The 72089-nt window shown below is 39.3% G+C and overlaps 1 protein-coding gene and 1 long non-coding RNA gene across 5 annotated transcripts; both read left to right on the top strand.

The window, feature by feature from the left end:
- The first annotated feature begins 18301 nt into the window (after nucleotides 1–18301).
- LOC311085251 lies at nucleotides 18302–19162 on the top strand. Its single transcript, XR_014606762.1, has 3 exons — nucleotides 18302–18573; nucleotides 18781–18812; nucleotides 18950–19162. It is a non-coding gene; the product is annotated as an uncharacterized lncRNA (long non-coding RNA).
- An 8314-nt stretch (nucleotides 19163–27476) lies between these two features.
- Nucleotides 27477–47886, top strand: LOC311085294 (uncharacterized protein). Of its 4 annotated transcripts, none has more exons than XM_084117729.1 (4): nucleotides 27477–27628; nucleotides 28252–28452; nucleotides 39730–40527; nucleotides 44539–47886. In XM_084117729.1, exons 2-4 carry the CDS (start codon nucleotides 28404–28406, stop codon nucleotides 45267–45269), a joined length of 1578 nt encoding a protein of 525 aa, XP_083973855.1. In that variant the 5' UTR covers nucleotides 27477–27628; nucleotides 28252–28403; the 3' UTR covers nucleotides 45270–47886. The 4 variants fall into 4 exon arrangements, with proteins under 4 accessions (XP_083973855.1, XP_083973856.1, XP_083973853.1 ...); XM_084117730.1 differs by having other exon boundaries at nucleotides 28252–28525; XM_084117727.1 differs by having other exon boundaries at nucleotides 28232–28452.
- The last annotated feature ends 24203 nt before the right edge of the window (nucleotides 47887–72089 follow it).

Raw genomic sequence — 72089 nt, 5'->3', positions numbered from 1 at the left:
TCGCACGGTCTCCTCCCCGCTTCCAGGGAGTCTGATATACCATTGTGGGTGGCAACGCCCCTGTCATGCGTTTGGAGGTCGCCACCCTAATAGTGAAGGGTGCGATCGAGACCGTCCCTCCAGCCAAAATAAAGTCCGGCTTCTACAGCCCCTACTTTATTGTACTCAAGAAAACCGGTGGGTTACGACCAATCCTGGACCTGCGCATCTTGAACTAAACCCTTCACAGGCTTCCATTCAAGATGTTGACAGCCAAACGCATTTTCGAATGCGCTCGTCCACTAGATTGGTTTGTACTTTCATGTCTCCATTCTTCCTCGGCACAGACCGTTTCTATGGTTTGCTTTCGAGGTGCAGGCATACCAGTACACTGTCCCCTCGCGTCTTAACGAAAGTCGTCGAGGCAGCCCTTGTGCCACTCTGGCAACACGGGGTTCGCATCCTGAGTTATCCCGATGACTGGCTGATCCTAGATCACTCTCAAGACCAGGTTTGCGAACACAGGGACATGGTGCTCTGGCACCTCGCCCGTTTGGCCCTGGGAAAGGAGCAAAATCTCCCCCGTGCAGAGGATCTCTTCTCTCGGCATGGAAATCGACTCGGTCGCCATGTGTGAGCAGCTTCCGATCGAGTGTTTGCAGTTACTGCTGAATTGCAGTCAATTTGAGGGTAAGACTGTGGTTCCACTGAAGTTATTTCAGAGGCTCCTGGGGCATATGGCGTCCGCAGCGGAAGCCACACCGCTCGGACCGCTTCATCTGACTGGCTTTGCAATCGAGTCCCTGGCAGTATGCTTTGCTCTGCACCGCTTACAGGCGTTGCTCAAGGACCAACACATAGTAGTCCGTTCAGACAACACGGCGACAGTAGCGACATCAACTGACAAGGTGGTCTACGTTCCTGCCGTATGTCACAACTCGCCCGTCATCTCCTCCTATGGAGTCAGAAGCATCTGAGGTTGAAGAGCAGGTCCTTTTGGTTGCGCCTTATTGGCCCACACGGACTTGGTTCTCCAAACTGGTGCTCTTCGCGACAGCCCTTTCCTGGCCAATCCCTCTGAGGAAGAACCTCCTTTCTCAGAGATGGGACACCCTCTGGCAACCACGTCCCGATCTGTGGTACCTGCATGCGTGGGTCCTGGACAGGACACAGCAGGTTTGAGTACCCTACCACCTCCTAACTCTCACATTATCTTGAGACCCCGGCCTGGATACATGCCCAAGGTTCCTACCACTCCTTTCAGGGATCAGGTGGTGAACATGCAAGCAATGCCCTCGGAGGAGGCAGAACCATCCTTGGCACTGCTCTGTCCAGTATGCGCCCTCTGTGCTTATGTAGACAGAACGCAGTGTTTCAGGACCTCAGACCAGCTCTTTGTCTGTTATGGTGGGAAGCTGAAGGGAAAGGCTCTCTCCAAGCAAAGGTTGTCTCACTGGATAGTGAACGCCATTGTCTTGGCTTACCAGATGCAGGGTTGTCCATGCCCCCTAGGAGTGAAGGCACACTCCACCAGGAGTGTGTCGCTTCCTCCTGGGCTCTAGCACATGGCGCCTCGCTAACAGACATCTGCAGAGCTGCAGGCTGGGTGACACCCAACACTTTCGTGAGATTCTAAAATCTCCGGGTAGAGCTAGTGTCCTCTCATGTACTCGCTTTCACTAGCCAGTAAGTAGGACCTGCTCGGTGTCATCGCTTGTGGTGCCATTACACTTCACGGACTGGATGTGTGCGCTATTTCACTGAGTTCTTCTTAGACCCTGAGTTCCTCCTGCACTGTTGATGCCGTCACCAGAGTGCATGCCCGCTCGGTCAGCCCTTGTGATTGGCTAGGTGCCTTCATGTGCATGGTTCCCCCATTGGGAAACCTCCACATGTGTATTTCCACTGTAAGTCTCTATTGAGGACGTGTCTTTCCCGTGACTCGAGGTTAAAACATTCCACCATGCGGGCTGGATACCTCTGAGTTTTCCATAAGCATCCCACTCTCAGGTTATATGCTACATATTCCAATATGAGCATGATCATCCACACTGGAGAGAAACTGCACGAATGTGATCAATGTGGTAAAACATTTTTGAGGGCTTCAGACCTGAAGAGACACATTACAGTTCATTCACAGGAGAAACCACATTCATGTTCTTTGTGTGGAAAGAGTTTTTCACGTCTGCAGAGTTTACAAGGACATCAGAAAATACACACTGGTGTAAGAAATCATATGTGCTTTGAGTGTGGGAAGACTTTTATCACAGCTGTAGATTTGAGAAAGCACCAGAGAATTCACACTGGAGAGAAACCTTACAAGTGTTCACACTGTGACAAGAGATTCAATCAGTCAGGAACCCTGAAAACACACGAGAGGATCCACACTGGAGAGAAACCGTATCACTGCACTGCATGTGGGAAGAGCTTCAGCCAATCATCTACTCTACACAGTCATACAAAAACTCACATTAAGTAGCTTATCTTCAGTTCCAGCACTTTCAAGTGTGATGCCACCTCTCTTTCCTATTAGTTTGTCTAAACCAGCCACAACCACGGCTGTAGCCAGTTATGAAGTCACCGAGGTCTAGACTTCAGTATATTTCCGAGGTGTATATAACAAAGGTTGTAAAATAATTACCTAATATAGTATTAACTCTACTTTAGTGCTGCAAGGATACTCAAAATAAATTGATACGATTTTGGGTTTGAGTAGTTTTTCACATGTTGATGATCCCATTTTAGGGATTTATTGATTTCCCATTGATTTATTTTATTTCTTTCCCCAGCCAAAAAATAAATACAATTTCTTACTGATCCCAAACTTTTGATTAATATCACATTTTTTTATTAATAGTGATTAATATTACAAAAGATTTATATTTCTGTTCTTTGTAACTTTCTATTAATCAAAGAAAAAAAAAAAATGTGAGCAGAAGAGACATGTCTGATAAAAGTTGAATAAGGCCACTGGGAATGGCATCAAATACTACAGCAATTTCTTTAGTAGTTACAGGGATCTTATAATGATATTTATTATTAAACGTAATATATATTTTTTGTTCCAAATCACAGAGTTGAGTGAAAAGTTATGCTTAAAGCCCATGTTGCAGGTTAACCACCGCTGTCGATTTATGGGTACATAAATCACTCAAGATATGTATATCATTTTTAAAATGTCTCAAAAGTGGTCTTAAAGACCAGTTTTTTTTTACAGTGGGGAGCTCGGCATTTTCTCTAAGCCCCGATCTTTACGAGTTGAGGGTGTGTCAGTGAGAAACATGGCGGAATACCAATACTTCAAGGTATTTTAGCAGTGATATTGTCAGGCTTTTCTATTTACAGCGCAGTAAGCTAATTGCCTGCACAGAATATGATGGCATTATAATATAACAATGTAACGATAAAGTTGGCAGTGGCTTCATAAATTAATTAAAAACAGAAAAAATCAAAGTACACCTGATGCACATTTCTTTGTTCCTCATTTTCTAGAACAAGAGTTTAAGAAACTTTGCTTTGTCATCTAGAAATAGAAGGCATCATGCTAGCTATATGGGCGTTTCTAAGCGTTTATCTCTTCCTCCGGTGAAAATGTTGTTGCAAACGTAGCCGCCGCGTGTCTGTCGCTGTGTTTGGCAGGTGCTTGTGTGAGCGGTGCCGTCCTATGAAAACTGCATCGGAAAGCTTGTGCTGTAGGGAAGTGAGTGCGTTTTGGTCGCTGGTCGAGGAGCTCACCCCACGACCAGATGTCAATCTACCTACTATATATTTCTATCTATTTATCTATCTAGCTGCTAGCTATCTATGCTAACGTTATGCTATCTGGCTGTCTGCCCATCTCTCTCTATACTAGCCTATATATCTATCTGTCTGTCTATCTATATATCTAGTCTATCTATCTATGTATTTATCTATTTATCTATAATCTGCGCTATCTGAATACTCTTGTCTACTACTCGTCTCTCTAGTCGCTCTCAAGGCGGGCTTTGGTAAATTCTCTCCCCAAGGTGACGTAATGCAATGCATTGTGGGGCAAAGGAGAATCGTTGCAAACCGCTGTAAGATAGTACCTACTTTTTCTTATTATATTACGTTTTGTGATACCCAACAACATAAAATACAATGGATAACAGTTTAAATGTTTATTACCAACAAGCAAATTGCACAAATTCGTTGAAAAATTAACCCTGCAACACGGCCTTTAAAAATTAGTTTTGATAATCTATCATTTATTTCGTCTCGCGGTGATGACGTCACCACTCTCACAGCCGCGCGTCTCCTGAGTCTTTTGTGGTAAACAGTTCACACGTTAAATCATGTAACTGTCCTATAAAGTTTACACGGTTTACTCAACATTTTACGGGGTCTATTCAGAAAGATTTTCATCGTGTGTCTGTTTCTTTTCCCATACAAAACGGTAAGATGTTAGTGAACTACTTTGTTGTTATGAAGTTATTAGGGAATCGGATTCATGTGGACAAATTACAAGGGTTGATAATGTCATCAGCGGCTGTCTTTATATTTACATTTATATTACAGTTGTTATATGTTACTGTATCATTATTGTACTCTATATTCTTGTTGAATGAGTATTGATAGTCTATGGATCATCACTATTATCAGCTGAAAAGCCTCTTTATTTCATGTCAATAGATCCTGTTTTCTCCTCAATCATTATGCTGATGTCTTCAGATCTGTAAATTGACCCCAGATAGCAAAATTGGTGTGGCCCAGATCCGGCCCACACTTGACACTTTCATCTGGCCCACATACCGCGTGGAATGATGGCACTTGGGCGGTCCGCTCCTGTTTGCCAGATTTGGGCCACAATTAAGTCATAGCAATGCCACATGTCAGCCATAAACAAAACAAATGAAGCAGAACTGGCACAAATCTGAGCCACAGTTCATTTTAATTCGGGCCCAGATTCGACACCTTGTATGTATACCTGAAATGATAGCACTTGGGTGGTCCACTCCTGTTTACCAGATCTGGGCCACAAGCAGGCCATTTGTTCAGCCACATATTAGCCAAGAATTAACTATATAAGCCTTAAATGTGTGTTTTTGTGTGTGCATGCAGTGACTGAATATCACTGACACTAAGTGAACTCTGCATCAACAATATTGTCACGATCCGCTCAAGAAAGACAGCGAGGAGGATCCAAGTGCAGTTGAGGTGAGGTTTATTAAAAGGGTAATCCAAAGAATGGTCAAAACAGGCAGGGTTCAAAATCCAGTGAAGCAATCCAAAACAGTAAACAATAAACAGGCTCAGGGAACACGGGAAACCAAACGCGGTGTGACAACAACAACGATACACACAGGACATGGAACAAACAGGGCTTTAAATACAGGAACAAACTAGATGACAACGAGAGACAGCTGGAAACAGATAACAAACACCTGTGCAATCACACAGACTGGAATTGTGGGAAAGGTAGTTCCTGTGAATGACACCGTGGGGAAATGAGGACATCTAGTGGATACCAGGGGAACACAACCAGACCCTGTGACATAACCCCCCCTCTACGGAGTGGCTCCCAGACACTCCAAGACCAGACACGGAACAAAACAAAAACTCAGGAGGGAGGTGGCAAGGTGGAGGATCAGGGGGAGGGACGGGGGGCCAGGTCCATGAAGGGAAACAGAAACAGGGGGTAACAGACTCAAAGGGAGCCAGGGTGACACAGACAGTACATTGGGGAAACAGTGCGAAGCAAACAGTTCATCCGGTGGCCGGGGCGAAGCGAACAGTCCCTCGGGCGGCCGGGGCGAAGCGAACAGTCCCTCGGGCGGCCGGGACGGAGACGACAGTCCCTCGGGCGGCCGGGATGGAGACGACAGTCCATTGGGCGGCCACGGCGGTGAAGACCCCTCGGACGACCACGGCGGTGAAGACCCCTCGGGCGGCCAGGGCGGTGAAGACCCCTCGGGCGGCCAGGGCGGAGAAGACCCCTCGGGCGGCCAGGGCGGAGAAGACCCCTCGGGCGGCCAGGGCGGAGAAGACCCCTCGGGCGGCCAGGGCGGAGAAGACCCCTCGGGCGGCCAGGGCGGAGAAGACCCCTCGGGCGGCCAGGGCGGACACTTTCCCTCGGGCGGCCAGGGCGGAGACTTTCCCTCGGGCGGCCAGGGCGGAGACATTCCCTCGGGCGGCCAGGGCGGAGACGACCCCTCGGGCGGCCAGGGCGGAGACGACCCCTCGGGCGGCCACGGTGGAGACGACCCCTCGGATGGTGGAACTGGCACCACCGGCTCAAGCACTGGAACTGGCACCACCGGCTCAAGCACTGGAACTGGCACCACCGGAACTGGCACTGGAACTGGCACCACCGGCTCGGGCACTGGAACTGGCACCACCGGAACTGGCACTGGAACTGGCACCACCGGCTCAAGCACTGGAACTGGCACCACCGGAACTGGCACTGGAACTCCCGGCTCGGGCACTGGAACTGGCACCAACGGCTCGGGCACTGGAACTGGCACCACCGGCTCGGGCACTGGCACCACCGGCTCAGGTTCAGGAACAGACACAGGCTCCGGCTCAGGAACAGACACTGGCTCCGGCTCAGGAACAGACACTGGCTCCGGCTCAGGAACAGACACTGGCTCCGGCTCAGGAACAGACACTGGCTCCGGCTCAGGAACAGACACTGGCTCCGGCTCAGGAACAGACACTGGCTCCGGCTCAGGAACAGACACTGGCTCCGGCTCAGGAACAGACACTGGCTCCGGCTCAGGAACAGACACTGGCTCCGGCTCAGGAACAGACACTGGCTCCGGCTCAGGAACAGACACTGGCTCCGGCTCAGGAACAGACACTGGCTCCGGCTCAGGAACAGACACTGGCTCCGGCTCAGGAACAGACACTGGCTCCGGCTCAGGAACAGACACTGGCCCCGGCTCAGGAACAGACACTGGCCCCGGCTCAGGAACAGACACTGGCCCCGGCTCAGGAACAGACACTGGCCCCGGCTCAGGAACAGACACTGGCCCCGGCTCAGGAACAGACACTGGCTCCGGCTCAGGAACAGACACTGGCTCCGGCTCAGGAACAGACACTGGCTCAACTGGCACTGGAACTGGCACCACCGGCTCAGGCACTGGAACTGGCACCACTGAAACTGAGACCACCGGCACTGGGACCACCGGCACTGGGACCACCGGCACTGGGACCACCGGAACAGTCTTGGAGGGAGTCTTCCTTCTCCTCCTCCGTTTAGGGACCACCAGACTCGGAATCACCGTACTCGGGACCACCGGACTCGGGCTGGGCAGCGGCGATGCATTCTCTCGGCTGGGCAGCGGCGATGCATTCTCTCGGCTGGGCAGCGGCGATGCATTCTCTCGGCTGGGCAGCGGCGATGCATTCTCTCGGCTGGGCAGCGGCGATGCATTCTCTCGGCTGGGCAGCGGCGATGCATTCTCTCGGCTGGGCAGCGGCGATGCATTCTTTTGGCTGGGCAGCGGCGATGCATTCTCTCGGCTGGGCAGCGGCGATGCATTCTCTCGGCTGAGAAGCGGCAAAGCATTCTCTCGGCTGGGCAGCGGCGATGCATTGTCTCGGCTGGGCAGCGGTGAAGCATTCTCACGGCCGGCAGACTTGCGTCTCCTATCCCCTCTCTGTCCACGACGGCGAGATGGGGGCTCCGACCCGTCCCTCAGCAACCCGAATTCGAAGAGGGGGCATGGTGGAGGGTATTGTTGGATTCCCTCTCGACCCACCATTCCTCTGCGAGCTCCCCGGGTCCCACGGAAAATGACCAGACGGGTACCCTCGAAACACTCTCTCCTCTCCCGCTCAGTGGAAGGAGGAGGGATACGAAACCCCAAATTGCTAGATCCATACATTGGTGTATCGTTCTGTCACGATCCGCTCAAGAAAGACAGCGAGGAGGATCCAAGTGCAGTTGAGGTGAGGTTTATTAAAAGGGTAATCCAAAGAATGGTCAAAACAGGCAGGGTTCAAAATCCAGTGAAGCAATCCAAAACAGTAAACAATAAACAGGCTCAGGGAACACGGGAAACCAAACGCGGTGTGACAACAACAACGATACACACAGGACATGGAACAAACAGGGCTTTAAATACAGGAACAAACTAGATGACAACGAGAGACAGCTGGAAACAGATAACAAACACCTGTGCAATCACACAGACTGGAATTGTGGGAAAGGTAGTTCCTGTGAATGACACCGTGGGGAAATGAGGACATCTAGTGGATACCAGGGGAACACAACCAGACCCTGTGACACAATATCCAACATACAGAGAAGAGAAGAGAAATGTAAAAATGGCCCCTCTTTATGTTAAGATAAGTTACAACAGATGATTCAAACACATTTCTGAAAACATTTGCATAATTTATTAATATTGCCAAAAAACAACCCACTGCAAGTTTACATTTTCAAAACTGGAAAGCAATCTAAAAAAAAAAAAAAAAAAAAAAACAACAATAAACAAACACAAAATATATGCATAGAAAGCATAGTAAAAACTAAATAAAAACAAAAGTAGCCTTGGCCTGGTCAATTTCCAGTAGCCTTGGTCATCCAAAAAAAACAAAAAAAAACAGACAACACAGAAGTTAACACACTACAAAACCTTGGCAAATGGATCCATCCAAAATTATAGAATTTGACCTCCTTGACTGGGCCCATCTGCATCATGGCAATCTTGCAAGCCTTTATTGGATACACAAATGAAAAAAAAAAAAAACAGTTGACTCAGTAACAGAACGCTGATAATACAATAGTGTTGAAGTACAAAACAAACACACACACAACTACTTAGAAGCCAAATTAAATAAAAAAAAAGCCCTAAACAAAATATAATTAAAAAATAAAAGGTAACACTTTATTTTACAGTGTTCTTGTTACATGTTACATGTACTTACCATAGTAATAACAGCAAATTATGCATAATTACATGCAACTAACCCTCAACTGAATCCTAATCCTACCCTAACCCTATAGTAAGTACATGTAGTTAATTAATATTACTCAGTACTTAAATACATAATTACACTGTAACAATGACACCTTAAAATAAAGTGTAACCAAATAAAATAAATAAATACAAAACAAAAAAAGCAGGCACTGTAGTGAGAGATGCGTTCAGGAATTACCTGCGTCTATACACCGTCTATTTACTAATAGTGAAGCTGCAAGTTTTAAAAACTTTAAAAACGGCTGTCTCTGTGCTTTAATCAAAGCAGCACATTAATACTGAATGGTGAATAAATGGACTGGAACTACCAGTGCATTAAACGGTTTGGTAACACTGTAAGGTCTTATTTGTTAACATTAGTTAATGTATTAACTAGTATTAACTAACATTAACTACATTATTTATTAAGCTTTCTTAAAGTTACAGTCAATCATTGTTTGATCATGTTAGTTCACAGTGCATTAACTAATGTTAACAAATACAACTTTTGATTTTAGTAATGCATTAGTAAGCATCACAATTAGCATTAATTACGATTAATAAATACTAGGGGTGGAACAGTACACAGAAGTCATGGTTCGGTTCATACCTCGGTTCGGACATCACGGTTCGGTACGAGTTCGGTACAATGGAGGGAAAAGCAAAACAAAAATGTAGAAGGCAATTTTTCTTTTTCTTGTGCATGTCTGTAGGCTGTACCACCAAAGGAAAATAAATGTCTTAAAGGAGAACTCCGGTCAATTTTAACATTGAGCTCATTTTTTTGTAAATTTGGAGTGCTGTCAATACAGAGAACAACGACAAAAATCGGTGTTGCCTACACCGTGTTATCCTCTTTTTAAAATTTGCACCCTGTTGACTTCAATGGGGCAAGTTTTAAACCTGCTTTTAGCCTCTTAACATCCTTGATGTGTCATTACAAGTGCACAAGTGCACATTTAGCTCCTAAACTCTGGAATGGCCTTCCTGATATTGTTCGAGATCTATCTATCTATCTATCTATCTATCAAGCTAATCTTTCTTTCATTCTTACTAACTAATCTCTTTTTTCTTTCTAACTAATCTTTCTTTCTTTCTTTCTAACAAATCTCTTTCTTTCTTTTTAATCTATCTCTTTCTTTCTAACTAATCTGTCTTTCTTTCTAACTAATCTTTCTTTCTTTCTTTCTAACTAATCTTTCTTTCAATTAATCTATTTATCGTTCTTTCTGTTTCTTTTCCTACTATTCTTTCTTTCTTTTTTCTAACAAATCATTCTTTTTCTTTCTCTAACTAATCTTTCTTTTTTCTAACTAATCTTTCTAACTAATCTATCTATTGTTCTTTCTTTTCTAACTAATCTTTCTTTCTAACTAATATTTCTTTCTTTCTAATCTATCTTTCTTTCTAACTAATATTTCTTTCTTTCTAACTAATCTAACTTTCTTTTTCTTTCTTTCTTTCTAACAAATTTTTCTTTCATTCTTTCTTTCTAACTAATCTATCTATTTCTTTCTTTCTAATCTATCTTTCTTTCTTTCTAACTCATCTATCTTTCATTCTAACTAAACTTTCTTTCATTATTTCTTTCTAACTAATCTATCTTTATTTCTAACTAATCTTTCTTTCATTCTTTCTTTCTTACTAATCTTTCTTTCTTTCTAACTAATCTTTCTTTTAATTAATCTATTTATCGTTCTTTCTGTTTCTTTTCATACTATTCTTTCTTTCTTTTTTTCTAACAAATCATTCTTTTTCTTTCTAACTAATCTTTCTTTTTTCTAACTAATCTTTCTAACTAATCTATCTATTGTTCTTTCTTTCTTTTCTAACTAATCTTTCCTTCTTTCTAACTAATATTTCTTTCTTTCTAATCTATCTTTCTTTCTAACTAATATTTCTTTCTTTCTAACTAATCTAACTTTCTTTTTCTTTCTTTCTAACTAATTTAACTAATCTATCTATCTTTCTTTCTTTCTAACTAATCTATCTTTCTTTCTAACTAATCTTGTAGGAGCTAAATCTGATATTTTAAGCTACTGAGTTGTTTTGGTCCCGGAGTTTACGCTGTTCATCTCCTCCATTAAAAACAAAAAGACCATTCTTCAATTGCACCATCATACACAGTATATTGGTTCCACAACAGCACTGTGCACAATGTCCAGAATTGGATTTGTTGTTTACATACGTTTAATCTTTCTTTCATTCTTTCTTTCTAACTAATCTATCTTTCTTTCTTGTATATCTTTCTTTCTTTCTAACTAATCTTTCTTTCTAACTAATCCATCTTTCTTTCTTTTTTCTTTCTTTCGAATCTCTTTCTTTCTAACTAATCTATCTTTCTTTCTAAGTAATCTTCCTTTCTTTCTTTCTAACTAATCTATCTTTCTTTCATTCATTCTTTCTTTCTATCTATCTAATCTATCTGTCTTTCTAACTAATCTTTCTTTCATTCTTTCTTTCTAACTAAACTTTCTTTCTTTCTAACTAATCTTTCTTTCTGACTAATCTTTTTTCTTTCTTTCTTTCTTACTAATCTATCTTTCTTTCTAACTAATCTATCTATCTTTCTTTCTAACTAATCTTCCTTTCTTTCTAACTAATCTTTCTTTCTTTCTAAATCTTTTTTCTTTCTTTCTAACTAATCTTTCTGTCTATCTAACTAATCTTTCTTTCTAACTAACCCTTCTTTCTTTATAACTAATCTTTATAACTAATCTTTTTCTTTATTTCTAACTATTCTTTATTTATAACTAATCTATCTATCAAACTTTAAGCTACTTTAAACTTCAAACTACTTTACTTACTTCTTAAAACTCTCGGGTCCGGCTTTCTCAAGCCAACTTAAAGTTTGTCTCAACAAACTTTTTTTTCTAGTTCTACCAGAAAGACTTGGGAGAATTAATACTGTGACAATGAACATTTATTTAAGAGCTCAGCAAACAATCAAATTCTTTGGCGTAGGCCCCGTCCGTAACTCGCATTCCGAGGGTACGGAATCTGCATATCCTGCCTGAAGACGAAGGCAGGGGCGCAGCTCACCCCCTGCGAAGTAAGGAAGGGGGCCATCTGGTGGTGGTGGGGTGGAAGGAGGAGAGGACATCCTGGCATCTTCGGGGTAGAGGGGAGAGCCCATCTGGAGGTGATGGGGAGGATGGAGGGGAGGACCCAGCATAGAATGTTAGGGAGATGAAGGAAAAGTCCAGTCTTGGTGGTGGATGGGGAGGATGGAGGTGGTTGAAGCGACAGCATCTGCGAACTCAGACATGTGTAAGTACCACCCTTTTATACTGGCTATTAGGATATGATTGGATAGATGAGAAGGTAATACATGACGTGAACGATTGAGTCTTCCTGGCAGAACTTACGCTTCATTTCTTTTATGATTTTTTTCTAAATAGGAATGCTTACTGAAATGTTTCTTTATTCAAGGAGGACATTTGATACAGTTTCAAATGTGAAGTGAGAACTTTGATAAAAGAAATTAGGGATTGACTCTCTATGAATAGCCTGTGAATAGCCAGTCGTTAGTAATTATCATGCAGACAAAAGAGAATTTAGAGCCATAACCAGGCTGGATAGGTGTGAATGTGTGCAGGAGAGACTGAGACTGAATATTTAGAGCCATAACCAGGCTGGAGAGGTGTGAATGTGTGCAGGAGAGACTGAGACTGAATGGGGCTCGTTTGCACCACAAAACAATAGAGACAATAGACTGAATGGATGCTTAGAAGATGAAGATTAGAAGATCAGTTGCATTTTAGAGTCTAATCAGAATAAAGTCATATGACATGATCTTGAAAAACATTTAACTAAATACAGAGTTTTAGACTTATCATCTTCAGATTTTAAACATAACATGGTCAGACATGTGGCTTTAGCTGCAGTGCATTTCTAGATTGATACAGTGCCAACTTCAATTTTATTTTCATGAAGATGTGTCATAAAAATACATTTCTAATAACTTTACAAAACTTTGAAGCTATTTCTAACTATTTGACAATAATTGATTCTACATTTACAATAAACTACCAGCTGTCAGCTTTCAAATGAGATCATACTTGTGCTTTTAGAACAAAGGGTTCATGATCTGTTTCAGTTTGGGTATGCCATTTCTGGGGATTTTTCAAAAGTGGGCTTAACAGGTTAAAGGAACACTCCAACGTTTTTTGAAATAGGGCTTATTCACCTTCTTTCCTACATTTAGATAGGTGGGCAAATGCATTTTTGTCTCAGTGCATGCATTGTTTTAGTTTGACAGGGTCGGCGCTAGCTTACCTTAGCTTAATGAATAGAATCCTTTGTTGCCAACTAGCATGTCCTGAGTAAAAGTGGGAAAAAAATATTTTAAAAAAACCTAATTACTTCTTGTGGCCTGCGTATTCACAACAAGTACAAATAGCGATGCAGATTAACACTAGGCAATTTCCTAGGCAGTTTCATAGCTGTTTATTTCAATAATCTGGATTTAAAAATGTTTCATATAAAATATGATAAACAAAAACAAAATAAGTGAAACTCAGTTGTTGCTTTGTTTCTTGCAAATCTGTAAAAAAAAAATTATAAGTTTTATTCTTTCATCTTTATTCTTATATATATTTGGTGTCTGTTAATTGTTATACTCCATAATATTTTATAAAATCCTTTGCCAATATGTTAATGAGAGGTAAGATAAATGTAGAAATAAAATATGTGGTTGACATTTTTCCATTAATTCACTTAAAAGTTACTTCTCTAGATAGATAGATAGATAGATAGATAGATATGTGACCATAAACATTTAAAATGTGTAAATTAGAATAAAAACAAACTCTGTAAGTGATTTCTGCTTGATTTTGTCAGAGCTGCTCCTCCTCCTCCAGTGAAGCACCTCCTCTTTCAGTGAAGCTCCTCCTTCTTCAGTGAAGCTCCTCCCACTGCAATTCACCAATAAATGCTGGAATATTCAATGTGTAATACATTGAATACTTGTTCTTCACTTGAAGAACAAGTGAAGACGAGCATCAAACCATCAGGAAGAGCTGAAATCTGCAAAGACAGAGTTTATTGAAGGACAGTGAGAACATGAGAGATCCAGAACACTGCAGAATGAAACACACTGAAGAACAAAGAGGTTGGTGTTTATTCCTGATTCTTCATTAGTGAGGCTGAAGAACATTAAGGTTATAAAGCAGTTCATCAGATTTGGCTCTGTTATAGTAGGACAAATCTAGTTTTGAATTAGAATTAAAGCAGCAAATAATATGAACTGGGTGCAATTAAAAAAAAAAAACAACAACAAAAAAAACAAGGATGTTTGTTATCTGTAAGTCAATATAAGTATTATCTGAGCTTTTTTTCTGTTTATTTTACATCTGGTTCACAATTACTGCAACCATGTTACTAAAATTATGGATATGTCTTAATACAGTTTTTGCGCATTCTAAAATATTGTTACTATCTTGCTAAAACTCCAACATTTAAAAAAAAAAATCAAATAAATAGACTTTGCTACACATGGTGTAGTTTGTGTAAAAAACAGGGAGTTTTAAAATTATAGCATTATTGCATTCCATTAGTGATCCATAAAGAAGTGCTGATAGTGATAAAGGTCTGTCGGCCAAGATGTGTGTGTACATCTGAGGTTTGCTAAATGTCACACCTTCAGTACGATGTGGGAAAGCTGTAATCTGCTGATTGGTCAGTTTAAATGTCTCACATTTTGTTTCAATCACATGTTCAAAAGGATTAAAGAAGATTGTGAGGCTTTGTCTACAGCTGGTGTTAAGATGTGTTTTGGTCAATTGGATCACAAGTACACAAGGGCCTAATCCCGTTTACACTTGGTGTTTCAAATCCATCTCTATTGTCCACTTTTGTCCACTTTTGTTTTGTTTCTTTTGAGGGGACGGTCTATGGGCAGGTAAATGTATGGGCTTTCAGTATAATGGATGAAGTAAGCTCATGCAATTTGCATGTGAGCATGACCAGAGATGGACAGAAAACTAGACGAAGAGTTTTGTTTCTGCTCTTAAAGCTGCAAGTCCACGTCAAACACAGAGTTTTCCTTCTTCAAACAAAACTTGGGTCTTCAGCCAACAAAGTTTAAATGCTGTCTGGCTACAGCGCTTCCCATAATGTTTACGCATTTGTGTCTGTTTGAACACACTCGACCACATGAGCGTCTACACTACCAAAGCAATCCGGTTGAACGTGTTTTCGACATGTGATCGTTTTTTTCACTACATAATTTTTATTTTATTGATTTACTGAGCTTTTTTTTTTACTTTAATTTCAGGCCCGATGGATGAGAATGAAGAAGTGGAGAAACGTCAAAGGAGATCTCAGAAATCGTTCACTTGCACTCAGTGTGGAAAGAGTTTCACATGCAAACAGAGTCTCAATGTTCACATGAGGATCCACACTGGAGAGAAACCGTTCACATGTGATCAGTGTGGGAAGAGTTTTGCACAACCAGGACACTTTCAGCGACACATGAACATCCACACTGGAGAGAAACTGCATGAATGTGATCAATGTGGTAAAACATTTTTGAGGGCTTCAAACCTGAAGAGCCACATGAGAGTTCATTCACAGGAGAAACAACATTCATGTTCTTTGTGTGGAAAGAGTTTTTCACGTCCGCAGAATTTAAAAGCACATCAGAAAATACACACTGGTGTAAGAAATCATATGTGCTTTGAGTGTGGGAAGACTTTTATTACAGCTGAAGATTTGAAACGGCACCAGAGAATTCACACTGGAGAGAAACCTTACAAGTGTTCACACTGCGACAAGACATTCAATCATTCAGGATCCCTGAAAACACACGAGAGGATCCACACTGGAGAGAAACCGTATCACTGCACTGCATGTGGGAAGAGCTTCACTCATTCATCTAATCTACACAGTCACACAAAAACTCACATTAAGTAGCTTATCTTCAGTTCCAGCACTTTCAAGTGTGATGCCACCTCTCTTTCCTATTAGTTTGTCTAACCAGTCACAACCACGGCTGTAGCCAGTTATGAAGTCACCCGAGGTCCAGACTTCAGTATATTTCTGAGGTGTATATAATAAAGGTTGTGAAATAATTCTCTAATATAGTATTAACTCTACTTTAGTGCTGCAAGGATATTGCACAGCTCCAAGATCTTCTCGTCTGAGCTCTGCACTGTAAAAAATGTCCGTAAAATTAACTTTGAAATGCTGTAAAATAGCTACATGGAAATACTGTAAATGAGAATACAATTGAACATTGTTAACTTAACAATAATATGTTGTTAATTAAATGAAACATTGTTAACTTAACAGTAATATTTTGTAAACAAGTAAATCAAATATATCTGTTAATTTTACAGTAAAACTATGATTATAAAAACATATATTTATGTAGAAATTATCTATTACTGTAAATTGTACAGACTAAAATTGTATATTCAATTACAGCACAGTACAGTTTAAAAGACAAGAGCATAATGTTAAAATGCCATTTTAATTGTTTTAAATTTGCAGCGAATTTCTTACAGAATTGTACTGTATTTCCATAATACAGTATTGGCGTAGTCCCATAGGAAATGAATGGGCTTTGGCGTCGCGTCAGAAATCGAGACGCTGGTGGACAAGCGGCTTCGAGGGGCCGATCACACCTGACGCGTTTTTTGCAGTGAGAGGCGCCTATTTTCAATTGGTTTCCTATGGCAGCGAGCGTTCTGCACGCTGTTTATGCGCCAGCTGCGCCTCGCGTTTTACCGCCCGCTGCGCCTCGCGTTTTTGAAGTTGAAAAAAAAGCAACTCCGAGCGGAAAAAGCGCCCGACGTCATCGCGTTTTTTTCCACTGTCCAATCGAATGAAGTGAGAGGCGGGCCTTCCGTTTAAGTGATGAAAGCTACAGTTGCTTGAACGCCAGGAGAGTGCGATGATAGAGGATAAACTTGTGGTGCTCTCGCGGGTTACCAGGAGCTTAACGACTTCACGAACCGGAACTACCACAATGTTAACAGAAAGTAAATAAAGGTAATAAAACGCTGATTTGACGTTTACTTGACTGACAGGACAGCTGTTTCATTGGTTGCCTAGCAACATAAAAAACAGCGCACTGATCGTTCTGTGTAATGTAAAGTGCTGTGCACCTCGCGTTTTCGAACCTGAAAAACGCGTCAGGTGTGATCGGCCCCTTAAGCTGTAAATATACAGCACATTTCTGTTTTCATCCCGATAAATTCGTAATACAGTATCATACTGTAAAAGGCATTGCATTGTGGGACTGATTTCTTTCGCGCTCAATTCAGTTCAAATGTGACGCGAGCAGACAGTAGCTATACAGGCAGGGCCTGAAATTAACACCCGACCACACGCCAAATGCGGGTGAATTCTGCAATTGGCGGGTAACACTGTCAATCTACCTGCCACATTGGCAGGCAGCCAATGAGAATCGACCCTTCGCGGGGAGTTTGATTGACAGGCGATCTGGCCAATCATAATCCGCCTTTTTTTTTGTCCGACAAAGCAGTCAGGACTCAGGAGAGTTCAACGTTGGAGGATTTGAACTTGAAAAAACGGAGTGTACTGAGTAAGCCTACTGACATCTTTCCGCAGTTAAAACTACATTCCTTCTTATGTTCATTCATGTTTATTTGATGCTAATTAACTAGAAGGAAGAGATGATCAGTTCACGAGCAGCTTTAACTGAGGCAGCGATCTGTCAAGACACATTACAGAGCCACAAAACGGTATTGTCTAAATTTCTTTAAAAATGACCAAATTTTAACGTTGAGACTTTGTTTAATATCAAAAGTAACCTGGACTGTCTTGTCTGTCAGCGTGTTGTCAGTGTCTCTGCTGCGCGATGTGTTTTTCATTGTGTGAGATCATGGTTTGGCGTGAGCGCGGTGTAGCTTGTCGGACATAGCAACAGTAACTAAAGGGGCCAGGTCTTTACGTTTTTTTTGTTTGTTTTTTTTTTCAACTGTTGTTCTTTGACATTTAAACGAAGTCAGCCATTTTGTTGGATTTTAGCTAAAAATGCACATTACTGGAGTAAAGAAAGCATCTGTGAAAGCAGTATTACCAGTAATATAACAATATTAATTTAGTTCTGCTTAACGGTTCCTTAACGCTGTAACTAACAGCTGCCCAGCCATCAACACAGCCGCGTGTGATTTGTTTACATACGAGCTGCACTAGGTCTATATCTGTATTCTAAGAGTTATTATTACTTGTATGGATCTCGTTAATAACTTGACAGCACTTAAATGTGTATTCTTACAAGTTAAAGAACAAATGTTTGTGCAATTCCTTTTTTTTCCACCTTTTATGAGGCCAAAAAAAAAAAAAAAAAACTGGCTGGTAAAAAGTCACAGTGGCTGGTGGTCAAAAAAGTTAACTTCAGGCCCTGTATACAGGCGAACTTGATTTGTCAGCGGGATTCAACTGAACAGAATAATCATTCATGTTATCAAGATAAACAGTGTCTGCGAATCTGTGAACAATTTTTAAGCTTTTGTGAGCTTCGGTTCGTGGTTCAAACATTTGCCTGTGACGCAGCAGAAAATGGACGACGTTAATGTTAGCTGCTACATGAAGACGGATGGAAGAATTTGTCATTAGAATAATCTAACCTGCGCCTGTGACGATAAGTGGGATTTAGAGTTTGAGAAGATGGAAAATTGTTCAACTGAGTGATACGGTAAGCCAATATTTTTTGTGTGTTCGCATTTCTACATTGTTTCCACGTAACTTATTTGGTTTGATTTTGCGGTTTACTACCGTGGCCGCGCAAGCAATTCACTCTGTTCCGCCTGTTTACCAAGTAACTTCGATATTTCATATAATAGGCAACATTTACCATGTTATTTGCATGACGTGCTTTTGATATATATATTTTCCGTTTCAGGCTTTGTAATCTGATGACGGTCCAGTGCTAATGTAAGTGATTTTAAGTAACTGTTAGTGTTACAGTTATAGTCTATCTATGTGTATAATCTATGTGGTAAAAAATATGCTATCAAATGCTGTCAGTTCTGTGATCGTGCTTTTGTTCCTAATGTTGTTTTCAAATGTAGTATTCCTGATTGCCATGCCATGGTCCTACAACTACTCCCACAATTCAAAGAGAAGTTAGACGGTTTTATCCTTCAAGCAGATAAGTAGAGATTATTCAACAAATCTCATTAATCTGTAATATGTTTTATGTTTTGGTTCTGTTGATCATGGTTGTGCTGTCCTTTTTAAAAATTGTTTCAGGAATTTGCAACGCTGATGTCCAGCAATCTACATTTGCCAGAGAGCCTTATATTTCTTGGTATGTAAACATTAAAAGGGTAATTTAAACCTAAAATGAAAAGCCATAATTTACTCACCCCACTGCAAAATATGTTTTTCTTAATTAGTGTTTTTTTTTTTATTGTTTCCAGTCCAGATATCTAAAATTCTTATTTGAAGAAGCATTTAATAGACAAGTAAAAATTGTCTTGTTTTCTGAAAGAATAAGTCAAAAGAAAGTGGCAAGATGAAAATCACTATTTTCTGTTTAAAATTTTCACATAGTATCTTTAGGTTATAATATCATAAAAAATTCAAATCCAGATTTGGATTTTCAAAGATCTATTATAAAAACGGATTATTTTCCCCCAAAAATGCAATAAATTCATGACACTTTTTTTTCAAAATGCTATCATATTGAAACTGTTGAAATCAGCCATCACTAAGAAATATCTCCTGAACTTTTTTGACGGCGATCAGCTCACAAAAACTGATTTTGCACGGGCACTTTGCACTGCTCCCTGAATCGACGCGCTTATTCATTTGTGGATGTAAACTGAATCTGTAAGTCAGCTATGCTGTTTACTTCTGAATATTATATTTCATTCTGGTGCGCTTAAAGTTATCGCTACTGTGTAATAGTAGCCTATGCTATTCACCAACTAAACATATCCTATTCAATGCGTTCACAGTCTCTTTCACGGGCATCATTTGTAGTAGCCTATTCACAAGCTTCCTCAAGCATAGCGTTTTCTCGGAGTTCACTGTGTGCTTTCTACCATGCACAAATATGTGTGTAATTGTAACAATGAGCACTCAAACACACCAAACCAACAATTACTAAAAACACACTCAAAAACTGATTTTGCACGGGCATTTTGCACTAGCACTTAGAAGGTTGTGGTATACATAAACACTCTGTCAGCTACACTGTTTACTTCTGAATATTATAGTTTATTCACAGCCATCATTTGTAGTAACCTAGCCTGCTCCCTGAATTCAATGCGTTCACAGTCTCTTTCACGGGCACCAAACCAACAATTACTAAAAACACACACAAAAACTGATTTCTGACGGGCATTTTGCACTAGTTAGACTGAATTGTGACTTGTCTTGACAGTATTTATTAAGCTGACTACTGGTATGAGTAGCCTAGTCAGAACACAAAAGTCTTGAGACAAAACAATGGCAGTCACATATTGTAAGATATGTCAGTGCAAGTTGTTATCAGTTAAATGATTAGTGAAAATTCTGTCATTAATTTCTCTCCCTCATGTTGTTCCAAACCTGTAAGACCTTCGTTCATCTTCAGAACACAAATTAAGATATTTTTGATGAAATCTGAGAGGTTTCTGAACCACCCATAGACAGCAACGTCTTTGCAACTTTCAAGGCTCAGAAAGGTAGTAAAAACATTGTTTAAATAATCCATGCAACTACAGTGGTGCAACCTTAATATTATGAAGCGACGAAAAAAACAAAAAAAAAAACAAATAACGACATTATTCAACAATCTCTTCTCTTTCACGTCATTCTCCTACGCTGTTGACGTAGTGTAAACAGTGTCAAGTCACCTTCATTTATATAGCGCTTTTAACAATATAGATTGTTTCAAAGCAGCTTTACAGTGATAATAGGAAATTACAGTAACATAGATTTTGGGGTTATTTTGCGCACAAAAAGTATTCTCGTCACTTCATAATATTTAGGTTGAATTACTGTAGTTATATGTACTATTTACAGTTTTTTTTTTTACCACCTTTCTGGGCTTTGACAGTTGCAATGACATTGATGTCAATGGAGGGACAGAAACCTCTCAGATTTCATCAAATATCTTCATTTGTGTTCTGAAGATGAACGAAAGTCTTGAGGGTGAGTAATAATGACATAATTTTCATTTTTGGGTGCAAACATGCATTTTAGTCTGGTAAATGTCATGTTTAACATTATCATGTAGTCGTGTATGCAATAAACATCGCAAGGCTTGCAATTATTCCATTGTTATTATTTCATTGTTTTTTTCTTCTTTCTTTTCTGCCTTTTAGACGCGTTCTTGACATCAATCCTGAACGTGGATCAAAACAAAGAAAGGACAAGTAACTTGTAACCAAGTAACGAAGTTGTGCAAAAAAAAAGAACACCACTGTAAGCCTACAGGTTTCCTCACTTCTGCGAAAACTTGCAGACTTTGAATGGGATTTCGTTTGCACTTTTATGGACTTCAAAACAGAAACAGCAATTCACTTCCATTATAAAGCTTGGAAGAGCCAGGACATTTTTTAATAGAACTCCGATTGTATTCGTCTGAAAGAAGAATGTTGTATAGACCTAGGATGACTTGAGGGTGAGTAAATCATGTGCTAATTTAAATTTTTGGGTGAACTATTCCTTCAAGTGCTAACTGTTACCTGTTTGTTGTTAAGTGTTAAAATTGCATTTTATGTTTAAAAAATAATTTAGCCAACATGTTCACAGAAGGCAATTTTCTGATCTTTGCTTTTAACCAAAATAAATGTTTCAGACCCAGAAAAACACTCAGTTTCAGTCAATCTCATGTTAATCTTGAGAGTACCTATAGACAGGCCCGGATTAAGAGGACTTTGGGCCCTGGGGCTATAGCAACACCAAGGGCCCCCTTTCATCTGATTGCCACGCCACAGTCTTCTACTGCAATAAATTTGTTTTATTGTTTTTAATCAATGTATTTAATTAATGTTTTTCTTTATCATTATTTTTTATTATTATTTTTGCACACTAAATAGTCCAGGCTATTTAACACATTAACCCTCTACTGCACAGATTTTGATGGAACATCATGATAAAAATTACTCCACATAATTTCTTGGTTCATTTTGGGAACATTTTATTGATAAAACATTTTTACCCCCTCCTCTTCCATGAGTGCATTTATGGCTATTTCTCTCATTTTATCTAAAGGGACAAAGTAAGCATTAATAAAACATTTGCTTTCTAAACCCCTAGATGGTAATTGTTTCTCATGTGGATATCTGTAAAAAAAATATTAATACATTTACACTGCATTTACAATTACATAAATGCTATGATTGTTATTTTATTTAATATTTAAATATAAAAATATTTAATTTTTAATTTCTAATTAAAGGGTACATTAAGTATGAAACTAAAACTACCAGTAGGTGGCGGCAAGTCACTGTCTTAATAAGCGAGTCATTCATTCATCCGATTTGTTCAAACGGCTGTTTGATTCAACGACGAAGCAAACGAGGAGTCAATGTATCATTAAATGAACCCATTCGTTCAAAACGCAGATTATTCAGTAACGAATCACCACTATCAATTTCAGAGATTGTTTCTGCTGTGGTTTCATTTTGGAATTTCCATCGGCGAAATGACGATAAACTAAAACGTAACTCTCAATGTTAACTTATTGGTCAACTCATTGTTGCATAACATATATCACATTGGCAATTGTGCTGATATTTGGGGAAAACTGCGCTTTTACTTGTGTGATATATTTATTTTATATTATGTAATATTACAATAAGACGAAAACTCATCGGGGCAAAAAATGCCCATGTACCCTGGATATATTGGACCTTGATGTTCGTAATTCGGCCGGGGATTTTTACGCAGGTGGGTGGTGGGAGAAAAAACACTGACATTCCGATTCAGACTGCAATAAAATCACCTACTATATTCTATATAGCCCGTATTGAAAATACCTTACGACTCCACGAGAAACATCCAAATAGTGCTTAACTCATTAACTTACTTCAGCTGCTTGCTTCCCTTCTTCGACGTCTAAAACACGCGGATCGGTGACGAGGAAGGAAGGTGAAGCTAACTGTGGGCTGCTGCCGCTGCACTCGGGGTCTTCCACGGGCACGGATGAAAGTGAACCAAAGTAGTTAGTTAGTTTAGGAATTTTTGCATCCCTTTTCTGCCTTTCGAGTTTGTTTTTCCTTTTTTGTGCATCACTATCACTTTTTTTTCATCATTTTTGAACTCCTGCGAGCGATTTATTCCCATGTTCTATATGAAAGCATAACGAAAAGAGGCGTTTCCCAACGTCATAGCGCAAATTGTAGAGGTAATTTGATTGGCCGGTGAATTATATCAGTCAGGCACATTTTCCAATAACTTCTTGTTATTTTATTATACACAAATCAACCACCTATGACTTGATAATCTCATTTCCTCCAGCCAATCACGGGCCCCCTAATCCCGTGGGCCCTGGGGCTTCAGCCCCACCTAGCCCTTATGTTAATCCGGCCCTGCCTATAGAGTAGTATTGCATCCTTCATATCTCCAAAAGTCTTTAGTTTTATTATATTTATAAAAGAAAGATAGGCTGTACCGAGTCTTTCCGGAAAAAAACGAGCGTCTGGAGGCGTGCCGTGTGGGCGGTGCTTACGCGCCGATATCTAACAACACACAGACATTTGAAGCAGTTTGTCTATGAGTTTTACTCACCGCCTGCGGTTCCAACGCACGACCTCGAACCTTTATCGTTGGGACTGCTAAATCCGGCGTCGAACTGGGCCTTGTTTATACAACAATCATCGTCGAAATGCAGGGAACAAACAAAGTCCTGTGACTGCAGCGAGCACAGCGCTTAGATGAGGTACTGCTTTCACTCTCTCGCTCTGGTCTACGGGTGCGCGCGCGCCCTTCCGGGAGAAGAGCCCTTAGGACCGTATAAGGAAATTCCGCCCCATCTGACGTCACACAGGCCCATACTCGAAAAAAACTTTCCGAAACTTGTGACAAACCGGAAGGAGTATTTTTGGTACAGAAATACTCCATCAAACGTACAACTTATTTTTTTTTACTTTGTCCATGTTTAGCATGGGAATCCAACTCTTTAACAGTGTAAAAAACTCAGTATGCATGAAATAGCATTTCACCCCCCCTTTAAAGGTATAGCGGAGGATTTTATTTTTCCGGGTGGATCATCAAGACTATTGGTCCTCCTAATTGTCAATCATTCTGGTGATATGTTTACGTAAGGCCGTCGTACGTGCTTGTCCTTTCTGCGCATGCGCACTTTCAGGTGTATTATGTGTGGTGACAGTCTATGGCAGGGCTGCCAACTCTCACGCAATTGACACTTTTCACACGCTCTCACGCCACACATCCATTTTCTCACGCACAGAAAAATTGCGGAGCAAAGAGGTACTTTTAATATTAAACTAATTCTCAGCTCTTAGATTCCGTCAATTTTATTATGAAATTCAGACAAAAATACGTTTGGCGCTTGTAAATGTGAAGTGACAGATCGCAGAGCGCCTCAGTTCAAGTGCACGTGAACCGATCACCTGTTACTTTTTTATTTAAAGATGCAGTACAACTTACCGAAAGTATACATAATATCGACCAATTAGTGTTTTTCAACCACGGAAAGAGGTCAATATAACAGCAGGAGAAAAATTATGTCACATAACGTTACATTTACCTCAGGAAAGGCATTTAATGACCATAGCATGTTAATTGAATAGAAAAAATAGCTAGAGAGGAGATTTTGCTGAGCACTATATTACATTTTTATTATATTTTTACTTATGTCATTAAATAATTGTTATTATAACAAAAACTGCATTATATTTAATTTAATTTGTTATTTTTAACCTTTAATAATACCAGCAGATTGGGCCCTCTATGTTTACAGCATTAGGTGAGATTATTTTTTTTAAAATAAAATTTAAAATAAACATGTTTTATTTTCAATTAAATTAGTCAATATTAGTCAGTATTAGTCAATATTAGTAAATATTGAATCAAAATCGGAATCAAATCACAAGAATGGAATTGAAATCTTGAAATTTTTGTCAGTCAAAAACTGTATCCTATACCAGTCATTGTACAATGTAAACATTGTAACATGTTGTCACTAAACTTTATAAAATTCTATTTAGTTACCAAATGTTTTGACAATCACAATTACACTTATTGTGATGCAATATTTGTTTTTACAGCCCCCCCCAAAAAAAATCTCACTCCAAGCTAAACTCAAAAGTTGGCAGCCCTGGTCTATGGTGGTGAGCTGTCTATGGGTGAGCTACGGTTTCAGCCATTCATTGAAGCTCGCCGTTCTCGCCGGGTTTTTTTCAAAATGTCTGAGGGTCGTAAGAGAAAAAGTGTCTACGAATTGTATGACAAGAAGAGAAAGGCCTCTGAAGAAAGAAACAAGACCAGAGTGTTTTTGGGAGAATATTTCACACGCTGGCGACTGGCGTGCGCCAAAAGCACAGGTTGGGCTTCCCACTGATGCCTCAGTCGCGAAGTTTCTACTCGTCAGGTAAAGTTTGGCATGCTATTTGGAGAAATCCGTTTAAAATCACTGCTAGTAAAAGTTAATGTAAGCTAGGATTAGCGATCTTGCAACTTGTAAACAGAGCGTGCACGAGGAGAACTAGGCTCGTGCATGCTCTCTCGTGCACACGTATAATAGGCGCTCCCTCTCGGGAGCAGGTAGAGTTGCGCATGTGCATTTTTTCAAAAAGTGAAGAGGGCGGTTCTTTTCTAAAATTCGGGAAAATCCTCCACTATACCTTTAATATAATCTATATGTTTAAAAGTACAAGTGTTTTTTGCTCTGTTCTTGCTCAGGAAGCTGTAGAAGAGGCTGTTTGAGACGCTTTGCTATCTTGTTAGTCAATAAAGAGAGAGATCTGTCTTATTTTCTTCCAGTTTTACTTTCTTTTTGTATTTTCTGCACCAAGTATTAAACTTTTATTGTCCGTTTTTTATTGTCTGCTCCTCCTTCTTGCATCAAGAAAAAATAATTAGTTAATTCTAATGTTTTCCTGTTATTAGTTTAATTGCTTCTATTGCTCTCCTCATTTGTAAGTCGTTTTAGATAAAAGCGTCTGCTAAATGATCAAATATAAATGTATTGTATTTAACAGATTTTATAAGGAAGCAGATTGATGGAGGTAAAATGTGTGCAATGGTACTCTTGGATCTCCAAACAGCTTTTGACAGTGAATCATTCAATACTGTAAGATAAATTAAGTGTCATGTGTTTTTTCCAAGTATACTGATAGCCTGGTTGAACTTTTATTAAACTAGGAGAATTCAAAGTGTAAAAATTGATGGGTTTCTCTCTGAATAAACAATTATTAATAATGGAGTTCCCCAGGGAAGTGTCTTAGGCCCCCTTTTACTCCTCCTATACATAAATGATATGCAAGCAGTTTGTGACTGTAATTTGTTCTCTGCTTTACTGGTTTCAGACAAGGATGTCAGTAAAATACAAGTGATATGAGGAGTTATATAAAGTAAGAGACTGGCTCTCTGAAAGTAAACTCTTATTGCATTTAAGTAAAAAGTCTAAAAGTAAACTGAACAAGGTTCCTAACCTGTGTGTCAAGGTAGGGGATTGTGTAATATCAAACAGAAATAGTGTTAATTATCTTGGCTGTGTCCTTGACAATGATTTAAGTGGTGCAAGTATGGCTATGAAAACTTTAGGTAAGGTTAATGCTAGAACAAAACTTCATGCTAGATATGTTAGTTTTCTGGGTAAACAAAATGTAAAACTACTTGCATCATGTTTAGTGCAATGTCATTTTGAGTAAGCATGCATTTCTTGGATGTCTGATCTGTTTTGTGTATGGTTGGATAAGTTACAGAAATCTCTAAATAAACTGATACGATTTTGGGTTTGAGTAGTTTTTCACATGTTGTTGATCCCATTTTAGGGATTCATTGATTTCCCATTGATTTATTTTATTTCTTTCCCCAGCCAAAAAATAGACAGTTTTTGAGCATCAAATCATCATATTTGAATGACACTGAAGACTGGAGTAATGATGCTAAAATTCAGCTTTGGTCACAGGAACAAATTATACTTTACTATATATTCACATATACTTTTAAAAAAAAAATTGTAATAACATTTCACAACATTACTGTTTTTTTTTAATGCAGCCTTTGTGAGCAGAAGAGACTTTTAAAAACATGCCTGATAAAAGTTGAATAAGGCTACTGGGAATTGCATCATCAAATACAGCCTACTACAAACTCTTTAGTAGTTACAGGGATCTTATAATGATTAAGGAATTCACAGTAAAGAGATGTTCATTATTCTTAAATAACTGTCTGACCAAAATTATACCGTTATTGTACCATTTTCTGTAAAATAAAGATTTATTTTTAAACATAATATATATATATATATATATATATATATATATATATATATATATATATATATATATATATTTATATATATATTGTTCCAAATCACAGAGTTGAGTGGAGAAAAGTTATGCTTAAAAATTAGTATTTGATAACCTATCATTTATTTCGTCTCGCGGTGATGACGTCATCACTCTCACCGTCGCGCGCTTCCCGACCGAGCCTTTTGAGTAAGTTATGTAAATAGTTCACACGTTAAATCACGTAACTACTATACAGTTTACACGGTTTACTCGACATATTACGGCGTCTTTTCAGAAAGGTTTTTTACCGTGTTTCTTTTCCCATACAAAACGGTAAGATGTTAGCGAACTACTTTGTTGTAATGAAGTTTTTAGGGAATCGGATTCATGTGGACAAATTACAAGGGTTGATAATGTCATCAGCGGCTGTCTTTATATTTACATTTATATTACTGTTGTTATATTTTACTGTATCATTATTGTACTCTACATTCTTGTTGAATGAGTATTGATAGTCTATGGCTCATCACTATTATCAGAGCAGCTGAAAAGCCTCTTTATTTCATGTCAATAGATCCTGTTTTCTCCTCATTCATTATGCTGATGTCTTCAGATCTGTAAATTCACACATTAAGCTCATTTTATTGTCCACAGATTTGAGCAAACGACACGATCAGCTATTGTGACATTTAAGTTTTATAATGGCGTTTTTTAAAATAATATGTGATGAACCATGTTTCATATGCAACACAATAAACAAAAAAAAGTTAACTGTATTGTTGCGCCATTTGTTTCTTGCAAATCTGTAAATATATTTTTATGTTTTAATCTTTTTTTTATTCTTATTTTTTTTTAATAATGTGACCATAAATACTTAAAGTGGGTAGACTATTTTTTTTTTTTACTCAGTAAGTGATTTCTTATTGATTTTGTCAGATCTGCTCCTCCTCCTTCAGTGAAGCTCCTCCTCCTTCAGTGAAGCTCCTCCCACTGCAATTCACCAATAAATGCTGGAATATTCCCATCAGCTACAAGTGAAGACGAGCATCAAACCATCAGGAAGAGCTGAAATCTGCAAAGACAGAGTTTATTGAAGGACAGTGAGAACATGAGAGATCCAGAACACTGCAGAATGAAACACACTGAAGAACAAAGAGGTTGGTGTTTATTCCTGATTCTTCATCAGTGAGGCTGAAGAACAGGATTTTTTATCAAGGATGTTTGTTATCTGTAAGTCAATATTAGTATTATCTCAGCATTTTTTTTCTGTTTATTTTGCATCTGGTTCACAATTACTGCAACCATGTTACCAAAATTATGGATATGTCTTAATACAGTTTTTGCGCATTCCAAAATATTGTTATTATCTTGCTAAAACACCAACATTTAAAAACAATGATCAAATAAATATACTTTGCTACACATGGTTTAGTTTGTGTAAAAACAGGGAGTGTTAAAATTATAGCATTATTGCGTATTTTTAAAATGTTAATATTTTAGGTAGTTGCATAGTTTATCAAATATTTAATAGTTCTCACTACAAAAATGTCATTTATTCAGAGCCCCTAAAGGGACATGGTGATGGAAAAAATATATTTCATTTTTTTTGTTGTGATAGCTGCAAATCCATGTCAAGTTTTTCATCTTCAAATCAAACTTGTGTCTTTAGCCGCCAAAGTTTAAGGCCCAATCCCAATTCTATTTGATACCCCTTCGCCTACCCCTAACCCTTCGCCTACCCCTTACCCTTGCCCCTTGAAACAGAGTGTTAAGGCGTAGGGGTGAAAATATTCACAAACTTCCAAGATGCCGTCGTCAGCTGTAGTCTTGCGTGAGTTACAGGTATTTTTTTTGCATTTTTATTCTGAAGTTTGCAGAAAACAACGGAGATGACGATATGCTGTATTCACACCAAACGCGAATAGAGCGTCTGGCGCGAGTGATTTCAATGTTAAGACGCGTTTACGCGCGTCTGGAGGTCTTGCGGCGCGAATGAGGCGTTTAGTGCGGCGCGGTGGACGTGAATTCCCCTCATTCGCGCGTCCACTTCGCTTCAAACTTTTGCTTTTTACACGCGTCATATTATTAACGGACTATAACGATTTTTTTTGCAACCGTTTCTTTGAAGAACATGACCGTAAATATGAACACAAGATTGAATGTGACATAAAGAAAATGATTATTGGCAGTCATGTTGCCTCTGTAGCTGGTGTATGCAGGTACATTTCTCATACCCCTTCGTTTGAAGTGTGGTCACGAAAAATCTTCGTTTCAAGGGCTATCTGGCCCTTCCCCCTACCCCTCCCCCTCCAACCAAAAGAGAATTGAGACAGCCCTACCCCTTCACGGGAGCGCACAAAACGGAGGGGTAGGGCCAAGGGGTGAATTGGGATTGAGCTTTCATCTCGTCTGGCTAGTGCGCTTCTCACAATGTTTAGCATTAGATCAGAAAACGGAGATTAGACGGTCTTTTGTGTCTGTTTGAACACACTCGACCACATGAGCATCTACACTATGAAAGCAATCCCGATTAATGCATTTCCGACTACATCTGGAAGTGGTCAAAAGTGGACAAGCTCAAATTGTTTTAGAGCCGTTTACACCAGTGTTTTGCTATTCTAACTACTAGGGCTGGAACAATAAATCAATGCATCGTGAATCGAGAAATGATTCCTGATTGATTCTGAGATTTTCCGAATGTAGGGCTGCAACAACTAATCGATAAAATCGTTGTCAACGAATGTCTTTGTCGGTTAGTTGGTCTGCTCACGTCCCGGGGAGCGTTATTGATGACGTCACTTTCATGACAACACAATCATGCGCGGAGAGAGTAATCGGAGTGAAATGACAGATCAATCGGCGGCAGAAAAAAGTGTGCGCCCCAAGTCATCTAAGGCATGGGAGCATTTTACATTAAACGCAGCAAATAAAATCTGCAAGTTATGAAAAGCTGAGTTTGTGTGGCATGGAAGTACCACAGTGATGCACGAACACCTGAAGAGGAAACACGTTGGTGTCACGGATGAAGGTGAAACATCAGCACGGTAAGCAAAAACTGTATATCCTTATTATATGAAGATGTGAAAATGGTATAGTCTAGTTTAATTCAATGCTACTGTGTAAACAGCTTTGTTTACTAACTTAACTTCGGGACGGTCACACTAGATCAGGGGTGGGCAAATTTTTTGGCTCAAGGGCCACACTGGGTTTTAAAATTTGACAGAGGGCCGGCCCAGTAGCAGATTATGAAACACGATCTCATGAAAGTGCGTATCTATACCACAAATTTTATTTCTCGTGCCATTTATACGCCAAAAATGTTTTTTGCATGCATATGCCATGCACTGAAAACCCCTTGGTTAGGATTAGGGGTGCGGAGTGCGTGCCTGCCATAAAGTGCGTATCATATGCATGCGAAAACTGCGTATCATAAGCACTACAAATACAATTTGTGGTATTCGCACTTTCATGAGATCGGGCTGAGCAAACACATTTACGTTGTGGCAACGTCTGCGCGAAATTCAACAACTGAGAGACGACATTATGACAATACATTTTTGAGGTTAATTTTTAATTAGTCAGATGTTAGATAATTATAGCCTATACTTTTTAAATATTGTTTATCCTTATTATTATTGAATGGGCCTAACAGTAAATTAGAAACAAAACACCTGCAAGTGTACACTTAGAAGAGTAAAAATGACAAAAGGTTACGTTAATTCATCTTTATTAAAACTGCATATGGCAATCAATTTGCACTTCCAAAAGTCACACATTTGTGGGGAAAAAACGAAATAAACTAATATATACAAATTTATTTTAAGTATAATAAAATAAAACATAAAAAGCAAAGGCAGATCAGAACATTTAATGAACAAAACCGGGTTCTGTACATGGCAGACGGGAGCGTAGTCGAAAGCCGGGCGATAAAGGTCGGTAACGGAATCAGTCAGGAGGATACATCCACAAATCCAGAGGAGCAGAGAAACTAAATAGCAGACAAATCAAAGGAAAAACTAAACAGGTGTGCAAGCGGTTACCAAACATTTTTTTCTCTGTGAGTTTCCAAAAAAGGAAAAAACATTAACGTCTATGCGCTTAAGTCGCTGTCTGTTTGGTTTCCATGGTGACGCGTCATTGCTTGTTACGTGACACACCGCAGCCACAACAGCACTGAATGAATGATGATCTGCTTTTATGTCTTTTTTTTTATGGCATGAAATATCTGATATACCAATTGTCAAATATATGCAACGCAATATATATATAACGCAAAGTATTGCAAGAAAAAGGTAAAATGAACGCGATCTTAAGACAATTTTTTAAATACTCGACAGGCCGGATTAAACAGCCTAGCGGGCCGTAGTTTGCCCACCCCTGCTCTACATTATCCCGCTTATTACATGGCTACCCACCAAATAAATCAATAATTTGACACAAAATATTTATTTAAAAAGGAGTTTATTGATTTAAAAACGACTGTATTGCTTCCGCTAAAGAAAATAGTCTGTTCCGTCTCTACGGTTTGAATCCTGCGTCCATAGCAACGCTCTGTTTTTCATGGCAACGGTGTGTTATACCAAAGTCCTTTTAGGCAAGTCGTGCCACTCGGCCGCCATCTTGGCAACGCCTCCGGGCAGCTATTTCGGACTAACAAGACCAGGCTCCTATCTAAATGAATGGGCAGAGAGTCAGAACTGCACTTTCACTGGTCACCGGGACATAAAAACTGCATGTATAGAAACAACAGTAAAATATGATAAAAATCGCTGAAAAAGTTTGATGACTTTGCCCCAAAATAAGATTTAAAATGCCCTTTTCCCCACAGGTTATACCTTTACTACGCATGCGCAAGGGTTCACGTTCACGACACCAAACTTCATTTACGTCTCTATCCAGAATGCCGGTGTTGTGCCAAGCACTTAAACAATTATATGTATTTAAATGTCTGAAACCTAAAATAAACATTATGTGGTTAAAACACTGAACAGTTGTGATAGAGCCTATGACAAGCGCTGAGCGCGTCCGTCTTTGGGTCAGCGCCAGCCACAGCGCGAAAGCACAGGTTGAATATGGCAGTTATGTCACGTCACTGTACATTCGCTCCTTAGTGGTCAGCTGCTGACTGTTAAAAGCAGATGATTGGCTTTCCGGCGGGAGGGGCGGGACATGTGCATACAACCGCCATCTTTGCCGTTACGGGTTTTCCTTATATAGTTGTATTGAGGATTGAGGAAGTGGCATGTCTCATATAAATTGTCTCTGGTTATACTTAGCAGCGGTTATCAAGAAACAACACACCGCATTCTACATTAGAATTCAACCAAGCCATGTAATAATAATTTTAATTGTTTTTCAGACGCGATCTACTGCGGCTCTACTACGTTCACACGCTTGTTTTCAGTCTTTCTATGTTTAATTTATCAATGTATCCTTATAATTAATTTAATTTTAAATTAAATTTAAATTAATTATATATTTTAGATGTTTTTGGTTTATATCTTCACATCTGAACAACATGTCTGTGTAAATTTGTTTTAACAAAAATTGCTAAAACATAATATGTTGTATATAATTTAGATTTTTTTTTTTTTTTACATTAATCATGGTTATCAACTTGCCATCAGCAATTATCATTAAAAACAAATATATGCAAATATTTATTTACACATAAATTGTTTCTCCTTGCATACTCAAATGCTGTTTTTTTATTTCAGAAAGAAATCCCCCCATACACTCCTCAACAAGTAGCCATTGTAACAGATGCCATACTTAATATGTTGGTAACTGACATGCGGCCAATGTCAATAATGGAAGATGAAGGATTCAAAAAAATGGTCAGCACACTCAACCCAGGATACGTTCTTCCCTCAAGGACCCACTTCACAAAATTAATGGAGAGGAAATACCAGGAGGCATTCCAAAAAATGAAGAGTGCTATAAACACCACCAACAGCAGAATGGCTTTAAAGGGATACTTCACCTCTTGAAAGATGAATGTGTATTTAAAATGGGTCATTTATGTAGAATAAATGTGAAATTATTTTTTAATTTGGAGCTTTCTAGACTGAGAAAAGGCAGAAAATGTATTTTTGGCTTATGTGGATGAAAGACAACAACTCCCAGAATGCACTTGCTTCGCTGCCCTACGAGGCCACTCCCAAGCCACGCCTACCGGTAAGAGAGCGCAGTTGAAAACAACAAGGCTAGGCTACTAGTGAGTCTCCATGACGAGTTTGCCCGGGATTTTGAGATGCGTTCTACAGTCGCCATTCATTATGTTTACTGTGGCGAGCAGGACGAGGCTGAGGGCCGCGGGAGAACGACGCGCGGCCGGTGGCGTGATTACTGAGACGCACCGGTCTCGCATCTCTCACGGAGGAGCAGGAATTTTCTTAGCAATGTTAAAACACACATCAACCCATCACTTGTTTAGCGTTCATGTAAACACTACATTCAGATTCACCAATCGGATTGAATTCAGTTCGATTGAAACAAAAGGTGTGCATGTAGCTAAACAATGAAGGGCGACTGCAGAAAGCAAAAGCTGAATCCTGGACATTTTGGACGATCTCGCCCGCCGGACAAGTCCGGGAAAAGGAGGATGGTAACCCCTACTACTCAGCCTTCTCCTACTACTCAGCTTTCTCCACAGAACAAGAGCCTGATAGCGTAGCTTCCAAAGAAAGATGGCTGACACTGTGTGTACATTCTGTGAGTGAGATCCCTCCCTCTATGGGCGGGTTGAAGACATGCGGAACAGCTCCTCCTACTGGCTGTAGTCTTTAGCCTCTGGTTAAAAAATCCTCAGATGACGCAAAATGACGGTTTTTGCGTCATCGGATGATTTTTTCCAGACAAAAAATGGGGGATATGAGGGTGGAAAGCACGGTAATTCGAAAAAACGACAGGTTTTCTACTAATACAAAGCTTAATGCTAAATCCTGAAGTATCCCTTTAACTACTGATATATGAACAAGTGTTGCCACTGAAGCTTACCTTGGCATTACATGCCATTACATTGGGAATGACGGAAAGATGACATCTGTCTGCCTTACCACCATGCCACTCGAAGACAGACATACCTCAACCAACATTGCAGAGTGGTTGGAAGAAGTAGCAGTCAAGTTTGAAATCCCTTCTGAGAAAATTTGTGCCATTGTACATGACAATGGTGCGAACATTGCGGCAGCTGCAAAATTACTGGAGGAGAAACATGGGTGGACCAGTATACTCTGCACTGGCAAGACCTTGCAGTTGATGATTATTGCTGCATTAAAGAACACAGGCATTCAAAGAGCTTTGGAGCTGCAAGATGTCTTGTGGAGCATTTAAAAGAAAGTGAGCAAGCCTGCAGCAAGCTGAAAGACAAACAGAAACAAATGGGCACACCTGAGCATAAGCTTGTTCAGGATGTAAGTACTAGATGGCAGCCGCGGCGCTGCCATTGGGCCCGGGTGGGCCTCATTTAGTTTCATATTTGTTAAAATATTATAATGTTATTTTTTCATCTATGTTGATTATGAAAAGTGAACCACGAGTAAGATAGGATGCGCAATATCGAGAGACATGGAGCGGGTCATACATGATTTTGACCACTTTTTGTTTTGTTTTGTAGAAAGCCTTTTTTTAAGTGAATTTCATTTTGTATAAATTGTATCTTAATTTTAATTTTTTTTTTTATCAACCAATTGCCTGGATTTAATAAATAAGAAGCAATATAGCAGACAACATAATCATTGAGGCACCCGCGCGGTCACTTGCATTGCTCGTGAACAGGAGCGCATCTCATCCTAACTTAACGAAACTCAGCGTAGGCCTCACAGACATGAAATATATCTTAAGAAAGCTTGAAATGTCTTTTTAACAATTTAAAATGAAAAGAAATAGGCTATTCTCTGATTATGTAATCCATGATGTGCATTTCTCTCTATAGGCGTGTTCACTACGCAGATGGCGATCGTCAACTTCATCTTTACAGCTGTTGTTGCTGTTAATAAACTAAAAATAATAGGCCTATAATTTTATTAAACAATAAATTAAATGAAATTGTAATTGTATTAAAAAAGCAACAAAAAATTCCTGTTTAATTTTTTTTTTAAACCTATGCTAATTACGCTGTCCTCAGTGCCGCAGAAAAGCGCTGAAACGGAGATGAAGGGGAACCCGTTTTTTGGCTTATTTTAACTGGCCCATCCAATTTTCTGGAGGCCCACCTACAATCAAAATCCTGGCATTAATTAGTGCTAAATGGAACAGTACATTCTACATGATTAACAAACTGATTGAACATAGGTGGCCTGTAACTGCAACTCCATCTGACCCATCCCTCACTCACAGAGACAAACGCTATCTTGACTTGAAACCAGACCAGTGGAGTCTGCTTGAAGAGCTTTGCACTGCTCTTAAGCCATTTGAATGTGGCACTGTTTTTATGAGTGGGCAGGAATATATAACAGTCTCTTCATTGCCTCCACTTGTGAAAGGGCTCTTGAAGTCCACTGAAGATGCTGCCTACAATTCAACTTCAGTGAAGTCCTTCCAAGTCACAGCAGTTGAGCAGCTTCAAAACAGATGGAAGGAAACACTCTTTGATCAGGTACATAATCCTGTGATTCTCTCCTCTGCTCGGGACCCAAGGTTCAGAAGACTGAAATTTCTGAGCAAATTATCTGTTCAAGCTAAAGTGCAAACTAAAGCACTTGCAGCAAGAAGGGAGATGGTGCAGCAGCAAATTACCACCTCAACCATAAGAACCACAGCTGAACCTTCAACATCTTTGCTTGACTCACTCCTTGAGTCTGGAGGCAGCAGTGACGAAGAGAGCAGAGAGGAGAAAGCTGAGGAGGACCTCAACACTCAAATAAGAAATGAAGTCCTGGCTTACTTTGCTGAGAGGCCCCTAGCCAAGGAAGAAACTCCTTTGGATTGGTGGAGAGATAATAAAGATAAATATCCCACCTTGGCAAAATTAGCTAAATCCTACTTGTGTATCCCAAGCTCCTCAACACCATCTGAGCGTCTGTTTTCTGTTGCAGGTAACATAGCTTGCAAAAAGAGTGAATAAGAAACATGTTCTTATGAACAACACGGAACAGTGACAGTTTTCCTCTTCTTCTGCATTCTACCTCTGTATCAAACAGTAACATTTGTTTGTTTGGTTATTATTTATAATTTTGATATTTCAACCAAATCTGCTGCTTAATATCTTATTGCAAACATGTTTGTGTCTTAATTTCATAATTTGAAGTTTATATGAGCAGCACAACTCAATATTTTGTTTTGTTTATTTATATTTTGGATATTTAAAGAAGTTTTACCATTTAAAAACTGGACAAACTTTTGTGTTTTAAGGTTTAAAATGTTAAAATTAAAGATTATATTAGTAAAACTCAATGTGTGGCTTTTCGCTTTTTAAATTACACTTTTACACATAAATACCCTGATTTAGGGTTTTATTTAGTTATTTAGTTATAATAAACAAAAAAAACTATCTGATTAATCTATTATGAAAATAATTTTCTTTCGAATCGAATACATTCTCAGACGAACGCATGAGCACTCTTCTTCGTGAGCATTTAAGCGTTAAAAAATATCCTACAGCGACATCTGCTATAAAAAACTAGCCTACAGCGCCATCTGCTGTTAAAAACTAGCCTACAGCGACATCTGCTATTAATAGCTAGCCTACAGCGCCATCTGCTGTTAAAAACTAGCCTACAGCGCCATCTGCTGTGTTAAAAACTAGCCTACAGCGTTATATGCTGTTAAAAACTAGCCTACAGCGCCATCTGCTATTAAAAGCTAGCCTACAGCGCCATCTGTTGTTAAAAACTAGCCTAAAGCGCTATATGCTGTTAAAAGCTAACCTACAGCGTCATCTGCTATTAAAAACTAGCCTACAGTGCCATCTTCTGTTAAAAACTAGCCTACAGCACCATGTGCTATTAAAAACTAGCCTACAGCGCCATCTGCTGTTAAAAACTAGCCTACAGCGCCACTAGCCTACAGCGCCATCTTCTGTTAAAAACTAGCCTACAGCGTTATATGCTGTTAAAAACTAGCTTACAGCGCCATCTGCTGTTAAAAACTAGCCTACAGCGCCATCTTCTGTTAAAAACTAGCCTACAGCGTCATCTTCTGTTAAAAACTAGCCTACAGCGCCATATTCTGTTAAAAACTAGCCTACAGTGCTATATGCTGTTAAAAACTAGCCTACAGCGCCATCTTCTGTTAAAAACTAGTCTACAGCACCATCTTCTGTTAAAAACTAGCCTACAGCGTCATGTGCTATTAAAAGCTAGCCTACAGCACCATCTTCTGTTAAAAACTAGTCTACAGCACTATCTTCTGTTAAAAACTAGCCTACAGCGTCATGTGCTATTAAAAACTAGCCTACAGCGCCATCTGCTGTTAAAACTAGCCTACAGCGCCATCTGCTGTTAAAAACTAGCCTACAGCGCCATCTTCTGTTAGCTGTTAAAAACTAGCCTACAGCGCCATCTTCTGTTAAAAACTAGCCTACAGCGCCATGTGCTATTAAAAACTAGTTTACAGCGCCATCTGCTGTTAAAAACTAGCCTACAGCGCCACCTGCTGTTAAAAACTAGCCTACAGCGTCATCTCCTGTTAAAAACTAGCCTACAGCGCCACCTGCTGTTAAAAACTAGTCTACAGCGCCATCTGCTGTTAAAAACTAGCCTACAGCGGCATCTTCTGTTAGCTGTTAAAAACTAGCCTACAGCGCCATCTTCTGTTAGCTGTTAAAAACTAGCCTACAGCGTCATCTGCTGTTAAAAACTAGCCTACAGCGCCACCTGCTGTTAAAAACTAGCCTACAGCGTCATCTCCTGTTAAAAACTAGCCTACAGCGCAACCTGCTGTTAAAAACTAGCCTACAGCGCCATCTGCTGTTTAACAGCGCCATCTTCTGTTAAAAACTAGCCTACAGCGCCATCTTCTGTTAAAAACTAGACTACAGCGCCATGTGCTAATAAAAACTAGCTTACAGCGCCACCTGCTGTTAAAAACTAGCCTACAGCGCCACCTGCTGTTAAAAACTAGCCTACAGCGCCACCTTCTGTTAAAAATTAGCTTACAGCGCCATGTGCTATTAAAAACTAGCCTACAGCGCCACTTGCTGTTAAAAACTATCCCACAGCGCCACCTGCTGTTAAAAACTAGCCTACAACGCCATCTTCTGTTAAAAACTAGCCTACAGCGCCATCTTCTGTTAAAAACTAGCCTACAGCGCCATCTTCTGTTAAAAACTAGCCTACAGCGCCATCTTCTGTTAAAAACTAGCTTACAGCACTATCTTCTGTTAAAAACTAGCCTACAGCGCCATCTGCTGTTAAAAACTAAGCTCAGAATCGATTCGAGAGAGAATGGCGATGCATTTGGAAAAAATTGGAATCGATCTACGACTCGAGATGCATTGATTTATTTTCCCAGTTGGTTGTAATAAACGAGACATTTCTTTAGTCATTTGACAATCCTAAAGCCTGAACCACTGCCTGATGCCACCCTTACATCTCCCTTACATAAACCTTTATTTTCCAATAAGAAACTTTGCATTTGAACACAAAATGTTTTATGTTCCCCCTAGAAACTTTTTGTTTGCTTGCAAAATGATTTGCGTTCCCCCTAAATGTAAAGTTTCAATGCAAAACATTTTGCAGGCCGACGCAAAGTTTCTCGGGAGAACATAAAACATATTCCAACAGTCAGCAAATCCACCATTTAAAAAAATAATAATAATACTATTGTTGTGTCATGAAATTTAGTTTTGAGAGTTTTTTAAGCAAGAAAGTAGTTATTTAGGCCTCAAATATGTTGTTCATATATAAACATAGGGCCTATTTTACAATTAGTTCAGACACTTTCGCAGATGCCATCTCGGCCGTCAGCGGCCGTTCAGCGCTCATGTTCCCGCAGAGAACAGCCAAATCATTAAACATGAGAGATTATTCATTTAGGGTTTATCAAACAGGCAATCTTTGGGTTAAGGGGAAAATAAAGTTTCATAACTTTATATTTAGGCGATATTTAACCTAAATCATGTACTATAGTGCTGCTTTTTTTATGTTGGACTCAATAGTTTGCTTGCATTTATTTCCTATTGTCTTTTATAATGGCTATTATATTGTCTACTGTATTATAGTGTATACTGTCCTGTTAATTTAAATATTGTTGTTCAAAAAATATTTTTTTATAAATAGTATGCCATATTTGGTATTGAGAAATGGTTCGTTAGTTTATAATAAAAGGAACTTGTTTTAGCGCTGTTGTGGGAAGTCTTTTAAAAAGACAAAGACAAAGATTGCTCCACTCAATACTTTCAGTTATTAGATGAGGGTTTTATATATTTTTTCACTACATATTTTTTTCTCTTTGATTGATTTACTGAGCATTTTTTTTTACTTTAATTTCAGGCCCGATGGATGAGAATGAAGTGGAGAAACATCAAAGAAGATCTCAGAAATCTTTCACTTGCACTCAGTGTGGAAAGAGTTTCACATACAATAAGAGTCTCAATGTTCACATGAGGATCCACACTGGAGAGAAACCGTTCACATGTGATCAGTGTGGGAAGAGTTTTAGACGTCAAGGGCACCTTCAGGGTCACATGAAGATCCACACTGGAGAGAAACCGTTCTCATGTGATCAGTGTGGGAAGAGTTTTACACATAAAGGAACCCTTCAGGAACACATGAAGATCCACACTGGAGAGAAACTGCATGAATGTGATCAATGTGGCAAAACATTTCTGTGGACTAAAGGCCTGAAGAGACACATGTCAGTTCATTCACAGGAGAAACCACATTCATGTTCTGTGTGTGGAAAGAGTTTTTCACGTCTGCAGAATTTAAAAGAACATCAGAAAATACACACTGGTGTAAGAAATCATATGTGCTTTGAGTGTGAGAAGACTTTTATCACAGCTGTAGTTTTGAAACAGCACCAGAGAACTCACACTGGAGAGAAACCTTACAAGTGTTCACACTGCGACAAGAGATTCAGTCAGTCAGGACATCTGAAAACACACGAGAGGATCCACACTGGAGAGAAACCTTACAAGTGTTCACACTGCGACAAGAGATTCAATCAGTTAGGATCCCTGAAAACACACGAGAGGATCCACACTGGAGAGAAACCGTATCACTGCACTGCATGTGGGAAGAGCTTCACTCATTCATCTAATCTACACAGTCACACAAAATACAATCACAGTAAGTAGATCATCTTCTGTTTGTTTCTGTTTGTTTATTTATATAGCACTGTTAAAACACAACCAAGGTTGAACCAAAGTGCTTTACATACAGATTCACAATAAGGAATAAAAATAACGACATACCTAGACCAGTCAATACATAACATATAGAATGTCACATCTACTCATTATAGGCTAACGACATCAGATGTGATTTACATAAATGCTTAAAAATCGACAGCGATTTTGCAGACCCGATAGATAGCGGCAGCTCATTCCACTGTCTCGGCCCTGTTACCGCAAACGCCCGATCACCCTTATGAAGGCGTTTTGTTCTAGCCACTATCAGTAGTTCCTGATTTTCTGAGCGTAGTGTTCTGGAGGGGGTATACAAAGTTAAAAGATTCGCCAAATATGGTGGGGCCTGGTTATTTAGCGATTTATATACAAACAGTAAAATTTTGTATCTTATTCTGTACTGTACTGGACGCCAATTTAGAGACTCCAGTGCAGGTGTGATCAACTCATATTTCTTTATCCTCATTAAAAGCCTCCCCGCCGCATTTTGGACCGATTGCAGTCGAGACAGAGATGCGGCGGTAATGCCACAATACAGCGAATTACAAAAGTCGAGCCTAGAAAAGATAAAAGTGTGGATAACTCTTTCAAAGTCTTTATTTGATAGAAATGGTTTGATTTTAGCTAGTAGACGCAGATTGTAAAAACAAGCCCGGACCACAGAATTTATTTGCTTGTCCATTTTTAGGTTATTGTCAATTAAAAAGCCTAAATCTCTGACTGTAGATTTCGTGTAAGGTGTTAGAGGACTTGAATCTAATATAATTTCTGCGGATTTATTTTGATGGCCAAATACAATAACCTCTGTTTTGTCCTCATTTAACATTAAAAAGTTTTTAGCCATCCAGTTTTTAACGTCCTTTAAACACTCTAAAAGTGACTCGAATGAACTGGTAGAGCTGAGTGGTAGATACATTTGCGTGTCGTCGGCGTAACAGTGAAATGACACTCCATACTTTCTAAAAATGCTTCCCAAAGGGAGCAAATATAATGAGAATAGTATAGGAGAAAGGATAGACCCTTGCGGGACCCCCCACAGAAGTTTTTTTTTTCTTGAGGTCATATCATCTGGAAGCCAATTTAGAGACTCCAGTGCAGGTGTGATCAACTCATATGTCTTTATCCTCATTAAAAGCCTCCCCGCCGCATTTTGGACCGATTGCAGTCGGTCCCGATTGCTATAGTTAACTGAAAAACATCTACCACTCAAGTAGGACTGAAACCATTTCAAAACTGTGCCTTTTAAACCTACTGAGTGTTCCAGACGGGAAATAAAGATGTCATGGTCAATCATGTCAAAAGCTGCGCTTAGATCAAGCAGCACTAGAACAACATCATCTCCTTTGTCTAAGGCCAAATAGATGTCACTTAACACTTTCAATAGCGCCGACTCTGTGCTGTGGGCAGTTTTAAACCCTGATTGAAACATTTCTCCTATTACATTTTTATTTAGAAATGATAATAGTTGCTGCAGCACAACTTTTTCTAAAAAATTTTAAACGAAAGAAATCTGAGAAATTGGCCTGTAATTTTTCATATCGTCCTGGCCCAAGTTTGGCCGCTTCAACCGCGGTGTCACCACAGCATGTTTAAATTCTTGAGGATATGTCCCACTGGACAGGCTCTTATTAAACAAATGTGCGGTACTCAGTGCTACACAGTCAAAGGTCTGCTTTAACAAATGACTAGGCATCAGATCCTTTGCACCGCAAGTTGGTTTCAGTTTTTGTACAATATCCTCCAAGACTGTCAAGGTGATAGGTTCAAAGGCACCCCATTCAGCAGTGCAGGCAGAATAGTTAGATGGATCTGTATTTACCAAAGGAATCTGGGAGCGTTGATTAACAATTTTTTGGCTGAAGAAATTAAGAAAGTCCTCACAAGAAATAAGTGAGGACTTTTGATGTATGTTATTTAAAGGTTGAATTACAGAGTTAATAATAGAAAATAGGAGTTTTGAGTTATTACTATTGGCCCTAATTATATTGGAGAAGTAAGTATTTTTGGCCTTGGTTACAGCTTTTTGATAACTAAATAGAGCGTCTCTAAGGGCGTCATAGTGGACTTGTAGTTTACTCTTTTTCCATTTCCTCTCACTCTGCCTGCATTGCTTTCTGAGGTCCCGAGTGTTATCATTTAACCATGGATTTATTTTTCTTTTATTGCTTGTCAGTCTGAAGGAGGGATAGCGTCTACAATGTCCATGCAAGTTGAGTTTAGTAAAGTCCAATGCTCATCAACACTTAAAAGATGAAGCGGGTTTCCCAGCATCAAAATATTGCACTTAGTTTTGAACAGTGCTGAGAAGTCAGTACTAGAGGTGCTGCTTAATCTCCTTGACCAACGCCTAGAGTCCCCCTGGGATACAGGTTTGATGGTAGTAGGAGTCTTGAAGATTATTGGCATATGGTCAGAAAAGTTAGTCTCACAGATATTTACATCGTCTATTTGCAGGTTATGGGTTAAAATTAAGTCTAACATGTGTCCTCGTTTATGGGTAGGGCTTTTAACCCATTGTATTAGATCAAACGACTCTATCAAATTTAAAAATTCACTTGAGAGGGTATCATTTGCACAACAAATATGAACATTAAAATCACCCAGAAGTAAGAAACAGTCATAATTCGTAGACATTGCGCTCAAAAGATCAGAGAATTCCTGAACGAAAACCTTATTTGGTTTTGGGGGCCGGTATATTAAAGCCATCGTAACAGGGTTTATAGCTGCGATTTGAAACAGTTGTAGTTCAATCTTCAAACAATCTTCAGTTCCGATGCCGCATCTCTTCCCTTTTAGTCGGTCCTAACCAGCCACGAGTAACAGGACAAAGAAACATCATCTAAATTTGTCACAGTGAATAAAGTTAATCTTTAAGACCAGCAGTTTCAACTCTGATTCCTAAAGAACAATATCCCTTATATATAAGTTTGCTATATAATATAATCTATATCAATTTGCTTTATTATGAGTTTAATTTTATGTTAATGTTTGTGTTGTTTTTTACACTTTAATGAAGGAAAGTACAAGTTTTCTACAGTTTTTTACAAACTGAAGCTGAAGAAGAGGCTGAATTATTTTTAACTTGTTCTTCGTTGTTGTTTTCATATTAAATAGTTATTCTTCCACTTACAGTGTATTTCAAAAAACGCAGATGCGAGATATACTGTCATCTAGCTTTGCAACTGGCCTTCTTCACTTTTATTCTCTTGAGATGCTTTGATATCTTGTTAGACAATAAAGAGGGAGATCTGTCTCATTAGTTTTTTTACTTTTACATACTTTGTGTATTTGCTGCAGCAAGTATTAATTTTATTGTACATTTTATTGTCTGCTCCTTCCATCAAGAATAAAACATTTCATAATTTTAGTTACATCTAAAAGTCAAAATATTATGATTGCTTTCAGGGCTTTCCTTGTTTTAAATTTCTCACTAAAGCTTTTAAATGCCTAGTATATTTTGAATATGGATGAGCCGGATGTCTGTCTACATCAGTAACTGTTTTACCCTTGTTTTTGATTGATGTGCTGTTTTATAGATATTTTGCTATGTAATACAGTAGCTGCATCCTCTGAAGGCTGATTGCGCTACGAAGGCTGTCCCAAATGACCCTTCGCAGGGAGTTTGACTGACAAGCGATCTGACCTATCATAATCGACGGAAACCGCCATTTTTGACAAAAAAAATTTTTTACTCCCATCATAATGTCCAATTATTAGGGGCTCTATAGATTTGTGACTCTGATGACTAAAAAAAATAATGTCTAGTACATAAATGCACCCCTTTCATGAAAAAGTATGACATAATGGATCAAAATCATAATCTTGTATAACAGTTGTTTGAACACAACTCAATACTTTCTTCTATTACATCTGGGTTTTGTATATATTTTTTTTTCACTACATAATTTTTATTTTATTGATTTACTGAGCACTTTTTTAACTTTAATTTCAGGCCCGATGGATGAGAATGAAGAAGTGAATGAAGTGGAGAAACATCAAAGAAGATCTCAGAAATCTTTCACTTGTACTCAGTGTGGAAAGAGTTTCACATACAAACGGAGTCTCAATGTTCACATGAAGATCCACACTGGAAAGAAACCGTTCACATGTGATCAGTGTGGGAAGGGTTTTAGACAACATGGACACCTTCAGGAACACATGAGGATCCACACTGGAGAGAAACCGTTCTCATGTGATCAGTGTGGGAAGAGTTTTACACGACAAGGAACCCTTCAGGAACACATGATCATCCACACTGGAGAGAAGCTGCATGAATGTGATCAATGTGGTAAAACATTTTTGAGGGCTTCAAGCCTGAAGAAACACATGACAGTTCATTCACAGGAGAAACCACATTCATGTTCTTTGTGTGGAAAGAGTTTTTCACGTCTGCAGAATTTAAAAGTTCATCAGAAAATACACACTGGTGTAAGAAATCATATGTGCTTTGAGTGTGAGAAGACTTTTATTAGAGCTGAAGATTTAAAACTGCACCAGAGGATCCACACTGGAGAGAAACCTTACAAGTGTTCACACTGCGACAAGAGATTCAGTCAGTCAGGATCCCTGAAATCACACGAGAGGATCCACACTGGAGAGAAACCGTATCACTGCACTGCATGTGGGAAGAGCTTCACTCAATTATCTACTCTACACAGTCATACAAAAACTCACAATAAGTAGCTTATCTTCAGTTCCAGCACTTTCAAGTGTGATGCCACCTCTCTTTCCTAGTAGTTTGTCTAAACGAGCCTCAACCACGGCTGTAGCCAGTTATGAAGTCACCGAGGTCCAGACTTCAGTATATTTCAGAGGTGTATATAACAAAGGTTGTGAAATAATTCTCTAATATAGTATTAACTCTACTTTAGTGCTGGAAGGATATTGCACATCTCCAAGATCTTCTCGTCTGAGCTCTGCGGTCTGTCGCCGCCAGGGCCTGAAATTAACACCCGACCACACGCCAAATGCGGGTGAATTCTGCAATTGGCGGGTAACACTGTCAATCTACCTGCCACATTGGCAGGCAGCCAATGAGAACCCTTCGCGGGGAGTTTGATTGACAGGCGATCTGGCCAATCATAATCCGCCGAATCCGCCTTTTTTTGTCCGACAAAGCAGTCAGGAGAGTTCAACGTTGGATTTGAACTTAAAAAAACGGAGTGTACTGAGTAAGCCTAACTTACTGACATCTTTCCGCAGTTAAAACTACATTCCTTCTTATGTTCATTCATGTTTATTTGATGCTATAAATTAACTAGAAGGAAGAGATGATCGGTTCACGAGCAGTTTTAACTGAGGCACCACAGCGATCTGTCAAGACACATACAGAGCCACAAAACGGTATTGTCTAAATTTCTTTAAAAATGACCAAATTTTAACGTTGAGACTTTGTTTAATATCAAAAGTAACCTGGACTGTCTTGTCTGTCTCTGCTGCGCGATGTGTTTTTCATTGCGTGAGATCATGGTTTGGCCAGAGTTTGGCGTGAGCGCGGTGTAGCTTGTCGGACATAGCAACAGTAACTAAAGGGGCTGGGTCTTTGTGTTTTTTTTTTTTTTGTTTTTTTTTGCAACTGTTGTTCTTTGACATTTAAACGCAGCCAGCCATTTCGTTGGATTTTAGCTAAAAATGTGGCGGCACATTACTGGAGTAAAGAAAGCATCTGTGAAAGCAGCGCAATTTGAGTGTTTCGGAACGTGATCGGAGAGAAAGATGAGGCCCTTCTCTGACTACGTTTGAATGTGTGAGTTAAGTATTAAACTGTTGATGAGATGAGATAATGCAACGCTGACATAGGCTACAGTACAATGACAGTTGCACAGATGTTGGGAACCGGTGAGAAAATGTCCGGTAGCCTACCCGGTAACTTTACCAGTAATAACAATATTAATTTAGTTCTGCTTAACGGTTCCTGAACGCTGTAACTTACAGCTGCCCAGCCATCAACACAGCCGCGTGTGATTTGTTTACGAGCTGGTCTATATCTGTATTCTAAGAGTCATTATTACTTGTATGGATCGTTAATAACTTGACAGCACTTAAATGTGTATTCTTACAAGTTAAAGAACAAATGTTTGTGCTATTCCTTTTTTCCCCCACCTTTTATGAGGCCAAAAAAAAAAAAAAAAAAAAAACTGGCTGGTAAAAAGTCACTGTGGCGGGTGGATTTAAAAATCCACCCGCCACAGTGGCTGGTGGTCAAAAACGTTAACTTCAGGCCCTGGTCGCCGCTCATCAACATCAGAATATTGAGATGACCAATCAAATTAAAGTAGACAGGCTTTATGTTCACAGAAGCTGCTGAGCGCATATTCTAGCGCAGTGGTTCTCAAACTTTTTACACCAAGTACCACCTCAGAAAATATTTGGCTCTCCAAGTACCACCATAATGACCAATATGAAAATACAGTAGCGTAGTAGGCCTACCTATTCAGCTACAGTTATGCAAAGCTCAAAAATGAGGCAGCTTACAGTAATTTCTAATAAGAATATTTATTATTGTCAGCCACTTTAAACATTGTAAAAACACTGTTTGAACATTAACAATGCACTGTGCTGCTTACATACAGGTTAATAAAAAACTTAAATAATGATTCAATTCAAATGTATTGCACCTAAAAGTGAAATAAAAACTGTAGCCTACTGTCCTTAAAATATTAATAAAATAAAAAAAAACAGGCTGTGTATTCATATTTAACCCTTTTAAACGTAAATTTAAAATATTTTGGCTGACCCCTGTGAGTTTTTCAAGGCGATCATTATTTAGAACTGATCGCTTTACTGTTTCCATGGTGATGCGTCATTGCTTGTCACGTGACACACCGCAGCGCTGAATGACTAATTATCTGCCTTTATTTCATTTTTTTATTCAAAATATTTACAAATTTGTTAGCTATGGCATGAAATATTTGATATTCCGATTGTCAAATATATGCAAGTGGAAGTGTTATGTTGTTTAAACACCTTTAAAACGACCGCGTTAGTTGAGCTATAGCCTATGCGCCGTACATGTGCCACTGTTCAATCGGATCTGTTGGATTTACAGCACGTGAATTCATCCACTTCTCCCGAAATACAATGAAAGTAAGTGGCCGGTGAACTGGGAGAAGAATAGAGTTAACTTTAAAGTTACTTACACAATGTGTAAAACGTGTCATCTAATTATAATGGAAATTATTATAATTTCCGCTTCCATAGACATCAGTGTGTATTTTACAAATTGTAAATGTATTGTTTTTTTAGTACTTATGTGAATTTAAATGTCTGAAACCTAAAATAAACATTATGTGGTTAAAAACACTGAATAATTGTGATATTTGACAGCGCCTGAGTGGCGCGCGTCCGTCTCTGGCTCTTCACTGACAGAGACAAAAATCAAAAGAATATCAGCGAAAGCTCAGCTTTAGGAGAGGAAGAGACAGACCATAGTAGGAAGACTGAGAGAAAAAGAAAGAGTGATGGAGATGAAGAGAGAGCAGATATTGACAAACAATCTACTGCCCACTGACATGATTTTAAAGCTATTACTATAATAGCAGTACATTACGCGTTTACATGCAGGATCCATCTTGGAAAACAGTCTCGACTAATCGAGCCACGAACGCCGTAATGTACTGTCTTTATAAAGTATCTTCTTATTAAACTGTCTGTACACTTACAAAGTTCTCAATGCTTCGGTTTGCATGTAGGGACCCTCATTATGCTACCGTGTTAGTGTGAGGCTATTTTCAGCCTTGTTAGTGGTATTAACTAGCGATTTACTTTTACTTATTCTGTGCCACATATACTATTGTTATGAGCTAATCTGTTTTTAGAGATAAAACAATTTATATTCGATTATCATGAAAACGCATCTCAGGGAACGATCGACTCGGTAACCATGTGTTAATTACCCCTAGGTTCATTTTTCACTGGATTTGTCCTTTAAGAAGGGTGTCTTAATGTCTGTCTTTTATTATTAGTATTTTACTAAATTTTCTGTCATTTGAGAAATAATAGTCATTTTAAAGCACTTTTATTGTCTTTCAGCAGATATTCTGACTCAAAAAATCTGTTTCTAGCAGCAAATACTTATAATAAAGTGAGATGTTCTGCTGATCCTGAATGGCTTGTTGAATGAGTATTGATAGTCTATGGCTCATCACTATTATCAGAGCAGCTGAAAAGCCTCTTTATTTCATGTCAATAGATCCTGTTTTCTCCTCATTCATTATGCTGATGTCTTCAGATCTGTAAATTGACACATTAAGCTCATTTTATTGTCAACAGATTTGAGCAAACAACACGATCAGCTATTGTGACATCTGCAAGATATAGGTAGGTTTTGGCATAATGGCTTTTATTTCAATAATCTGGATTTAAACACGTTTCATATAAAATATGATAAACAAAAACAAAATAAGTGAAACTCAATTGTTGCTTTATTTGTTTTTTGCACATCTGTAAATGCATTTTTCTAAGCTTTATTCTTTCATCTTTATTCTTTCATATATTTAGTGTCTGTTAATTGTTGTACTCCTTAATATTTTATACAATTCTTGGCCAATATGTTAATGAGAGGTAAGATAAATGAATCAAGTCAAGTCAAGTCAAGTTTATTTATATAGCGCTTTTCACAATACAGATTGTATCAAAGCAGCTTCACAGTATTAAATTAAAACAATACATCAATGTTTGTTTCTAGTGGAAAACGTCCACGTTTGGTAATGCTAATCAATAGTATTGTTGATTGATTAATTAAATTAAATATCCCCAAATATCCCCAACTGAGCAAGCCAAAGGCAACAGTGGCAAGGAACCGAAAAACTCCATCAGGTGACCTAATGGAGAAAAAGAAAAAAAACCTTGGGAGAACCCAGGCTCAGTCGGGGGCCAGTTCTCCTCTGGCGTTTATGAACTAGAGGTCGGATTTAACTGTAAGATTAAAAGTATAATAAAGTATGAGGTTGACACTTTTCCATTAATTTACTTAAAAGTTACTTCTCTAGATAGATAGATATATAGATATGTGACCATAAATAATTAAAATGTGTAAATTAGAATAAAAACATAAACTCAGTAAGTGATTTCTTCTTGATTTTGTCAGTTCTGTTCCTCCTCCTTCAGTGAAGCTCCTCCTCCTTCAGTGAAGCTCCTCCCACTGCAATTCACCAATAAATGCTGGAATATTCCCATCAGCTACAAGTGAAGACGAGCATCAAACCATCAGGAAGAGCTGAAATCTGCAAAGACAGAGTTTATTGAAGGACAGTGAGAACATGAGAGATCCAGAACACTGCAGAATGAAACACACTGAAGAACAAAGAGGTTGGTGTTTATTCCTGATTCTTCATTAGTGAGGCTGAAGAACATTAAGGTTATAAAGCAGTTCATCAGATTTAGCTCTGTTATAGTAGGACAAATCTAGTTGTGAATTACAATTAAAGCAGCAAATAATATGAACCGGGTACACTTTTTTTTAACAAGGATGTTTGTTATCTGTAAGTCAATATAAGTATTATCTGAGCATTTTTTTCTGTTTATTTTACATCTGGTTCACAATTACTGCAACCATGTTACCAAAATTATGGATATGTCTTAATACAGTTTTTGCGCATTCCAAAATATTGTTATTATCTTGCTAAAACACCAACATTTAAAAACAATTATCAAATAAATAGACTTTGCTACACGTTGACTTTGTGTAAAAACAGGGAGTGTTAAAAATGTTAAAATGCTACAGTTTTTCTTGATTGCTTAAACACATTTCAAAACTGTAAACACAAATCCATAATGTCTCACCCAGTTCCCCAAACATCATATTTTCAGGTCAAACTGAAGCTCTACACTCAAAACCATTCACTCTTGCTGAAAAACCCTCACAAACACACACACACTACAACACAGTCTTACACACTGGTGCAATAAATTCAAAACAACATTTCCAAAACTGGTAAACTCCTCTTCCTCCACCACATCCTCATCCTCCACTCCAGTGTCCTCCTCCACCTCCTCTCATCTCATCCTCTTCCTCCTCCTCCTCCTCCTCATCCTCCTCCTCCACTCCAGTGTCCTCGACCTCTTCGATCATGTCTTTCTGGATCCATTGTTCCAAAACCCAATGAACTGACTTTGGCCCTTTTATCTGTCTATTGAAGGATCGGATTGATGTGTGTTAAATGTTGTCTCTTAGTGTTTCCACTTGGGTAATTGTGTGCTAAATGAGCTGAAGTTGAGCTGACTTGAGTGAACAATATTGAATGCTAGTGCTTTCTAAATGACAACATGGTGTAGGCAATGAGAAATGAAGGAATTTGTGTGTAGAGTTTTGCAGTGACAGTTCAACAAATCTGACTCATGTGTCAAAACAGGGAATGTTTTATAGTTTAGGGAAATGGGTGTACCTTTTGATAAATGGCGTCATGGTTTTGAAATTTTTGTTCAAAAGCCTGGTTCTAGTGTGTAAGCAATCAAGAAAAACTGTAATATTTTAGGTAGTTGCATAGTTTATCAAATATTTAATAGTTCTCACTTCAAAAATGTGATTTATTCAGAGCCCCTAAAGGGACATGATGATGGAAAAAAATATATGTAAATGTTTTTGCGTTCTTTAGGGTTGCAAATGAACAAAGACGTTTGCTTTCCTGCTCCAACCCCCTCTTTCTTACCACAAGGGCCATTAGTGATCCGTAAAGAAGTGCTGATAGTGATAAAGGTCTGTCGGCCAAGATGTGTGTGTACATCTGAGGTTTGCTAAATGTCACACCTTCAGTACGATGTGGGAAAGCTGTAATCTGCTGATTGGTCAGTTTAAATGTCTCACATTTGGTTTCAATCACAAACTGGTGTTAATATGCGTCAGTTGGATCACAAGTATACAAGGGACCAATCCCGTTTACACCTGGTGCTTCAAATCCATCTCTTTTATCCACTTTTCGACCACTTTTGTTCTGTTTCTTTGTGGGGACGGTCTATGGGCTGGTAAATGTACGAGCTTTCAATATTATGGGTGAAATAAGCTTACGCAATTTGCATCCGAGCATGACCAGAGACGGACAGAAAAATAGACGAAGACTTTTGTTTCTGCTCTTAAAGCTGCAAGTCCACGTCAAACACAGAGTTTTCCTTCTTCAAACCAAACTTGGGTCTTCAGCCAACAAAGTTTAAATGCCGTCTGGCTACAGCGCTTCCCATAATGTTTACGCATTTGTGTCTGTTTGAACACACTCGACCACATGAGCGTCTACACTACCAAAGCAATCCGGTTTAATGTGTTTTCGACTACCTCTGAAAGTGGTCAAAAGTGGACAAGCACAAATTGTTTTAGACCCTGTTTACACCAGTGTTTAGCACATCCACTTGTGATCTAGATTTTTTTCACTACATCATTTTTCTTTTATTGATTTACTGAGCATTTTTTTAACTTTAATTTCAGGCCTGATGGATGAGAATGAAGAAGTGAATGAAGTGGAGACACATCAAAGAAGATCTCAGAAATCTTTCACTTGCACTCAGTGTGGAAAGAGTTTCACATACAAACAGAAGCTCAAGGTTCACATGAAGATCCACACTGGAGAGAAACCGTTCACATGTGATCAGTGTGGGAAGAATTTTGCACATCTGTACAATTTAAAAGAACATCAGAAAATACACACTGGTGTAAGAAATCATGTGTGCTTTGAGTGTGGGAAGACTTTTATCACAGCTGTAGTTTTGAAAAAGCACCAGAGAATTCACACTGGAGAGAAACCTTACAAGTGTTCACACTGCGACAAGACATTCAGTCGGTCAGGAACCCTGAAAAAACACAAAAGGATCCACACTGGAGAGAAACCGTATCACTGCACTGCATGTGGGAAGAGCTTCACTCAATTATCTAATCTACACAGACATACAAAAACTCACATTAAGTAGCTTATCTTCAGTTCCAGCACTTTCAAGTGCGATGCCACCTCTCTTTCCTATTAGTTTGTCTAACCAGACTCAACCACGGCTGTAGCCAGTTATGAAGTCACCGAGGTCCAGACTTCAGGATATTTCCGAGGTGTATATAACAAAGGTTGTGAAATAATTCCCTAATATAGTATTAACTCTACTTTAGTGCTGCAAGGATATTGCACATCTCCAATATATTCTCGTCTGAGCTCTGCGGTCTGTCGCCGCTCATCAACATCAGAATATTGAGATGACCAATCAAATTAAAGTAGACAGGTTTATGTTCACAGAAGCTGCTGAGTGCATAATGTTGCTTAATATAATCTATATGTTTAAAAGTACAAGTGGTTTTGTAACATTTTTTACTAACTGTTCTTGCTCAGGAAGCTGAAGAAGAGGCTGATTGAGATGCTTTGCTATCTTGTTAGTCAATAAAGAGAGAGATCTGTCTTATTTGCTTCCAATTTTACTTTCTTTTTGGATTTTGTGCACCAAGTATTAAACTTTTATTGTCCATTTTTATTGTCTGCTCCTTCTTGCATCAAGAATAAATAATTTGATAATTGTACTTGTTACATCTAAAAGTCATGCTGAGTAGAAATACATAATCATGTTTCTCTTGGTCCCTTCAAAGTTGCATTGGATTTTCTCCTCAGCGTAAAGGTTAAGAGGCTCATCTATCACTGTTTTACATGTTTGTAGAGTTAGTTTCTAGAGTAAATATAAAGGCTTTAATCTGTGTGTTTACACAGCCATTTTTTTTTTTAAATGTCGGGTGCTGGTGTTTCGCGTGCGTTCGGCCAATCAGTGAACACTAACGTCATGGATAGTTCCTATAGTGCTGGTTTAGACCGACTCTGAAGTAGGAGTAAATTAGTTCCTCCAAAAGGAGTTCCTAAAACTAAAATCATTCCTAGTTTCCGGGTGTGAACACTACAAAATCTGGGTACTTCCACCAATAGTTCTAGGAACTATGAAAAGGTTCCTTCGGTGCGAAATCCTCTAATGTCACACCTAAAGTACGATGTGGGAAGCTGTAATCTGCTGATTGGTCAGTTTAAATGTCTCACATTTGGTTTCAGTCACATGGTCAAGGAAGGGATGAAATAAGATTGCAAGGCTTTGTTTACAACTGGTGTTAAGAAGCATTTTGGTCAATTGGATCACAAGTATACCAAGGGCCCATTCACGTTTACTCCTGGTGTTTTAATCTGTCTCTTTTGTCTTCTTTCAACCACTTCTGTCCAGATTTCTTCGGAGGGTCTGTGGGCCAGTTAATATATGGGATTTCTCAATTCTTTTATCTATTAGATGAAATAAGCTCACACAATTTGTATGTGAACGCAACTGGAGAAAAACATACAGATCTGCTCTTAAATCTGCAAGTCCACGTCAAACACAGAGTTCCCTTTCGTTCAGTCACAGCGATTTACGTCAGTGAATGATGTGATGGGGGTATCGCTTAGAAACCTATCACCTTCGAGTTCTAGAAAAACGAGCAACTGGCAAGGGAAATGCCATGGCTCTGCGAAATTTGCATAGCGCAACTCTGCCAGTACGAGACAGTCGGCTCTCCAGTGTGTTAGTGCAACGACATGTTCCAGTAAGATCACATTGCCTGCTGCTGATCTGTGCAGTGATCTGCCAACAGTGTGTGTTCTTCTCCTTCCCCGTCTGATTGGTCGTGGCGGCGGTGTTGCAACAATCTATAGAGATATTCTCAATGTTACTCAGAAAACGGGCTATAAGTTTATTTCGTTTGAAGTACTTGTACTAAATGTTACGCTCTTAGATGTTGGAAAAACATCCCTATTATCTCTAGCCTTGGCTACCGTATATAGACCGCCTGGGCCTTATGCTGATTTCCTAAAAGAGTTTGCAGATTTTCTCTCAGACCTATTAGTCAATGTCGATAAAGCATTAATTGTTGGAGATTTTAACATACACATAGATAATCCAAATGATGCGTTAGGGGCTGCGTTTACAGATTTATTAAACTCCTTTGGGGTCAAGCAAAACGTTACCGGACCAACTCATCGTCTTAATCATACACTCGATTTAATTATATCACATGGAACCGATCTAACCGATATAGATATCATTCCACAAAGTGACGATGTCACTGACCATTACATGGTAACTTGCATATTACGTATTCCTGTAATATATCATGCTGCGCCGCGTTATCGATTAGGCAGAACAATCCTTCCATCCACCATAGATAATTTTTCAAATTGCTTATCTGATCTGTCTCAGCTGCTCAGTGAACCCAAACAAACAGATGAACTAGAGGAATTATCTAGCAATATGAGCACCATTCTCTCTGGAAAATTGGATATTGTTGCACCCATTAGAATAAAAAAGGTCAGAGAGAAAAGTAAAGCACCATGGTACAATAATACTACGCATGTTCTAAAGAGAGAAACCCGTAATTTAGAGCGTAAATGAAAACAAACTAATTTAGAGGTCTTTAGAATCGCATGGAAAGACAGTATGTCACATTATAAAAAGGCCCTAAAAGCGGCCAGGGCTGAGCATCTCCGCAAACTAATAGAAAACAACCAAAACAATCCCAGGTTTTTATTTAACACCGTGGCTAGACTAACAAATAAACAGATGTCACCTGAACAAAATATTCCGTTACAGTTTAGTAGTAATGATTTCATTAAGTTCTTCACTGAGAAAATAGAAAACATCAGAACCACAATTGTAAACATTCAATCCTCAATCGCGCCTTATAATTCAGCCTCAATTATCCCCCCGCAAGAACAATTACAGTGCTTTACAACTATAGAACAAAAAGAGTTAAATAAACTTATCACTTCATCTAAAACAACAACATGTTTATTAGATCCTATACCAACTAAACTACTGAAAGAAGTGTTACCTGTAGTGGAAGAGCCTCTCCTCAATATTATTAACTCATCTTTATCTTTAGGTCATGTTCCAAGAACATTTAAACTGGCAGTTATAAAACCTTTCATTAAGAAACCACAATTAGACCCACATAATCTAGCAAATTATAGACCCATTTCAAATCTACCTTTTATGTCTAAAATACTAGAAAAAGTTGTGTCCGCCCAACTGGGCTCTTTCTTGCAAGAAAATTACATCTATGAAAAGTTTCAGTCAGGATTCAGACCGCATCATAGCACTGAAACTGCGCTCGTAAAAATCCCAAATGATTTACTTTTAGCTTCTGACCAAGGCTGCATCTCAATATTAGTTTTACTTGATCTTAGTGCTGCGTTCGATACTATAGATCACACAATACTCTTAGATCGACTACAAAGTTATACTGGTGTTCAAGGACAAGCATTAAGCTGATTCAGATCATACTTATCTGACCGCTACCATTTTGTCTATTTAAATGGAGAAAAATCGATCATTACTCCAGTAAACTATGGAGTGCCGCAGGGATCTGTGTTGGGCCCTCTGTTATTCTCAATATATATGCTGCCACTTGGAAATATTATAAGGAAACATGGAATTAGTTTCCATTGTTATGCTGATGACACTCAAATCTATATTTCATCACGGCCAGATGAAAACGCTAAATTATCCAAATTGACAGAGTGTGTTAAAGATATAAAAGATTGGATGACGCGCAATTTTCTTTTATTAAATCCAGACAAGACAGAGGTACTAATCATCGGTTCAAAAAACCACCCACAAAACCTCTCACAATACAACTTTAACATAGTAGGATGTCCTGTTACTTTATCCTCTACAGTAAAAGACCTGGGTGTTATATTAGACTGCAACCTGTCTTTTGAAAATCATATTTCATATGTTACAAGAACAGCCTTTTTCCACCTTGGAAACATTGCTAAGCTACGTAACATGCTATCAGTTTCTGATGCAGAAAAGTTAGTTCATGCATTCATGACCTCAAGACTAGATTACTGTAATGCTTTATTAGCCGGTTGTCCTGCATCCTCAATAAACAAGCTACAGTTAGTCCAAAATGCCGCCGCTAGAGTTCTTACTAGATCAATAAAATATGATCATATAACACCATTTTTATCATCACTACATTGGTTACCTATAAAGTTCCGTATTAATTACAAGGTATTGCTACTGACTTAAATGGCCTAAACGGCTTAGCTCCAGTCTATTTAACCGATCTTCTATCGCCCTATAATCCATCGTGCTCTTTAAGATCACTAAATTCGAGGCTTTTGGTCATACCTAGGATATCTAGGTCCACCAAAGGAGGGAGAGCATTTTCACATTTAGCTCCAAAACTCTGGGATAGTCTTCCTGATACTGTTCGTTGCTCAGACTCGCTCTCCCAGTTTAAAACTAGATTAAAGACGCATCTCTTCAGCCAGGCATTCATATAATACTTTTAATCTTACAGTTAAATCCGACCTCTAGTTCATAAACGCCAGAGGAGAACTGGCCCCCGACTGAGCCTGGGTTCTCCCAAGGTTTTTTTTTTCTCCATTAGGTCACCTGATGGAGTTTTTCGGTTCGTTGCCACTGTTGCCTTTGGCTTGCTCAGTTGGGGATATTTGGGGATATTTAATTTAATTAATCAATTAACAATACTATTGATCAGCATTACCAAACGTGGACGTTTTCCACTAGAAACAAACATTGATGTATTGTTTTAATTTAATACTGTGAAGCTGCTTTGATACAATCTATGTTGTGAAAAGCGCTATATAAATAAACTTGACTTGACTTGACTTGGGCGCTTCATCACTCTGCTGAGCTTTTTCCTCTTACTCACAAAAGATCTTGCGTGTGGCATGTCTTTTTAAAGATGTCTCGTCTGTGCACTTCTGGGTGCGGTCGGTTCGTTTTGCCATCTGATGGGCACAATTGCTGCCTAGCGTGTTTGGGTTTAGATCACACTCAGGCAGCGTTTGTGGACGAGTCATGTTCTCATTGCATGAACATGACCATTGTGGTGCTGCGGTCAAGACTCAATGACCTCCATAGAGGTAGAGTCCCCTCTACCAAACCCCAACCTATCGCCTCTGTGAGAGGTGATACTTTGGCTGGTGGCCAAGGTGACCTGAGGGTGACGGTGTGGAATAAAGCCCCGACGATTCTTCCTCGGGCCACTCCCCCCTCTTGTGCACCGCAACCTGCAAGGGTTTAAGCTGAGATCATGGGACCATCTTCTGACACTCCCTGGCACTCCAGATAATGAGATGATTTCCAACGCCACATCAGAAGGTGGGCTGGAGTCTTCCGGAGATGGAGGCTCTGCTGTGCTGCCTCCTTCGGGTACGCCAGCATTGCCCCTTTCTGATCCGTAATTATCCGTGGCTCCGATCTCTGCGCACTACGACCTTGTGGAGTCGAAAACAGGGGGAGAGCATGACCCGTTCGTCAGGTTCCTGAGGGGGGCGAGAAGACTAATTCCTCCTCGCTCTCCTCTCATACCCTCTTCAGACCTCACAGTGGTCATATCAGCCCTGCAGAGAGCTCCCTTTGAGCAATCGTGATCAGTGGAGCTTAAGTTCCTGTCTATGAAGACAGAGCTTCTGGTCACTTTGGCCTCCATCAAGAGGGATACCTTGGGTTACCCATGCCCAAGGTTCCTACCACTCCTTTCAGGGATCAGGTGGTGAACATGCAAGCGATGCCCTCGGAGGAGGCAGACCCAGCCTTGGCACTGCTCTGTCCAGTATGCGTCCTCCGTGCTTATGTAGACGGAACGCAGTGTTTCGGGACCTCAGACCAGCTCTTTGTCTGTTATGGTGGGAAGCTCAAGGGAAAGGCTCTCTCCAAGCAAAGGTTGTCTCACTGGATAGTGGACGCCATTGTCTTGGCTTACCAGATGCAGGGTCGTCCATGCCCCCTAGGGGTGAAGGCACACTCCTCCAGGAGTGTGGTTTCCTCCTGGGCTCTAGTGCATGGCGCCTCGCTAACAGACATCTGCAGAGCTGCAGGCTGGGTGACACCCAACACTTTCGCAAGATTCTATAATCTCTTGGTAGAGCCTGTCATCGCTTGCTGCACCATTCTACTCCACGTACTGGATGTGTGTGCTATTTCACTCAGATGAGTTCTTCTTAGACCCTGAGTTCCTCCTGCACTGTTGATGCCAGTGGTGATGCACAAGATTGTAGTGGAGAGAACCCAAACCCAGTGAAAGAGAAGATCTACCCAGTGCTAAGATTAGTCATGAAAAATCCCTATTATCAATTTTGTTATGGTCTTAGGCACACCACAACAACAAAATCTGCCCATAGTGTTTTATTAGACCTAATTAATCTAGATTGTCCAGAAGGAACCAATGGAGTACCCAGTAGTCAAGTCACCTTTATTTATATAGCGTTTTTTTACAATACAGATTGTATCAAAGCAGCTTCACAGTGTTGACATGAAAATAATACAACAAAGTTTGTTTCTAGAAAAAATTTGCATCATCGTCCACCTTAAGTAAGGCAGATCAATAATATTGTTGAATATAAGCAAGCCAAAAGCCAAGGCAGTAGCCTATATACGTTTCTTAAAATCTGATTGCAACTCTTTTGAGATTATGTAAATCTGCCCTGAATGTCATCATTACTTCGGAAATGAAATCCCAGCTGTGCCTCATGTGGGTCTGAACCTGGGGATATGAACTCACTTGTTAAATCAGGTGACATTTTTATGAAAGTATCAATTAGAAAACAATTGGAAGAAAAGATGTTAGATTCAGTATTTAGAGCAGCGTTGGATTACAAATGGACCAGGGCCAAAAGCTGTTCAAGATATATTTGATGGTGCCTTGTATAAAGCTGTAGATCCCCTAAATGATCCAGACCAGTTGAACATTTCACTTAGTTGGAATCCACATTTTTAAAACGTCTCTGTGAGAAAGTGAGCCTCACTTCTCACTGTTACGCACTCTCGCATTGACTGTGAATGACGTTACACGCGAGAGCGGGAGAGACTCTGGACATTTGAACACGCACACACATACACCTGCACGCTCCTTTATAAACATGATGCCATGCTTAGGCTAATTGTGTTATTTTGTGAAGGGGTATGGATGGCTAGTGAACACAGGGGGGGTTGTGTTTAAAGAGAAGGCTGGCGCGGGGCTATGCGCCATTAACGCATTCGCGTGCATTTGTTTGTAGAACGGTTAGTCCGCGATTTCATTCACAACACTCAAAACTAATTTGTCACTGCTTATTACTTCATACTTTACCACCTTCATGACATGTAGTGCGGTACCCACTAGTTCATGTCTCATTTACTCCCTGTTTCTGTCTAAAAATCCTAGTTAATTCATACATATTGTTACTCACGCATTTCCTGCATCCCGGTCCGATTCGACTGCTCCTATGCGGATGCGCGCGCCGCTGTAGGGGCGGTATTTATCTCGGTCACAGGGCAGAGGGTGCAGAGCATTGTTCACAGGGGTGTCTGTTTGTAATAATGTGTTGTATGTATATGTGGGGTGTGAATAGGTGGTGTAAATGTTGTATAAAATGTTAGTGATATGATAATAATATTTTGTTTTCATGTAATGTTTATTTTCTACTTAGCTTATAGCTTATTTATGGCCTTAGGCTAAAGATAATACCCTGAATGTTGGTATGGTCCAATTTGTCTTAATGCTTTGGCCTATTTAAGAGGGCCTCATTCTGCATTCGGGAGAGTGAGGGTGAGTACTAGCTTGCTGTGAGGCTATGTACAAAGTGTTTGCTATTGTTGGAAGCTAAAAGCATTGTGCTATTCCGATTTATTTTTGATTATTTTGTTTTCTTGAATTCTGAGTTAAAATATAAATAAACTATTTTATTTTTTGGAACAATTGAGATCTGGTAGCCGTCTTTTCCACCTCCACCATCGCAAGCCAGTGAGCCTACACATCCCAATACTTGGGGTGACGCTCGGTTCCCCACAGTCTCCCTTCCACATTTGGCCAATCCAAATCATAATCGACAGGCTTCCCCCAGACATGAGAAGCAGATGTGCTGCTGGCTGGTTAGTGGTTTGGTGCTTCTAAGCCCAAAATGAATTATTTTATGCAGCCATTTGTCGATAAATGCATTCAGCTGGAGCAGGAATGTCTAACAGTAATGCACAAATCATGAATGTTCGTGTTTAATCTTGTCTGTGTTGCTCACTGCACTGTCAGAAATATAAAACAATTTAATGGGGAACATGGATGTCACTGGTGTTATAAGAAGGGAGAAGTTGTTGTCAAGGGGAATGGTTCCACTAAGGGACTTGATTTGAACTGTTTATTGAACTGTTGTATGAAATCAATGTCACATTTTCAATCGTGATGGTATTCGGGAAACAGCACTCGGTGTGTGAGGTTGCTTAACTGTATCATATGTTAAAAAAATAACAACTCCACATTTTGAATTTTTATAGGCAGTGTGTTGTTCACTGAGTTTCTCTGTGCGAGCTGCGCTCATTTGTTCAGATTTCTCCTCGAGAGGCTGCGAACCTCAACAGCACAACATTGTTACCATCAGTAATACATTTATTATCCGATCACTATCGATCACAACTTACAATAAATGTAATAAAATCAGTTAGTGTTGTTGTCATTGACGTTTTAATCAGGCTACTTGTCAGGTCGGGAAAGTAAAATTCTCTTTTACTTGTCCCTTCAAAAGATCCACTTGTTAACTCGACAAGCGTTAATGTCGAGCCCTGGGTAAAGGTAGAAGTGCTGATAGTGATAAAGGTCTGGGCCCGTATTTATCAAGCCTCTGAGAATTACTCACAAGAACACTGCTAAGAATTAACTGAAGAGTAAAAAATTGTGCAATTTGTGTGTCTGCTAACTAAAATACAGTCTTCATGATTTGGTTTCTCTTCACATACAAAACGGTAAGATGTTAGCAAACTACTTTGTTGTTATTAGGAAATATTTACTATATTTAGATTCATATAGACAAATTACAATGGTTGATAAAGATGGGTGTCATAGTGTCTGTCTTTATATTATTATTATGTTTTCTGTGTCACTTGAGAAATAATAGTCATTTTAAAGCATTTTAATAGTCTTTCAGCAGATATTCTGACTCAAACAATCGGTTTCTAGCAGCAAATACTTATAATAAAGTGAGATGATCTGCTGATCCTGAATGGCTTGTTGAATGAGTATTGATAGTCTATGGCTCATCACTATTATCAGAGCAGCTGAAAAGCCTCTTTATTTCATGTCAATAGATCCTGTTTTCTCCTCATTCATTATGCTGATGTCTTCAGATCTGTAAATTCACACATTAAGCTAATTTTATTGTCAACAGATTTGAGCAAACGACACGATCAGCTATTGTGACATCTGCAAGATATAGGTAAGTTTCATAACAGCTTTTATTTAAATAATCTGGATTTAAAAATGTTTCATATAAAATTTGATAAACAAAAACAAAATAAGTGAAACTCAATTGTTGCTTTATTTGTTTCTTGCAAATATGTACATTTATTTTTTGTAAGTTTTATTCTTTCATCTTTATTCTTATATGAATTTGGTGTTTGTTAATTGTTGTACTAAATTCTTTGCCAATATGTTAATGAGAGGTAAGATAAATGTAGAAATAAAGTATGGTAAAGCATTTTACCATGACTGTTCCCTGCTGGTGGAATGATCTGCCTAACTCAACCAGAGCGGCTGAGTCCATAGCCACTTTCAAGAAATGGCTGAAGACGCTTCTTTTTCGACAGCACTTGATCCAGTAATACTAACACTCTCTCTACTACTCTATTCTTTTCTGTTCTATAACAAAAAAAATAATAATCTGCGTTAGAGTAAACTGAGAAGGGTCATAGCACTTGCATATTGTTGTCCTACTGTTAGTTTAACTGCTTCTATTGTTCTCATTTGTAATTCGCTTAAAAGCATCTGATAAATGAGTAAATATAAATGTTTTGTATTTAACAGATTTTATAAGGAAGGAGATTGATGGAGGTGAAGGTAACCACACAAATATATGTGGTTGACACTTTTTATATTAATTTACTTTAAGTTACTTCTCTAGACAGATAGATATGTGACCATAAACATTTAAAATGTGTGAATTAGAATAAAAACAAACTCTGTAAGTGATTTCTTCTTGATTTTGTCAGATCTGCTCCTCCTCCTCCAGTGAAGCCCCTCCTTCTCCAATGAAGCCCCTCCTCCTTCAGTGAAGCTCCTCCCACTGCAATTCACCAATAAATGCTGGAATATTCCCATCAGCTACAAGTGAAGACGAGCATCAAACCATCAGGAAGAGCTGAAATCTGCAAAGACAGAGTTTATTGAAGGACAGTGAGAACATGAGAGATCCAGAACACTGCAGAATGAAACACACTGAAGAACAAAGAGGTTGGTGTTTATTCCTGATTCTTCATTAGTGAGGCTGAAGAACATTAAGGTTATAAAGCAGTTCATCAGATTTAGCTCTGTTATAGTAGGACAAATCTAGTTGTGAATTATAATTAAAGCAGCAAATAATATGAACCGGATGAACAATTTTATTTTTTAACAAGGATGTTTGTTATCTGTAAGTCAATATAAGTATTATCTGAGCATTTTTTTCTGTTTATTTTACATCTGGTTCACAATTACTGCAAACATGTTAAATTATTATGGATATGTCTTAATACAGTTTTTGCACATTCCAAAATATTGTTATTATCTTGCTAAAACTCCAACATTTAAAAACAATGATCAAATAAATAGGCTTTGCTACACGTGGTTTTGTCTGTGTAAAAACAGGAAGTGTTAAAATTATATCATTATTGCATTTTTAAAATGTTAATATTTTAGGTAGTTGCATAATTTATCAAATATTTAATAGTTCTCACTTCAAAAATGTGATTTACTCAGAGCCCCTAAAGGGACATGGTGATGGAAAAACTATATTTCATTGTTTTTGCGTTCTTTAGGGTTGCAAATGAACAAAGACGTTTGCTTTCCTGCTCCAACCCCCTCTTTCTTACCACAAGGGCCATTAGTGATCCGTAAAGAAGTGCTGATAGTGATAAAGGTCTGTCGGCCAAGATGTGTGTGTACATCTGAGGTTTGCTAAATGTCACACCTTCAGTACGATGTGGGAAAGCTGTAATCTGCTGATTGGTCAGTTTAAATGTCTCACATTTGGTTTCAATCACATGTTCAAAAGGATTAAAGAAGATTGTGAGGCTTTGTCTACAGCTGGTGTTAAGATGCGTTTTGGTCAGTTGGATCACAAGTATACAAGGGCCCAATCCCGTTTACACCTGGTGTTTCAAATCCATCTCTATTATCCACTTTCGACCATATTTGTTCTGTTTCTTTGAGGGGGCGGTTTCAATATAATGGGTGAAGTAAGCTCATGCATTTTGCATGTGAGCATGACCAGAGATGGACAGAAAAATAGATGAAGAGTTTTGTTTCTGCTCTTAAAGCTGCAAGTCCACGTCAAACACAGAGTTTTCCTTCTTCAAACCAAACTTGGGTCTTCAGCCAACAAAGTTTAAATGCCGTCTGGCTACAGCGCTTCCCATAATGTTTACGCATTTGTGTCTGTTTGAACACACTCGACCACATGAGCGTCTACACTACCAAAGCAATCCGGTTGAATGTGTTTTCGACAACCTCTGGAAGTGGTCAAAAGTGGACAAGCTCAAATTGTTTTAGACCCTGTTTACACCAGTGTTTAGCACGTCCACTTGTGATCGGATTGTCGAAAACACTTCTTAATACCAGGTGTAAACAGGGTCTAACTGTTGCTCTTGCTCTTCTTTTTCTGCTCTGTTCTTCTTAAAGCCCTTTGGCCAGACTCAAGTGATCAATGGCATCTCTCTTTCTCTCGATTCCTTTATAAACTTACACTCTCTCTCAGGTTACATTTTACATACAGTATGTGTTAGGTAAAATTAACTGTAAATGTTTTATCATCTTTAACATGTACATTTTACCCATGTCAAGTGTAACTATAACTAAATACTGTTACTAGACTCGTTCAATTATAAATGATATAACTAACAAGGTTTGATTCAGTATTAAAGGTGCTATATGTAGTTTTTCTACTAAAATTAATCCTTTGTGTGTGAAGGGGTTGTAATCTCACATTAAAATGATCCATTTAGCAGGTTTAGCTATTACCTCTGAAAGCAAGTATTCTTATTTTTATGTAAAGGTGCCGGGTCGGATTTACCGTGCAATCCAGTGACGTGACCTGCATGCGCGCTCCCGAGCCTCTCGCCTCGTCTACTGACTTTGCACTCAACAGCGACGACACTGCAACTTATGACATGGACTTATGCAACTTATGACATGTCTGATAACACTAAGAAACGACCTGCTCCCAGCACAACACAGACTCCAACACAAACTCCACATATTGATAAAAAAACAAAACAAATGTTTTATCTGCTGAAGCTCGTAAGGTCAGACGTGAATCAGATCAACTTCGGACGAAAACACGGATCAACATCGGCAGGGCATTTGAATCATGGAGAAACCTCCGCTTTGTTTTGGGTATAAAAACAGACCCGTAAATTTACCTATGTAACACCACATTACATAGGCTAAATGCAGTCAATGTAACGTTATCAATATCATGGTACGAGCATGGAGCATTAGTTCAACGTCAAGCTGATAAAAGTAGCCTATTATTGTAACGTTGCAGTGGGAGTTTACCTGAGTTTCCAGCATGTTGTGGGATGCTTTCTCCGGTGTGTTGCGTCTCAGTCTGGCCGGTACCCAGAGTGCTCGCTCATGAGTTCGAGCACGCGCTTGTAAACTTATTGGTTGCAATCTGAAACATCACCACTAGAGCAGGTTGTCCGCGGGGTTGTAAAAAGTATTAAAAGGTAGTAAATGAAATTAGCCAAAATTAAGGCCATTAAAAAGTATTAAAAAGTAATAAACGTCATCTGTCGAGGTATTAAATTTTCGAACCCCCATCCAACTAGGCCTATGAGTTTCAATTTGTGTTAAGTGCAGGCCTTTCTTCTAAAATTCGCGTGGATTTATTTATATGTTGCGAGTAGAACCTGAGCGATATCATGTGATGTGGTTTTCGTTCGCGCGCGCGGCTGGGGGTACCCGGCTGGCTTGCTGCCAAACCTGTTCGAGTTCGCGTCTATTTAAGTCATTTAAGAGACATCGGGGGTTTTAGTGCATTGAATTTTTTTTGGCGGCCGCCAAAGTGCATTTTTGTCCCGCCAAAGCCTTATTTGATCGGTGAGTAGCTTAAATGTAGATGACTGCTGCACTCGTGCATGACATGTTAACTGATAGAACGAGCAGAGAGAAAGAGCCCCAGTCTCTCCACTCTTGCTCTCTCTCCCTCGCTCATATTAATCAAAATCTATTGACAGACACGATGGTAAAAGGTCGGAAGACCGGAGTTTCACGTGGCGCATTCGGATATTTATTTCATTGAATTACCGCTGGGTGTGAATTGTGCTAAAATACATTGCCTTATCTTCTCCGAAAAGCGTTCCGCCCATTCAGCTGACATAACGTTAAACCACACTTTCAATAAACAAAAAAACCTATCCAGTGATGAAATGTTTTCTGTGTTTGACACAAATCTTGTGCGATGTCCTAACTGCCAGGATAATCACACAACACGTAGACGTCCGCTAATGACACATTGCATAATTCGCAAACTAATTACTCCTTTGAACCGATTCACTTTAATGAATGGTTAAAACTGATCTGTCCGACACTGAACTCACGAGACGTCTGAATCGGTGTGTAACAGATCGGTAACATTTTACACTAAGGTTCCATATCAAACTCTAGTCAACTACATTAATTAACATTAACTAGGCTATTGATAAACTGCACTTCTACAGCATTAATTAATCTTTCTTAATGCTAATTTCACCATTTAGGCCTAGTAGCCTACATTACTGAAATCAAAAGTTGTATGTGTTAACATTAGTTAATGCACTGTTAAAGAGGCTACATGCGATTTTCTGAAATTTAAACTCACGACTGACACCTGTGGCCAAAAAACGGAACTGCTCTTCCTTTCTGCTCGCTCTCGTACGTGCACACTTCACAAGTCATCCGCTGCAAAGAAGTCAACATTATGTTTACAGAGGTAAGAAAAGTCAAATACATATATTGTTTGAGAAACTAAGTTTGCTGACTAGCGGTGGTGGCAGAGTGATCTGAAACGTTTAACATGAACGCGCTTGACGTCACATCCGCAGACAGCGCGCGAAAAATCCGACCCGACAGAAAATAGGAAAAATAGGATACAGGCTTATAGGTGCACCCACTGTGAGCTGACAAGGTGTCAGTATGCCCATCAGGAGATGTTTGAGTCATACATGGTCAAATAAAAAGGCTATTGTTACGTTTATTTTGGGGAAAAAGTTGCATGTAGCCTCTTTAAGTAACATGAACAAACAATTCATGTATGTAAACTACATAGTATTTTCAGGTTATTTATATCATAATGTGTAGAAACATTACCAAAAAAAAAAAAATCTTTTAGTTTAAACTGGAGTGAGGTGACACCAGAAAAAAAAAGTGCAAAGCAAGTTATCTAATAGCTAATTTTTTATCTGGCAGCTAATTTTATTCAATTGTACAGTTTATGGTAGAAAATTAGACTATTAGTTAAAGGTCCCATGACATGCTACTTTTTGTAGGCTTTAATATAGGCCTATAATAGTGGTCCCTAGTACTGTATCTGAAATCTCTTTCCAAAAATTCAGCCTCGGTGCAGAATTATAGCCACTACAAGCCAGTCCCAGAATGAGCTTCCTTCAGACGGGCCGTTTCGGTGTCTGTAGCTTTAAATGATAATGAGGAGGAGAAAGGCGGCGCAAGGTGGAGGGTGGGTGTGGCCTTGACCATCTTGCGCAACGGTACCGTGGCGTGCATGTTTACGTTGGATATAGCAATGGCACGAAGACACGCAGTCGTTCAAGCATTTCAGTTTGACCCAGAATCTGATCCTGATGGAGAAGCAACGGATGAAGAAGTTGCAACTCAGCGGCTCCAGCAGGACGTTTCCGAATGGTTAGTTTAAAATATTATGTCTGGATACGGTACTTTATTCGGATGGTTTACAGTTATTATCATGTAGCTAACGCGAACCTACTGTTGCCTTTTCATGAGAGATCTGTAACGTCTGTGTTTATCTTATTACAATTATATCAAGCTCTGCGATCTTGAAATGCGGATATCGCGCGCGCCATATAACCAACAGGAGAACGGTTATCCAAATAACAAAGAAGTGTACAACACTCGCGTTACAGTGTGTGTATTCACACACATAAACTGCATAGCTGCATAGCTAATGTTACAGCCACATTCTGTGTAACAATCTAGGTAACCATAAACCGTAAAGCAACACACTTATATATCATTAGTTGACTTACTTGTCCGAGGTGTGTAGCTGAGCCAAAGAGAGTGATCCAGACTTTAGTTTCAGACGTTCAGCAAGCCCAGCTCTGTATTGACCCTTCGGTGTTCATTTGTACATCCAATTATTGAGCAATTGTTATGCTTCGCTCGCTCAAAAGCCATGATATCTCTCGTGGACAAACTAAAATAGCGCACGCGTTCCTACTTCCTAGCGCATTTTCTCATGGGCGGAAAATATTCTCTGGGCGGGCAAAGCAGAGACAGGGGAGGTAACATTTCCTCCTTATGACGTCATAAAGAGGAGATTCAAGATCAGCGCGTATGAGCCTCCATTTTCTCAAAGGCAGAGAAAGATAGCAAAAGCTCGATTTACACCGACTGAAATTTCTAGAAACTTGGGGACCATATACAGGCTAGGGGAACTCATATTAATGTTAAAAAACCTCAAAAAGTGAAAATTTCATGTCATGGGACCTTTAAAATAAACTTTTTAATGCTATACTTTTTTATTCTACTTTTTGATATTGATATGATTATAGACCAAAATAATTATTAGGTCTAGCAAAGAAGGATTTTATCTTACAAAGCTAGGGCAAGAAAGGATGGGCCACCAATCTCTATCTGTCTCTGTGTTGGTTTTTCAGTCCAGGGTTGAAGGTAAGTTATAATCACCTCATTAAATTGTGATGAAATGTTTTATTATTTTTGGAAAGATATTTCATTACTTTATACCGCTACAGTTGCATCTTGTCGTCCTGGTATTAAAAAAAATATTGTGAAGGTATTAAAAAAGGTATTAAATTCAACTTAAGAATTTCTGTATATACCCTGTAGAGGCCACTGAAAATCTATCTTAGCTAATGCTGTAAACTATATGGGGAGCCCTTAATTACACATTGCTGTATTCTTAAAGGTTAAAATTAACAGCAGAGCTCAAACTATGTGTTATTTATTTTTAGATATAATAATCAACACTCAAATAAAAATAATTTAAAAAAGTACTATAAATTGCACATACAGTGGGGCAAAAAAAGTATTTAGTCAGCCACCAATTGTGCAAGTTCTCCCACTTAAAAAGATGAGAGAGGCCTGTAATTTTCATCATAGGTAATCACATTGTCTGATTTTTAAAGAATTTATTTGCAAATTATGGTGGAAAATAAGTATTTGGTCAATAACAAAAGTTCATCTCAATACTTTGTACCCTTTGTACCTATATTGTACCCTCAATATATATACCCTTTGTTGGCAATGACAGAGGTCAAACGTTTTCTGTAAGTCTTCACAAGGTTTTCACACACTGTTGCTGGTATTTTGGCCCATTCCTCCATGCAGATCTCCTCTAGAGCAGTGATATCGCTGGGCAACATGGACTTTCACTCCCTCCAAAGATTTTCTATAGGGTTGAGATCTGGAGACTGGCTAGGCCACTCCAGGACCTTGAAATGCTTCTTACGAAGCCACTCCTTCGTTGCCCGGGCGGTGTGTTTGGGATCATTGTCATGCTGAAAGACCCAGCCACGTTTCATCTTCAGTGCCCTTGCTGATGGTAGGAGGTTTTCACTCAAAATCTCACGATACATGGCCCCATTCATTCTTTCCTTTACACGGATCAGTCGTCCTGGTCCCTTTGCAGAAAAACAGCCCCAAAGCATGATGTTTCCACCCCCATGCTTCACAGTAGGTATGGTGTTCTTTCTCCTCCAAACACGACGAGTTGAGTTTTTACCAAAAAGTTCTATTTTGGTTTCATCTGACCATATGACATTCTCCCAATCCTCTTCTGGATCATCCAAATGCCCTCTAGCAAACTTCAGATGGGCCTGGACATGTACTGGCTTAAGCAGGGGGACACGTCTGGCACTGCAGGATTTGAGTCCCTGGCGGCGTAGTGTGTTACTGATGGTAGCCTTTGTTACTTTGGTCTAGTGTTGTCAAAAATATCGATATTTCGATAAATATCGATACTGAAATATCTGAACGGTACCAATACTAATTTCCCGAAGTATCGATACTAGCCGAGCTGTCACTTTCACTTCTCTCCAACGGCACGTTGACAAACACCACACGCGCACTCGTCTCATTCGCTCTGGTTAAATAGCAAAAGTGAAGTGAATGGGGCCGGTCACACCTGATGCGTTTTTTGCAGTGATAACCTATTTTCAATTGGTTTCCAGCGAGCGTTCTGCGCGCTGTTTATGCGCCTCGCGGGCCTTCCTTTTTAGTGATGAAAGCTAGTTACTTGAACGCCCGGAGAGTGCGATGGAGGATAAACTCGCAGGTTACCAGGAGTTTAACGATTTCACGAACCGTAACTACCACAATGTTAACAGAAAGTAAATAAAATGCTGATTTGACGTTTACTTGACTGACAGGACAGCTGTTTCAGTGGTTGCCTAGCAACATAAATGCAGCGCACTGCCCGTTCTGTGTGCCTCACGTTAGGTGTGATCGGGGCCTAATATAGCAAAGCACCTGAAAGACCAACACCCAAATCTATATAAATAATTTCGAGAGGTTGGTAACTCTTCTCATTTTAACATTTCTGAAACTAGGGCTGTAATCAACCAAAGAAAATCTTGGTCGACTGAAGTCTTGAAATTTTCTACTAAAAATCGACTAAAAATGACGTTAGGGGGAAAAAAAACGTTAAATTAATTAGCTGCGCAATGTGCGCAGTACTTGGTAGCCTTGTTGTCCGCCTAAATGAATTATAAATAAACATAAAAAACTAGTAGGTTATTTGCAGTATATTAAATCGTTTTTGACCTTATTATTTTGCACTGAAATGAGTCTGACACACGAGCCTGTCGACTCTGACAGCGTTGCATCACGTGCACCTGCGCAATATCAGAGCCTATGATTTACGAAAATAGTGATATCATCACAAGCACTTTTGAGGAATATGCAACATAATTTAGACAATTGTTTTTGTATTATAATAACTGACAGACACTAACGTTATCATTTCAGCCGCTCTGTGCAGCTCAGCTTCGCGGCTGAGACACGAATAGACTATTAACTTTTTTTTAAATGCTGCCACACTGCCGATGTCTTTGTTGACATGGTAGAAGAGGACTGACTATGAATTAAACGCTCTCACAATTAAATAATATTCAGCAAACCTTCTAGTAGCCTACTTTCTTCAATCTGTCTCTCTTCTCCAGTGGGTTGGGCTAATCCAAAAGAAGTGAAAACAAGGGGCTGTTCTGAAGACAGACTGTTACCTGGGAAACAGGGGTGCTCTGAAAACACCCCCATTAGCAAATAGTGCTTTCCACCTGATGAAATGAACGCGTCAACGTGGCAAAACTGATGAAATGAACGCGGCAAAAAAATCGACCAATCAGAATTTTGGTCGAGCCAGAACATATCGACCAAATAATCAACTAATCGACTAGAAGATTACAGCCCTTTCTGAAACATTAATCAAGATGGCCTAGTATTGTTGATATGAGTGCGTGTTGTCTCGTTTTTTCACCGTAATTTAAAGTTAATATAATCTGACTGAGGAATCTTAGACAAGTAAATATTTTAACTGTGGTCAAATGTAAATTAATTTGTGCTTATTTAACTTTATTCAAAAAACATTTAATTCTGCAATTTGCCTTCATTAGCGATTATCATCAATTTGATTACACAGATACTAATTAAACTAAACTGAGCTAGACAATGACATCTCTGAATTCCCCCTTAATATTGTGGCAGTTTTTTTCTCCGTGGAATCGAAAATGGTATCGAATATCGATATTTTTTAAGGTATTGTATCGAAGTTAGAAATTCTAGTATCGTGACAACACTACTTTGGTTCCAGCTCTCTGCAGGTCATTCACTAGGTCCCCCCGTGTGGTTCTGGGATTTTTGCTCACCGTTCTTGTGATCATTTTGACCCCACGGGGTGAGATCTTGCGTGGAGCCCCAGATCGAGGGAGATTATCAGTGGTCTTGTATGTCTTCCATTTTCAAATAATTGCTCCCACAGTTGATTTCTTCACACCAAGCTGCTTACCTATTGCAGATTCAGTCTTCCCAGCCTGGTGCAGGTCTACAATTTTGTTTCTGGTGTCCTTTGACAGCTCTTTGGTCTTGGCCATAGTGGAGTTTGGAGTGTGACTGTTTGATAAGGATGGCTGAAGCGAAACAGTCGTTCCGAAGCTTTGCGAGATCCCGAAGCGCAGATGTGTCGAAACACTGATCCGAAGCGTGATTCGAAACACCCATGTCACGTGACTATGACCAAACGAAGCCTCGAAGTGTTTCACTAAGTGTTTCATCAGGTGTGGTCCGCCGAATCAGCGTTTGATTGG

The sequence above is a fragment of the Abramis brama genome (genome assembly GCF_963993115.1).
Source record: "Abramis brama genome assembly, chromosome: 6".
NCBI classification, from domain to species: Eukaryota; Metazoa; Chordata; class Actinopteri; order Cypriniformes; family Leuciscidae; genus Abramis; species Abramis brama.
This window is presented reverse-complemented; position numbering and strand designations above follow the sequence as displayed.

Coding starts and splice junctions, on each gene's coding strand:
- LOC311085294 (XM_084117729.1), top strand. CDS start 28,404: ATGAGAGATCCAGAACACTGCAGAATGAAACACACTGAAGAACAAAGA. Junction 28,453..39,729: donor ACACACTGAAGAACAAAGAG/GTTGGTGTTTAT, acceptor CTTTAATTTCAG/GCCCGATGGATGAGAATGAA. Junction 40,528..44,538: donor TCACACAAAATACAATCACA/GTAAGTAGATCA, acceptor CTTTAATTTCAG/GCCCGATGGATGAGAATGAA.